General features: G+C 35.9%; 2 protein-coding genes and 1 long non-coding RNA gene across 4 annotated transcripts in view; 1 reads left to right on the top strand and 2 right to left on the bottom strand.

Moving 5' to 3' along the window:
• Positions 1–6,003: 6,003 nt before the first annotated feature.
• Positions 6,004–9,661, bottom strand: LOC133822443 (nitrate reductase [NADH]-like). Its single transcript, XM_062254782.1, has 4 exons — positions 8,552–9,661; positions 8,207–8,347; positions 7,765–8,000; positions 6,004–7,473 (listed from the first exon to the last, which is right to left on the bottom strand). Exons 1-4 carry the CDS (start codon positions 9,546–9,548, stop codon positions 6,172–6,174), a joined length of 2,676 nt encoding a protein of 891 aa, XP_062110766.1. The 5' UTR covers positions 9,549–9,661; the 3' UTR covers positions 6,004–6,171.
• A 34,766-nt stretch (positions 9,662–44,427) lies between these two features.
• LOC133823846 (uncharacterized) lies at positions 44,428–66,025 on the top strand. The gene is made up of 3 exons (XM_062256696.1): positions 44,428–44,805; positions 44,925–45,001; positions 65,566–66,025. Exons 1-3 carry the CDS (start codon positions 44,428–44,430, stop codon positions 66,023–66,025), a joined length of 915 nt encoding a protein of 304 aa, XP_062112680.1.
• Positions 66,026–69,888: 3,863 nt separating this feature from the next.
• Positions 69,889–72,089, bottom strand: part of LOC133822442 (uncharacterized) — a 6,167-nt gene continuing 3,966 nt past the window's right edge. Inside the window, exons 2-3 of one of the 2 annotated variants that reach the window (XR_009887871.1) lie at positions 70,542–72,089; positions 69,889–70,141 (exon numbers count right to left, since the gene is read on the bottom strand). The exon at positions 70,542–72,089 is cut by the window's right edge and continues 1,118 nt beyond it. This is a non-coding gene — a long non-coding RNA (uncharacterized LOC133822442). The remainder of the gene's footprint in view (positions 70,142–70,541) is intronic. The other variant, XR_009887870.1, reaches the window with a different exon arrangement.

The following is a 72,089-nucleotide window of genomic DNA, read 5'->3' as shown; positions in this document are numbered from 1 at the left end:
AAGTGATTATATACATTATGATTCTTTATGCATACGAAGTTCTTTGGGACTTCTCTACTCATAATTTAATCTATAAACAAAGAATATATTTAATAATTCACAATCTACAAGATGAAATAAGAAATCCTTCTTCAATACCTTATAAAATAATCAAGAGCTCTTCAAGAGCTTTTTACAACGTATTATTTACGAATTCACATTGCATAGACAATCATATTTGTAATTTCAAATAATTATTTACCTACATGTCTTTAATCCAGACAAAGATCTTTATTGAATAATGCATGCGACTTTGAATTTATATATCATAAGACATGTTAAATTCTTCTGGATTTTTTTCGGTAAGACATATTTTAAATTCTCATATTACTAGGAGCTCCACATAAATAATTTTTGTTGCAAAGTTTATATGACACATCAATTCTCATAAAACATATATACTCCAGGCTATAATCAAATCTTGATTATATTTTCTCATAAGAATATGTATATGCATTTATTTAATCATTCTCTTGTCTATGCAAATTTTGTACAATAATTAATTTGTGTACAAATATACAAAATTCTCATTAGAATTACCTTTTCTTGTACAAATATTTATTTGTACCCCTACAGGTTTTACTTCACTTTATGTGAGTAAATTTATACTGCCTGGATTGTGTCATATAATTTTGGCCAAAATTATATATACATCGATAATTCTCACTCCGTTTAATATCATGATCCTTGCTATCTCATATTAGTTTATTTCATATGCAAACATTTTGCATTGTCGACAATAATTCATAATATGATAATTTCCTCCCATATTGACATAACTTAAAGAGATCTCATTATTTTCAACATAATTGTCAAACATGTATATTATTTATAGGTACTTATATAACCACTTCAAGGGCTTTAATTATTATCAACTTTGTCATGTCTATAACTTCTTTGAGGAGTCTCTTCAGGTGCACCATTTTATTTAATGTTCAAATTATCAATACTGTATAATATTAAGGTATCTTCATGAGTGCCTCTTACTTACAACATCTTTAGGACGAACCAAATGAACATTTGTTTTCATAATTTCTACTTTGTTCACTTACGTTTCATGTGTTATTAGATTCATTCTGACTCAATTTAAATAATATTGATTTGCAGTTGGCATACATATATGTATGATTTTATCATTTTGAACTTCTAGTTCTTATTTTGTGCAAGAATCATTTTTCAAAATATTCATTGATCTAACTGCATTTCTCTCCCCCTGATCGAGAAATATTTAAAAAATTAATATAACCTGTAGGGATTTCAATATATCACAATAAATTAATATTTGTTCAAACTCACATATATTATTGGGTCATTGAACTTCAGGTTCAATAGATCACAATTACGAACATATTTCATTTTCAAGAATGAGTCATATATATATACATAGTTAAAAATATACAAGCTTATAATTCTTGTAAGTTCATGATCATACAACCTTATCACATCGATAAGAAATTATGCAATAAAAATCCAACAATGATTCAAGAATGCAAAGTGAATATAATTAAATTGTAACGCCCCACGTCACTATGGCTGCTTCCTGGAATGACAACTGACTCTACAAACCAACACGACTCTTTCCAGCGTGTTTTGTCCTCACTCGCACTTCCCTTTGTGGAACACGGGATTCTGACTATCACATAAATACTCATTATCAAAATAATATAATTTTTTTTTCTCATTGGACAAAAAAAATATAACTATATAGCAAAATAATTTTCAGAAGAAATATAATTTCAACTTATAAATAATTATGAAAATTTTGAGAAACGAATGCACTAACATTCTAATAAGTGGCACTTTTATAAATGATATATATGAAGTAAAAAAATTAACAATAAAACTGGACAAGTTAAAATATTTATAAACAGAACATTTGAAAACTAGTTGATATATATATATATATTTCTTTTAAAAAAGCAAGCTATTCCAATTTATTTTCACATCCTATATGCAAAATATATATACATATTTTCTTGAGCACCATATAAGAATTAATAATAAGAAGTATCTTCTAATTATTCATCTAAATTTAGGGAAATTTATAAATTTCATTGCATATGATTGATCATTCAATTAATGAACTCCATGTTCACTATACTTTGTATTTCTTTAAAATTTTCAACATATACATAACCGTTATAAAAGTTTCATTTTTGTTTATATACTAGAGAATGAAATAATTTTAATATCCTTCAAAATATATAATATCATTGATTCTTCAAGAATCAGATTTCTCCATTTTATTTTTGTAATATATTATGTTCAACAACATTACATTTAACAATTTTATCTATCCAATGGTGTGCTTGCTTCAAAGCACAATTGTTTTTCAAATATAAACTTATCATTCATTCAAGTTAATACACAATGATAATAATCATGTTTGTTGTAGCCAAGATATAATCATAATATGAATATATCACTTATTTTTCTTTCTCATTTCTTTCCAAAAGTGGTCAAATTTATTAATGAAATAAATTATTCCTTATTCTTATGACTTGATATATTATATAATTAAATGTACAACCGGTACATATTATAAGTCATTCTTTGCCACATTCACAATTATATAGAAATTGTACAACTGGTACATAAAATATATTTAACTTTAGCTAGCAATATATTGTGTTAAGGTTTCATCAAGAACATTTTCAAATAATCTTTGTGACTTTATAACACTTTGAGGAATGTAATTATAAATTACATTTTGATCAATGACAAAGTTCACTATAATACTAATAATTAGATATTCACTTCTATGAATGTGCAATGAATAATTAACATAAGTAATGAATCATTCACTTCAAGTAATAACATTGAAAAGACCATACTTGCTTTTGGCAATAAATATTGCATATATAATAACATGACTAATAATATCAATACTCTTTAAAATAAAATTTACTTCTATCATTCTCTTGAGGGAATAATATTTAAATGTACAACAAAATTGATATACATGTTAACTTCTTTATTGTACAATAAATACACATCTAAGTCAATATCAAAGATAGTTACACCTGAATTAGTTTATTCTCTTCATATTTGTTTTTCATTCTTGTTTATTATTATTTCATATTTTAATGTTTTGATGCAATTTTCTTAAAACTTTTGGGACTTGAAAAAATCAGTCACCAACTGCATCAATCATAATATATTTCAATGTTTTTTTTAATTGTATTCATAAATTTCATATAATTGACAAATATGTAAAAGATTCACTTCAGGAAATTTCGCTAAAATATCACAACTCTTTAGCAATTATGTTTCTTTTATATATCTTAATGAATAATATCACTTTTGTATAATCATCAGGATATATGGAAGACATTATCTCAAGGATCCATAATTTTTTTTCAATATGTCATAGACATGGAACTTTTCAAATTCTAATGTAATTATTTGTAAATAACTATAAAATAAATATTATAGAAAAATCAATATTAAATATGTGAGATAGTAAGAACATATGCATATAAATATAATCATATTTACGATAACAAGACATTAAACCATCTAATACTATTACAATGGTAAAATAACAACTCACATATACATTTTTTTATGATCAATATATATAGTATGGTAATCATATAAACATACATTCGTAATAAAATGTTTTTACCTCAATAAACTATGACGACTAGATGCTTGATAATGAATTTTGTTATCAACACAAGATGGTGGTTGAAGATTGAATCATCTCTATGATTATGACTAGAGATTCATGATAAGAATTTGAACCTACAAATAATGATAGTTAGAGAATCGTGTTGATAACGTGTTATAAAACTATTAAGATTACAGAAATATAAAGTATCAAGAAAATAAATAAACAGAATAATAGAGAGGTGTAAAGAGAGAGTGAAACTCTTGTATATGTTATTTCAATGGGGGAATAACTCCTATTTATACAGATAAATAAGCCCTAAGAAAATCGGGTAACTACTCTGAATACAATCAATAATTAATGCTGATATTTTACTTTAGGTAATCTAATAATTCTCAATTATTATGGATATCCATATATATAATATATTTATAACGAAATAGTAATTATTAAATAATATTATTTTAATATATAATTACTAATTGTTTTGTCAATATTAAATATGATACAAATAATTATCACGTGACATTTATATACATTTTATATTTTAAAATAATATCTCTTCTATATAATAAGTGTGTAGATAATGAAATTTTTTTGTTTTAATGGTTTTTTATTTTTTTAATGTTAACTTTAACAGAATATTCTTATATTTAACAGAATATTCTTATATTTAACGGTAGTTTGTAAACACTTAAACTTAAATAAAATAAAATAAATAATGAAAAAAATTAAAATAAGATATTTTTGGGATATTTTGCAATGATAATTATTTAAAAATAATAAATAATTAAACATATCAAAATATGATATTTTTTAGATATTTTACAATGATAATTATTTTAAAATAATAAATAATTAAACAAATTAAAATATAATATTTTTGAGATATTTTACAATGATAATTATTTAAAAATAATAAAATTATACGTTTTATAACTTAAATAAAATTTAATTAAACTTAAATTTACTAATTAGAATAATATCATATTAAACATATAATATAATCTACTGTTAATTAGCAACAAATTATTTTTTTTATAAAAGTAGCAAGAAACTTAAATTTAAAATCCACGTATAATATTTAATATTACATTAAACATATAATATATAATCTACTGTTATCACTCCCAAATTCAAAAGCTAGAACAAACATAAACTTAAACAAAAATAAATAAATTATTTAATTAAAATAGAATATTTATTTCAAAATTTATATGACATTAATAAAAATTTAATAAAAATAATTAATAAATTCTATAAATAAAATTAAACAAACATGCATATTGCACGGTTGTTTGTATCTAGTAATTACTAAAATATGTTATTACACAATTATTTTGAAACATGCAGATGAGTTCGAACATTATCCGCGAAGAGGCATCCAATTATTATTATTATTTGGTATAACGAAAACAATTTGTACTGATTGTAGCCTTTCACCAACTGAAGGGTTAAGTATTTGAGGGGCAAAAGTTTATATCCTCATGATTTTTTTTCTTTTTCTAAAGTCAAGGATAGGTACTGGAAAGAGTAATATTCAGCAATTGATATTATAAAAATCTATACATGGTACTGTAATAATTCAGAGCAAGAAACAACCATAAAAATAAAAAAAGAATACTCGATATATAATTACAACATGAAAATAAGATACTTTCTTTTATAACAAATACATGTAGCAGATTTAATGATGTGTCAATATTTCATTAGTGGGAGAGGAATGGAACATAGAACTATTTTATACGTACTATAATTGAGAAATTTTATGTATAAACATATGGTCTCACTTTAAATAAATATATAGTTAAAAAAAGAGAATATACTTATTTGGTACCTTATGTTTTACAAAGTATTATTTTGGTACGCTCTGTTTTCAATAATACTCATATGGTATTCTGTATTTTAAAATCGTACATATTTGATACCTTAAACTCAGATTTGATAGATAAAATTTTGTCAATTTAATCAAACTGCTGTCAATTATGTAAGTTACAAATTTAAATTTAATTACATAATTACATATAACTGATGACAGTTTGATCATATTGACAAAATTTTATCTATCAAATCTGAGTTTAGGGTACCAAATATGTACGATTTTAAAATACAGGGTACCATATCAGTATTATTGAAAATAGAGAGTACCAAAATAATATTTTGCAAGAACACAGGATACCAAATGATACCAAATGAGTATATTCCCTTTAAAAAATTAACATATTATTGTATCTACAATTTGTGTGTAAAAATAATGTATCTAACATCACTCAACATTAAAATATTCCAAAAACTTTTATACAAATTAATTACCACATATTTTGTTAAAAATAAAAATTAATCACCACATATGGAAAAACGAAATTGACTGTTTTGCATTAAAATATAATGAACTTTAATACATTTATGTACATATACTTACGCGTGAAAAAGAAAAAAATAGGCAATTACCAAAAGTCTAGAATACAATTACATCACACAAAAATAATATATATATATACTATTTTATTTTTTTCCCTCTAAAAGATCAACAATGAATCCTTATCATAATTCATCTTCTCCAAATTGGGTTGCACAGCAAACTGGATCATCGGAGGGGGTCCACATGTCAATGCCAGCGTGTCATTGGACCCTTCAGGAATGTGCTTCCTCAGGATACCCTCCGTGATGAAGCCCGTACTGTATTCCCACCCTTCCTTAGCACTCTCGACCACATACCACACTTTGAACCTGTCACACTTCCGGGCCCAACCGTCCAGTTCCTCTTTCAACAGTATATCGTCCTCGGTCCGGTTCGCATAAACGACAAACATCTCGGTGTCGTCTTCTGGGTCCTTTAGGATGGCCTGGACCACCTGATAAATCGGCGTGATCCCTGTTCCACCGGCCAGCATGGCAAGCTTCTTAGCAAACTTGGGTTGACCATGGACTGAAAACTGACCTCGGCCCAAATACTCAATATGGCCCAATGGCCCTTTCACGTCCAAAAACGAGCCCAAACTCAACGACTCCAAATACTGAGACATCATTCCACCGTTGGGGAATTTAGGATGAACATTCTTGAAGTAGACCTTCACCAAGAGCTCGAAGAAGCCCACTTCGTCGACGGAGCTCGTCGGAGTATAGGCTCTCATGCAGAGTTTCTCATCAATGGCGGCACATAGAAAAATGTGCTTCCCAACCGGGAGGCCCAATACCTGGTCCTCAGAAGGAAGAGCAAACTTGAAAACTCTCACGTCATGGGAGATTGACGTCTTTTCGACAAGTTTGCATGGGATTTTCACCCTCGGGACTAGTGCCACGGCACGCGTCATCATTGTCGGTGCCTCTTTGATAGTTTCCAAGTGGGAGAGTGCATTAGACGAGCCACCGGAGTCGTTACCGGAAGTTATAAGCTCGCCGATACGGTAGCCTTCGAGCATTTTTCTGGCCTTATCGGAGTGGATGGCTTCGAACTCCTCCGTACAGTCAGTGCCGGCGTTGATGAGAATGCTGTCTGCGCCGCCCGGGTGGTCTTTGACGAAGCGGGTACAGTCGTAGATGTGGTCGTGGACGATGATCCAGCACGACTGTTCTGAGTTGTGCTTTTTCACCTCGGACAAGGAGTAGGTCTTAGAAGCGGTGTTCATGAATGGTGTTGAAACACTCTTTTTTAGAGTGGTGTTTGTTTCGGTAAACTCCACCAAATGACGCTCTTTGGCCATCCACCCGCCCGATTGGTTGCCGGGTTGGGTGGGGTGCTCAAATACAATTCCAATCTCACCCTTCTGGGGCTTGCACACACTGGCCTTCACTCGGAACCAGCAGTTGTTCATCATTCCCTGTAGTTGCACCATAATTAAAATAATAATCAACGTACATGCATATACATATAGCTTAAATAAAGTTGATGGACTCGTACGTAATATAGTAAGGTCATGACAAATTGGAGTAAGGCACAAAAATATCACCAACATCGATCCTAGTTATAAGGCTGGCAGACAGCTTGAAAATTTCAATTGTTTCCTTATATTTTAGACTACTACAAGTTGCTGTGTCGTAACTGGTAGATATGTATGGAATTGATTTATTTGACTACATTTTTATAAGAATAAATGAAAACGGTGACGTACCATGACATTCCAAATGAGCTTCTCGGGTTGGGTATTGTGGGTCTCGTCCCAGGCTCGAACGGCTATCTCCTTGGCCACCAAAAGGTTGAGAACTTCCGCTACTTCAAAAGACCAGAAACACCAACACCAGTATTTACCGTACTTGTTGGGCTTCTCAGGATGGTCCAACTTGCACACCTGCCACGTCTCTTCCCCGTCCATTGTAATTTCCACACGTGTCACTTTCTTTCCTCCTCCTGTAAATTCATTGACCACATAAAGTACAAATTAAGTGACCTCTATATTATTATCAACGTACCGTTACCTTACTTACAAAACTGTTAATTACAGAATAACAAACTTGAGTAATAACAACTTTCTAAGTAACAAAACAATAACAGCGAAGTTTGAAAAGATAAAAGTAACAAACAAGATGCATAAGGTGAGTGAGTGAGAGACTTACCCGAATACGCATATCCCTTTAACGTGTAAGGTCTCTGAGTGGTCCACGAGTTAATGGGCAAGATCTCCCCGTGGCATGGCGTTGTTATCACTGAGTTTATGTTCAATTCGTTTATTATATGTTCCGGTTTGTACCACCATGCTGCAAACATTTATGAACAAATTAATTTTGTTTTTTTATTACTACTTGACTTGACTGAAAAGTCGCCGGGCAACTTAAGATCCCAAATATCAATACTCTTAAATTAATTAACTAAAATCATATTTCCAGAAAATGAATAAACAAAGATTTGTAAAAATAATAATAAAAAAAACCTTATAACTAAGTTTTTTATGAAAAACTCACATTCTGTGTTAGCGAGCTCAGCGTCAACGTGAGAAGGAAGAACTCTGTTATCCTTGAAATGGTAGTGGCTATCACATTCTGGTGTAGTAACAATAATCCTCCTGAGCCATTTTACCATACGGCCCCCAATAAAACCCGGTATAATCATTCTTACGGGAAAACCGTGGTCCGGAGCCAAAAGTTCACCGTTCTGCATGTAAGCCAGTATGATATCTCTAGAAGGATCCATGGCAAACTCCTTCTTTATACTCGTACCGTACTTGCCACCACCGCCAGGGAGATCCTCCGCCCCCTCAAAACACACGTTGAGGGCCTTATTCTTCCGTGTCATGATCCCACACCGCTTCAACAAAGCGCGTAGGGGCACGCCCCTCCACACCGAGTTCGAGATACCACCCGCTCCCCAGTTGAACCCAATAGTCTTCTTCACCATGTTCTGCTCCTTTCGACGGTTCCCGGCACAGACCAGGGTGGCAGCAAATTCCCGGCTTGGAAACTCATTGACCAGCTGGTCCATCGTGAACCGTGTCGGTCTCTTTACCAACCCGGTCACCTCGACGGACCACTCGGCCCAGTTGGCCTTGGGTACGGCCCCGTGGTTACGGACGTAGTGGAGAGGGACTGGGGTGATGAACCCGTAGTGCATGAGTCGAGTCAAGGGTGGCTCCGAGTTGAAAGGGTGCTTCCCTGTGAGACGGACCATGCTGGGGTTGCGAATGATCCAGCTGTCAGCAGTGCCTTCATCTCTTGGATCATTGATCGACGGTTCCAAATCGTTCTTGCTCTTACGGATTAAATCCCGTAATTCGTATTGGGCCTCGCTCTCCTCCTCGTCCTCATCGCTGGAGGAATCTTCCATGACCACTTGCTTCGTTGGAAAATTGGAATGTAAGTTGTATCCGCGGAGCGGCGGGGAGTCAGACGGGTGGTTAACGAAGACATTATTCCTGCCAGATTTCAGGTGAGTAAACTCGCGATTTTCCACTGACGCCGCCATGGTGAATGAAAAATCGCCTAAAACACTTGGAATAAGAAAAAAGAGATGTAAATTGAATCACCAATATTGACTGCGACTGGTATGTTTCTATTTTTTTGGTTGGGTTTGAGTCGAGAGAGTGAGAGCCATTATATAGGCTTCCAAAGGAGGAGGAGTGCTCCTGGGACCCACTTTATTTTGTGATTATTAAAAAAAACTTGATTGTTTTTTTTATCTGAAAAATAGCTGTCACCTAATATATGTTGGGGGAGTTATCAGGTGTACCCTTCTCGAGTTTTTGGCTGGCTAATTATTTTCTATAAAAAAAATTTAATCGCAGTGTTTATTATAATTATTTAGCACATATGTTAATTTTTACAAAATTCTGAATAATTTACGATGCCAAAAATAATGTTCAAATACTTTACTTTCTACGCGCATTAAAAAAATGTCATGTGTGCAACAAACTATTTAAATATTGTTTTTCGGCACGATAAATTATTAAGAATTTCCTAAAAACTTGCAGGATGCTCTAAATAACTATAATATACACAACCATAAAAAATTGCACCGAAAACACTTTACGAGACAAAAACTAGAGAGGGGGTGCACTAGTGTGCCTCTTTTTGGGGGGTGCACTCGAAATTTTCCATATTGTAGTTATTTAAAAAATCATGCAAACTTTCAATAAATTTTGAATAATTTACTGTCGAAAACAATGTTAGAATAAGTTACTTTCCGCGCACATAAAAAAAACAATCACAGGTGCGACAAATTATTTAAACTTTGTTTTTCGGCATGATAAATTATTTGAAATTTCCTAAAAAATCTACAGAATAGTCTAAATAACTACAATATATATGCCCATAAAAAAAATGGGGCTGAAAATACTTCTTGAGTCAAAAACTAGAGATGGGGTATATCGATATGCCCATTTTTTGGGTGCCCCGAGATTTTTCCTATATGTGTTAACAACCTCATGAATGAGAGGAAAGAGCAAGCGAACTGGGATGGAGTTTTCGGCACAGCGATTGAGCCGTGGCTCCAAGTGGTCAGTGTGGCTTGACATTCGAGGCACACCAAGTCTAAACAAAATAATTTGAGAAATGTTAAGGGGCACTACTAGTATCCAACACTACAAAGAGGTGACATACCGCTATTGATGCAATCAAATATCGGGTCTCACACATTTGAATTTAATAAGTGTTATGAGGTATTGTTAACGAATCATAAGGTGTCACCTCATGTAGTGTTGAGCTACTTAAAGTGCGAAGTAGCAACACTCAAATAATTTGTATTAATTAGATCTCCACCAACACCACTTGTATTAATGTTTGTTCTTTTGTGCTTCATAATAAATCATTTCTCCTCTTCTTCTTTTTTTCATTATAATTATTTCTAATTTACATATTTATTATTCCTGGTCTTGGACATTATGATAATCAAATTCTTGTAGGATGGTGTTAATGGGGAAATATAATATCCATTCTCTTCAAGTCAAAAATAAATAATAATAATAACTAAACGAATATATTATTTATCATATTTTTTTCTTAACTCTGGAGATATTTATTTTGCGTGAAGGATATTGTCTCTGTTGTGCACGTGTTTGGACAAATGGTTTTTATAAGAAAATCATCATATAATACACTTAATCAACCAAATTAAGTTGTGATAGTGCATGGATGCTTCGTTTTAGTATAGCTGCTCCTTAAGCAATTGTTATTGTCTGTTTATTTGTATTATTATAATGTACAAATAAATATATTTATATATTGCTAGCACTGGCAACAGATTTGACCTTCCCTAGCTAGTTATGTGATTATTGGAAGCCAGAATAAAGCCTCACCTTTTAGTAATTTTCAGAGTTGGTACATTTAATTTGGACTTGGAATGAGATAATTGAAATATCTTTTTGACTACTTATAAAAAACATGTGTGGCCTTTTAGCAAGAATCCGGTCGAGAAGAGACCTATATTTTAAAGTTGCCTATATATCCTTCCATTTATATAGTGAGGATCGTGTTTAGATAAGGCTATTGTAAGCACTAATATTTTCATAATGACAAATTAGGTCTAGTTGCGTATAGAATAGTCTTATGTTATGTTTGGAATTTATTCGTTTTTAGTTAGTGTCTACGTCAGTATGTGTGTAAAGCAAGGTTGTTAGTGAGTAACAGCTGTTAGTTGGTTTTGGGTTATACCTAATTGCAGCTAAGGATATATATTGGCCTGGTTAATTAGTTATAACCAACTCTCTTTGATCGATAGATTGGATTGTATGTTTTGGATTTTCTTTTCTTTTTCTTCTATTGATTTTTGCAGATTTTGGCAAGAAACTCCATTGAAGATGGTTGAAGGTTTCTGTGCAAGATCTGGAATCAAGCCGTGATTGCTGAAAGAGTTCAGCTGGGTCTTGATGCTATAGATCCGAAGGTTTTCGGATATGAGATATTGTTGAAGGGAGTTCAACGTTGAAGTAAGGGGATCTTGCATCTATAACCAAGGGATTTGGTTGTTTAGGGTAAAAAGCTTCACTGTATTTTGAGATAGATTGTATAGTTTTACATATTGATTCTTGAACTGGTTAATGTAAAATTACTTCTGAATATAGTGAGAGTTATTACCCTGGTTCACGGAACCCAAGCACTAGTCGGCTGGAATGAGTTTTCAGTGCAGACAAAGCTTGTAATTTCGTGTGTCAACTCTTATGATTGTGTTGTTAATGTTCAAGCATAAATCAAGATAAAACCTAGATGAATATTGTAAAACTGGAAAGATAGGCTAAAACTTAGGTTTTTCAATTGGTATCAGAGCCAGGTTATTTGTTCTAATTTTTTTTCTTTCGATCCTCCTATATTTTGTATACTGAAAGTGATAATTGATTTGCCTTCGTGTAATTCGATTCTTATTTTCTGGGTTCTCTAATTGACACTGACCCTCTTTGAGTTCTGACTCTGGGAGTATATTTTCTTTTGTTTTGTTTGATTGTTTGTACAGAATGGAGATGTTCAGAGAAAGAGGTTCCACATCTCGACTCCCAATGCTTGAAGGGGCAAATTATCCTTACTAGAAGACAAAAATGTGTGCATTCTTGAAAGCTGTTGACGGACGGGTGTGGATGGCTGTTGAAGATGGATGGAAGTGTCCAACCTTTGTTGAAGATGAGGTTGTTAAGCCTAAACAAATGAGTCTATGGACTACAGAGGAGATGGAAAGGGCCAACTTTAATTCAAAGGCTATGCATGCTCTCTTTAATGCAGTTTCTACAAATCAGCTAAAAGTTATAGCCAACTGTGAAATTGCCAAAGAAGCTTGGGAGAAACTGAGAATAAAATATGAAGGAACTGATGCTGTAAAGAAGTCCAAACTGAGAGCTTTGGCAAAAGCCTTTGAAAATCTGTCTATGGAGGAGGAAGAAACTGTAGCAGAGTTCCATGCCAATTTGTGCGATATCTCAAATGAATCTTATGCACTTGGAAAGACTTACTCAAACGCAAAACTGGTTCGCAAGGTGCTTGGAGTTCTGCCTTGAAAGTTCATGTCAAAAGTTACCTCTATAGAAGAAATGAGAAATGTAGAGGAACTTGATCTTGATGAGTTAATTGGGTCATTGCAGAACTATGAAATGAGTCTCACACGGTGGAAGAAAGGCAAGAAGCAGAAAGATTCTGAAAAAGAAAAACTGATAATAGTCTTGCATTTGTGCATAAGGAGGAAAAGAAGTTGATCTCAATGCATCTGAGGGATTCACTGATGAGACTTTTTCTTTGCTGACCAAGAATTATGCAAAATTCTTGAAAAGGAATTACAAGAAAAACTTTCCAGGAGGAAAAGAGAATGGTCCCAGAAGAAACTTTGGTGGAAACAATAAGCAAACCCACCAGTTTGGTGACAATAAAAACAGGGGAATACAGTGTCGAGAATGTGACGGTTTCAGACATATTCAAGCTGAGTGTGCCAACACTCTTAAGAAGAAGAAAGCCTTAGCAGCTACCTGGAGTGATAGTGATGAAGAAAAGAGCCCCAGCTCAAGTGACAGGTCTGATGAAGAGAAACAAGTTGTGGCATTTGTGGCAAAGAGTCATCAATCAATGTGTTCAGAGGAAGATGGAAACTCAAGCTCAACTGATGAGGACAGTGATGGGAGACAACATGCATATGAGGAGATGTTCGCTCAATGGGAGTATATGGCTAAACAAATCAAAGGTCTCACTTGTGCCAAACAACAACTTGAATCTGAGAAGGATGGGTTGGAGGACACTGTTAAAAAGCTCACAAAACAGCTTGACGATAAGGACAGTGAGATTTACAAACTGACTGCAGATTTAATAAGGGCTAGACAATCTCTTGAGTTTATCCCTCCAGGAACTGCTGCAATTAACCACACCTTGCAACTTCAAAAACCATATGGAGATCGAACATCCATTGGGTACAAAATGCTTTACAAGAAAGGGGGAAATTTGGGAATTAATGATCCCTCTTCATCCAAGAACAATGAAGATAAGACTCATGATGACTCAATGCACAATACTTTCAGCCCTCGTTTCCCAGATTCCCCTAAACAGATCAGTGTCTCATCTAGACCTACCAAATTGAGATTCGAAGGAAGGAAGACTGTCCTGGATGGTCAGGTTCAAAAGGAGCGATTTGTTCCCATTTGTCACTTTTGTAACAGAAGAGGACATATTAGACCCAGATGCTACAAGTTGCAGGCATATTTGAAAGCTATGATCGATCGTCCTAATAGCTTTCAACAACTAAATCGATTTAATGGAAATTTGTCGTCTAGTGAGTGGAAACCAAAAACTAATCTTAGCACGAATGTTGGATTAGTTGCTCACACCTCTCTTTCAGCTTTTCACAAAGATCAATGGTACTTCAACAGTGGATGTTCACGACATATGACTGGTAACAGAAATGTGTTGGTAAACTATAAAGAAGGAAAGGAGGGAGCTGTGACCTTCGGTGATGGGAACAAGGGTCAGATCTTTGGAAAAGGTGATCTGGTGCAAAATGGAGTAGCTCCATTGACTAAGGTGTTGTATGTTAAAGGTCTCAAGGAAAATCTTATTAGCATCAGCTAACTCTGCAACAATGACTACACTGTAAGTTTCACTAAAACTCATTGTCTTGTTGCAACTAATGGATGCTCAGTCTTGACATGTAGTAGAACTAGCGACAACTGTTATGCGCTAAGCAATCAAGTTTTGTGCAACAGATCCTTTCTCGATAAGCCAGACCTGTGGCATTATAGATTGGGGCACTTGAACTTTAGAGACCTGAAGAGAATTGTGAAACTACAAGTTGTTTGAGGGATACCTGAGATGAAAGTCATTATAGATAGGTTGTGTGGGCCTTGCCAACTGGGAAAACAGACAAAAGCCTTACATCCTCCTGTAAACATGCTACTCACCTCCCGTGTGCTGGAGTTGATTCATGTGGATTTAATGGGACCCATGCAGAATGAAAGTCTAAGTGGTAAATGATTTGTCATGGTTCTTGTTGACGATTACTCTAGGTACACTTGGGTAGATTTCCTCAAAGAAAAGTCAGACACCTTTGGACTCTTTTCAGCCTTAGTTCTCAGACTCCAAAATGAAAAGGAATCTAAGATTGGGAAAGTCTATCGACTTCGAAGTGACCATGGAAAGGAGTTTGAGAATACTGTGTTCTCCGATTTCTGCGATCAGTTAGGAATAAAACATGAGTTTTCAGCTCCAAAAATACCCCAACAGAATGGGGTTGTTGAAAGGAAGAACAGGACCTTACAGGAAATGGCTCGGGTAATGATGCATGCTAAGGACATTTCTAAACGTTTTTGGGCTGAAGCAATTAATACAGCCTGTTATATATGCAATCGGTTTCATCTTAGAACTGGCACGACATAGACTGCCTATGAACTTTGGAAAGGAAGGACTCCTAATGTCAGTCATATGCACATTTTTGGATGTGTGTGCTATGTCCTAAATGATCGAGAACATTTAGGAAAATTTGATCCAAGGAGCGATGAAGGAGTGTTTCTTGGGTATTCACTTAACAGTCGTGCCTATCGTATGTTCAACAAAAGAACTCATTCAGTGGTTGAGTCCATCAATGTTCGATTTGATGACTTGAAAAAATCTGAAGAACCAGTGGTAGATGATGAGGCTCCAGTATTAACTACACCTGTTCCAGTCACAGCTAGACAAAACCAAATGGTTCCTGGCACTCCGTCTGGATCACTTCATACTGAACCAACCGCGTTAGAGGACCAAGAAGCAGGTCCTAGCGGCTCCAATTGTGATGAGGAAGTCACCAGTGCTCTACCAAAGGAATCTCAACATGCAAAGCTTTATAAAAATGGATCCCCTTCCTGGATTCAGAAGGCTCATCCCCCTGATATTGTTATTGGAAATCCAAATGCTACCATGGTCACCAAAAGAAAATTACAAAACCTGATTGCTTTTGCCTGTTACTTCTCTCATATTGAGCCAAAAAGTGCCAAGGATGCTCTTTTAGATGAGTTCTGGCTTGCTGCTATGCAATATGAGATGTTCCAATTCAAATGAAATGATGTGTGGATCTTAGTACCCTTACCTGAAGGAGCTAATGTTGTTGGAACTAAATGGATTTTCAAGAATAAATCGGATGAGTTTGGAACTATCATAAGGAATAAGACAAGGTTAGTCGCACAAGGTTACAATCAGGTGGAAGGAGTTGACTTTGAAGAAACCTTTGCCCCAGTTGTAAGGTTGGAATCTATTCAGTTACTTCTTGCAGTCGCATGCCATCTGAGAATAAAATTGCATCAAATGGATGTAAAAAATGCGTTTTTGAATGGGATTCTCCAAGAGGAATTTTATGTGAAACAACCTCAAGGTTTTGAAGACCCTCAGTTCCCTGACCATGTTTTTCAATTGAAAAAGGCTCTATATGGGTTAAAGCAAGCTCCCCGCGCATGGTATGACAGACTTACTGCCTATCTTGTGTCAAATGAATTCACCCGTGGTAGTGCAGATAATACTCTCTTTATCAGGTATCTAACTAAAGGAATATTTGTTGCACAGATATATGTGGATGACATAATTTTTGGGTCAACTTGTGAGACTGAGGTTACTAGGTTTGTGGAACTTATGCAAAGTGAGTTTGAGATGAGTCTAATAGGAGATCTATCTTATTTTCTAGGACTTCAGATTAAGCAATCAGATCAGGGAATGTTTATTTCTCAATCTAAGTATACCAAGTCCATGTTAGAAAAATTTGGTTTCACTCAAGTCAAACATGCACGCACTCCTATAGGCACCACCTCTAAACTGAATAAAGACGAATCTGGTGACCCGGTAGATCCAACCCTGTACCGTAACATGATATGAAGCCTATTGTATCTCACAGCTAGTTGTCCTAACATTTCCTTTAGTGTTGGTCTATGTGCCCGTTATCAAGACAATCCTAAACAATCTCATCTTACTGCTGTCAAACGTATTTTTAAATATCTTGCAGGGACTATCGAATTTGGTTTATGGTATTCATGTGATACAAATATGTCCCTGGTGGGGTATGGTGATTCTGATTGGGCAGGATCTCTAGATGATAGGAAAAGTACTTCTGGGGGTTGTTTCTATATAGGGAACAACTTGGTCTCTTGGTTTAGCAAGAAACAACATTATATTTCACTCTCCACTGCTGAGGCAGAGTACATTGCGGCTGGCAGCTATTGTACTCAGCTCATCTGGCTCAATAAGATGCTCACTGATTATGGCCATCCCCAAAAGTCATTGACCCTCTTTTGTGATAGCACAAGCGCCATTAACATTTCAAAAAACCCAGTTCAATAATCAAGGACCAAACACATTGACATACGTTATCATTTCATTAGAAACATGGTTGAGTCTAAATTGCTAAGAATTTCTCATGTTTCCACTAATGCACAGTTAGCAGATTTGTTTACAAAAGCTCTTGATGCTCAAACTTATGCACATCTACGAACCAGCATTGGTCTCTGCACCATCTAAGAGGTTCGGTGTTTTGTCTGGTCCCATTTTTTTTTCTTCATGCCTTACCAAATTTTTTTTCTAAGTTTGTGTGAGTTACTTCTTTCTTGGTCATTGCTTCTTAATCACACTATTTTTTTTCCAAGATTTAGAATTGAGCCCTTATTTTCTCCAGCTCAAAAGGCTACCATTATTGGATGCAATGGGAAGATCTTCCTTTGTACCATCATATGCCCTGAGGAGTTTGCTCCTCCTCTTGGTATTTGATGAACAAAATAAAAAGAAAGGAGACGGCTACATCTCTGATGATGAGTGAAAGCCAGTGCTGGGTATTTGGAAAACTCAGAGTGTTTGTTGTCAAAAGAAGATATATCAAATAAAAATACATAAAAAAAAAAGGTTTTTCATGTTGAGTGAGTGGACCATTTAATGATTCTTCATGATTCTTGGTCCACATAAGGTCTTTTTGCACACACAAATGAAAATAATGGCTCAAATCTCTTGTTAAGAAAAATTTTGTGTGTTTACTTAGGTAGTGTTTTTCAGAGTGTATATATCACAAACTTTTCCCATTTTTTTTGGTAAGCATGATGTGTATATTTTGATCAGATATTTTAATCCATGTTGAGCTTATCAGAGTTTTTGTTCATAAATCTCTACTGCCATTCAAGTGTGAATATTTCTTTTACATTGGCTGTTTAGATTCTATTCTTGTTTCATTTTTTTTACAAAACAAAAAATGTCTTGTTTGGTCTTTCATATATTAGTGTGGGTTATTTTTTTTAATGGGCTTTGTCATTTTTTTTTCACGGTCAATTTCTTGTAAGGGAATTCATAAGGTCTTTCTATAAGTATAACATCACTTGAGTTTGTGTGAGTTTTGTTTACAGTGTTCCAATCGCAGAAACCCTAAACGAGTTCGGCATTATGAAGCAAAGAGCCAATCGTCATCGTTCGAGTGTCCAACCTTGATGGACCCAAATCGGGTATGTTTTAAATATTTATACTCGCAAGCGCACGAATCGTATTTATAGAATAGTTTTCGTGTAAGCACGAGATCGAACCCAAAGGAGTTGTCTAAAAAAAAAGAAAACTATTTTAAATCAAAAGTAATAAATTCTAACCTAGCTCCAAAGATTGATGAGTTTTAATATTATGAACATAAAATAAAATATTGAAAAATAAAGCTATTTAAGAGAATAAAAATAAAGCAATAATGAGTTGACAATAAGTGTTAAAAGAAAAGATTATTAAGATACTAGAATCCACAAAATGTAAGTTTAATAATATTTATTAGTATATTGATTCCCAAGTTTTATTGATAGTTAAAATAATTTAAACTATCATTTTCCAAAAAGATTTATAATTTTAAGCACAAATTTCTTATAAAAAGATAGGATTTTTCTTCACTTTTCAAAATTATAATTTCAAAGCATTTAGTGTAAATCAATCTAATGAAATAACAAATAAATCAATGAACATTATTTATAAGGCAAAACATAATATTTTTGTTCTAAGCATGGATGTGTACAATTTAATGACACATCTTACACAAAGAATATTATGTTTATGCACTAATGAAGAACAAAGTGTAAATATGTTCTAACAATCTAAAATACAAGATATTTAAGATGAAAGAAATATATGAAGAAGAAAAATCCATAAACTTGTTGCATTACAAGGGAAATCAACATACAACATAAATATTACCTAGTTACAAGTTGCTTCATCATGATCTTAATAATCTTATGAAAAAGATTAGAAGCACATAACTAGAGTAGAAATTACAAAATAAATGACATACATACTTGCAAAATGCTCTTGAAAAACCCAAATGGAAGAGAAAATGGGAGAAAAAGATGGTAACCAAAACATTAAGCACCTAAAATGGTCTTCGAAACCCTTATTTATAGTCAAAATGAAATTATTAAAATAATCAATTTAAATTAAGTAAATTGATTAAATTAATAATAATATGGTAAATAGGGGTAAATTGTAGGAGTGATGATGATTTTGGGGTAAAAAGTGTATAGAAAATGGGTAAAAAGTGGCATTTTGAGCCTAGGGGACAATTGGTACACTTAGGCAAATTTAGGCTCAAAAAGTGGCAAAAATGCAGCACTAGGCTGCTGGTGGCAGGCGTGGCCTTGTGGGCTGAGGACAAGCTGGGCCTGGCTGGTGGCAGGCGGCCCAAAAGTTGGTCCGTACGGCTTCGGGCAAGAGAATGGCTTCTAGGCGACTTGCTGCTTGATGAGGTTTGCTTGGGCCCGTACGGAAGGTGTGGAGAGCTGGCGTGCGGCTTCAGTGATGAGGCAGGCTTCGGATTGAAGGCAGCAGGACAGCTGGCCTTGTAGCTTTGGTCTACTGGCAATTGCTGAATGGTGAAGAGCTTGAGTGCTGGGAGGTTCGGCTTGCACTGGGAAGGAGGGCTGAAGGCTGGCACGTGGAAGGCATGAGGGAGAGAAGCTGATGGAGGTGGCAGTGGGCCTAGCGGGCCTGGACTGGGCCGAAGGTGGTAGAGGCTCATTTGGGCTTATAAAAAATGCCAACTTCTTTGACACTTGCCACTTTTCTTCTTTATTTTTCTTTCTCCTCAAGAGCAAATAAAATACAACCACTTCCCTATAAAACAAACATAAATTAAATTAAAATCAAATATTTTCAATAATAAATTATACAATAAAAGTTTCATGAAAATATTAATTAAAACTTAATTCACCTAACATTTAAGCTCAACATTACATCTTTTTACTCCTAACTTAACAATATTAATTTTAAATAATTAAACTACAACATTTTACAATAATATAATTATAAAAACACACAAAAGTATATAAAGTCGTGATAAGACAAATAAATTCAAAATTACTTAAAAACTTAATAAATTATTTAAAAACTCAAGAATTAAGCAACAATTAGCATATAAAATATGGTAAAATAACTCTAATTTGTAGAGTTATCAAACCTTCTCATGTCGCTGATGCGACTGTCTCTCCTCCTCCGGAGGTGGCTGTCCCATCTTCTATGGATGCATCTGAGCCATCTGCAGTCACCACATCGCCTGGTCGGGTTGTGTCCCCTGCTCTTGATCCTAGTTTGGCTATGGCCATCGTTCCGATTCCGCCTACCGTCGCGGAGTCGTCTCCATCTCCTCTGTCGCCGTTCCTTCCCGAGGTGGTGACTGCGTCTACTCCTCCAGTCAGTCCCTCGGTCAATGTACTCCATGCTCGTCCGCCTTGTTCAGTTGGTAAGTCTTCTCCACCCGTCTCTGTATCTTCTCCTAAACGTGTTACTCGTTCCTCTGTCATGTCTGTGTCTTCACCTGGTGCGTCCTCTCCATTGCCCATTCCAAACCCACCATCTCCTTCTCCTCCCAAGTCGCCTTCTATGTGTAAGCAGTCCTTACCCAAAACTCCTAAGACACGGTCTGCCTCCAAACCCAAACCCCATGTTCCTGTGCAGTCCAAGGGAAAGGGTAAAATGCATGTTTCATCACCTCCTAGAAAATCCTTGGCTCCAAAACGTAAGCCCAAAGTCACTCAGTTTGAACCCTCTCCAAAAAAATCCAAGCGTGCCTTTAGCCCTAAGGATTCTGTGTCTTTCATTGATCCATCCTCTATCCAATACTTTGTTGATGCTACCAAGGCCTCGCATTATCAAAGATGGTTTGCTGTGAGAGACTTGTGGCCTGAATATTCTGTTGTTTTGGAGGATTTTCCTGATTTAATTGAACTTTTACAGTCTAGGCATTGGGTTAATACCGTGTCCAAATTGGTGTCTCCTCATCCCATTCTCATTAGGGAGTTTTATGCTAATTTAGGTTTGTTTTAGATGGGAAAAATGAGGATTGTCTTACTGCTTTTATAAGGGGTAGTCGTATAAAATTTGCCCCATCCACTATTGCTCGTGCCTCAAGATTCCAAAAGTACTTAAACCTGCCTATAATAAATCCTTCAGTCCAGATCAATCTACCATGGGCCAAGTTCTAACTGGCCTGCCTGATTATGTTTGGGGGAATCATGATATTCCTATCACAAAGTTGACTCCTTTCTATCGGGTTCTTCATCGAGTGGCCTTGTATAAATGGTTTCCCAATTCTTGCCTCTCATCTGTTACACTTGAGATTGGGAAGTTTTTATATGTTGAGGGTACTGGCGTGTCTATTGATCTGTCTACTCTCATTTATGATCGAATTTTTGATGTCGCCTCCTCTACTGGTACTCGTAACAAGCTTCCCTATCCAAGCCTGATTCAGAAGATTATTCAGCCTGCCAAACCGCCGTTGACCACTCATGACTTCCAGGTTGTGAATCCTATTTTGTCTAAAAGTTTTCTGGCAACTCTCAACAAGAAGGTCTCCTCCACTGTCTGATTCTAGTTGGCAAGTACAGTTATATACTGAGTTCAAGGCCTTCACTAAACGTTACAAGAAAGATCAGAAGCGGCAAATGGCCTTTGAAGCATTTATGTACGAGCTTGTTCAAGTTGTCAAGGCCTTGGTTGTTCAGTCTGAGTATGGCTCTCAGTTATCCCCTTCGATTGATGTTTCTCCACCAGCATTTCATCGGGACTCATTTGGTGAATCTTTTGTGGCTCCTGAGTCTTATGTTCCTATTCAGGGGGAGTTCACTAGTCCTGCTCAGGTTTCCTCTCAGGTGCCTCTAGTCTTATCTACAGTGCCTCCTGCTGACACAGAGTTGGATACATCAGTTCCACCAACGCTTCCTGATGCCCTTCCTCGGGCTCCTGATTCAACTGCACCTCTCCAGGGGGAGCAATCTGATGCAGCTATCAATTGATTGTGGTCAAGGATTATGCTCAATGAAGGGGGAGATGAACTTATATTACTTCTCTTGTTGTTTTGTTCATGTGTTACCCTTTGTTATTTTGGTCGTTTAAAACTTTGTTTACTGATTCCACATACTCTTTTATATTTTGTTCGTATTTTGGCTGTTTAAGACTCTATTTACTTTTTTTCCAGACTATTGTTGGTTGCATAGTTAATCTGTTGATTTACACTGTTTTTTTTTTCATTGACCATAATTTGTCAAGGGGGAGATTGTAAGGACCAATATTTTCAGTACGACAAATTAGGTCCAGTTGCGTCTGGAATGGTCTTATGTTATGTCTGGAGTTTATTTGTTTTTAGTTAGTGTCCACGTCAGCATGTGTGTAAAGCAAGGTTGTTAGTTGGTTTTGGTTTATACCTAATTGCAGCTAAGGATATATATTGGCCTGGTTAATTAGTTATAACCAACTCTCTTTGATCGATAGATTGGATTGTGTGTTTTGGATTTTCTTTTCTTTTTCTTCTATTGATTTTTGTAGATTTTGGTAAGAAACTCCATTGAAGATGGTTGAAGGATTTTGTGCAAGCTCTGGAATCAAGCCGTGATTGCTGAAGGAGTTCAGCTAGGTCTTGATGCTATAGATCCGAAGGTTTTCGGATATGAGATATTGTTGAAGGGAGTTCAACGTTGAAGCAAGGGGATCTTGCATCTATAACTAAGGGATTTGGTTGTTTAGGGTAAAAAGCTTCATTGTATTTTGAGATAGATTGTATAGTTTTACATATTGATTCTTGAACTGGTTAATGTAAAATTACTTCTGAATATAGTGAGAGTTATTACCCTGGTTTAGGGAACCCAAGCACTAGACGGCTGGAATGAGTTTTCAGTGCAAACGAAGCTTGTAATTTTGCGTGTCAACTCTTATGATTGTGTTGTTAATGTTCAAGCATAAATCAAGATAAAACCTAGATGAATATGTTAGGAATTAATTTATTTGGGGCCACAATTGTATATATTTATTGTGTGTTGGGTCATCATATAAATGAGTCAAAATTATGTGATCTATTTTGGAATAAAGTTATGACTTAAGGGCATGATTGTCGTGATTTTAATATGTGGATACCATAAGGACAATTTCTAATTTGATGAGGGGCTAAATTAGAAATAGCCAATAAATATTAGTTACTGTTTTGGCAGTTATTAATAAACAGGTAATGGTCCCCAATTTGCAGTACGTACCATTTCACTCTTGAATCCCCATCATCAAGAGACTAAGGTTCCCAAAAGGATTTGACTGCAAATTTAGAAGATCATAACCTTTGTACAATCGATTCAATGGATTCTGGTACGCTTCCGCTAATCTTTGTTATTTATTGTTTGATTTCTCATGAATTAATTAGGGCTAAATTCAGATTAAAGTATTTCAACATGTGGTATCAGAGCCATTCCTAAATTAATTCTTGAGGATTTACTATAATATTGTTATGATCTTCTATTATGTTTTGTTTTTTTGTTTATGATGAAGTAGATATATTAACATATGCGATATCACAATAATGCGATTTGTGATTATTTAGTTTTGATTCTGTAAATTGTGATACGCCTCTATACATATACATATACATATACATATACATATACATATATGGTTTGTTTTTTATATATATTCTATTTGACAAAGTCGTAACTGACATGTAAAAAATAATGATTGTTAGAATAATCATTGTTTTGTTTCTTGTTGAATATCGGAAGGTTTAAAAAATTGATGCAACGATAGTATATACATATGTGTGTTTAAAACAAACATTTATTTATGAAAACAAACAAACCTTCAGATGTTGTAAGGAAAGTTCTCAGGAATTCATTTATTTCTGAATTTAGGAATTCATGTGGTATTAATTCAATTGATGTTGTAAGGAAGTATATATTCGTAAATATCTAAATACATTGTCAAATATATATATATATATATATACACTTCCACAATCAATATCAGTATAATATATATATGATGGAGGCGTTTAAAACAAACAGAATATTAACAAGGAGATGAGAATTATATATGTTCTTAATTGATCGCACAAAGTATAACCATGACACACTGTAGTGTGATATAAATCTCGTCTCTTATAATTTAGGTGCCACCCTATATATATGATATTGATCTGTTTCTTTTTATTACCTCATATTAGACCTATATATTCTCTCTTAATATTCAAATTTGGTTTCAGATTTTCTTAAGGGTATCTAATATTTTAAATAGATTAATTGAAACAAAATATCACCAAAGTGATCACTTTTGTGTAGATTAATTTAATTAAAATATTAAGATAATTGTATGTATGTATGTATGTATGTATGTATGTATGTAATTCATGCGTTTATTAATAGACCCAAAGGTGAGTTAGTATTTGCCCGAATTTCATGCATACCTGTGGTGATAAATGTGTGACAATTATATGGTATTTTGTGTGAGCAATATGTTAGTCCAAAGATTGCATATTGTTTGACATAACTCATTGTCAATGTTTGATCGCTACAACAAGAGTATCACTTATAGTTAATATTATTGTCCAAAGACTTGATATTGATGTTATATTTGGTATCTTGAGATGGGATTAACCATTATTTGAATTTATTGTTTTATATGGATTCTTATGTGAGCTTGTTTTGTTATTTTGTTATATATTCAGTTAATTCATCTACTCCTGCCACAATAATTGAGAGCATTAACTCTATTCCCATGCTTAGAGGGACAAATTTCAAGAATTGGAAAGGGAAATTACTTGTAAACCTTGGTTGCATGGAATTAGACTATGCATTAAGGCAAGAACAACCTTCACCTCTTACTGCAGAAAGCACTCCTGATGAAAAGATGGAGTTTGAGAGATGGGATCGTTCTAATCGCATGAGTCTAATGATCATGCAACAATGCATTCTAGAAGCCTTCGGAGGCACAGAATCTGAAGAGATCACTAAGGCCAAGGATTTTCTCGATGCAATTGAAAAACGTTTCGCTAGAAATGATAAGGCTGAAATGACTTCACTTCTGGCTTCCTTGATGTCCATGAAGTATAAGGGTCGAGGAAATGTTAAGGAGTACATTATGGAAATGTACCAAATTGCTTCGAAACTTAAGGCACTTAAGATCGAGCTTTCTGAGGATTTGCTTGTTCTTATGGTTTTGATATCGCTTCCTGCACAGTTTAACCAATTCAAAATTAGTTATAACTGTCAAAGGGAGAAATGGACTCTAAATGAGCTCATTTCTCACTGTGTGCAGGAGGAAGAAAGGTTGAAGCAAGATAAAACTTAAAGTGCTCATTTGGCCAGTGCCTCTAAAGATAAGGGCAAGAAAAGGAAATCTGAGAATGAAGCTGCTAAGGGTCCAACCCAAAAGAAACAACAGAAGGATTCAGATGGTTGTTTCTTTTGTAACAAGCCTGGACATGTGAAGAAAAATTGTACCAAGTATCATGCATGGCGTGTAAAGAAAGGTATGATTCTTACGTTGGTTTGTTTTGAGGTTAATTTAGCTTCTGTACCTAGAAACACTTGGTGGATAGATTCTGGTGCTACTACTCACATAAGTGTTTCTATGCAGGGTTGTCTGAGCTACCGAAAGCCAAGTGATGGTGAAAGACACATCTTCGTGGACGATGGAAAATCGGTGGAAGTGGAAGCAATTGGGCATTTTAGGTTGTTGTTAGGAACTGGTTTTATTTGGATTTGAAAGAAACTTTTGTTGTACCGTCTTTTAGACGGAATTTAGTTTCTGTTTCTTTGTTGGACAAATTTTGATATTGTTGTTCTTTTGGAAACAATCAGTTTAGTTTGTCTTTAGATTCAAATGTTGTTGGAACTGGTTATTTGAATGCTTGTGACAACCTTTATTTACTAGAAACAATTGTATCCTATAATGAAACCTTGCATGTGGAATCACGTGGTACTAAACGCAAATTAAATAAATCAAATTCAGCGTCATTGTGGCATAAAAGCTTAGGTCACATCTCAAAAGGTAGAATTGAGCATCTTGTGTCTGATGACATTTTAGAGTCTCTTGACTTCACAGACTTTGATGTTTGTGTAGACAGCATCAAGGGAAAACAGACCAAAACCAAGAAATTAAGTGCCAACAGAGCTTCAGATGTCTTAGAATTGATTCATATAGATATTTGTGGGCCATTCACTACGGCATCATGGAATGGTCAACAATATTTTATATCATTCATAGACGATTACTCACGTTATGGGTATCTATATCTCATTCATGAAAAATCTCAATCCGTGGACGTGTTCAAAGCTTATAAAGCTGAAGTTGAGAATCAACTCAACAAAAGGATTAAAAACTTCAGATCCGATCGTGGTGGTGAGTACTACGGTAGATATGATGGCTCAAGCGAACAACGTCTAGGACCGTTTGCTAAATTCCTAGAGGAATGTGGTATTGTCCCACAGTACACCATGCCAGGCTCACCTAGCATGAATGGTGTTGCTGAAAGACAAAATAGGACTCTTAAGGATATGGTAAGGAGCATGATTGCTCATTCTACCTTACTTGAGTCCCTCTAGGGAGAAGCTTTAAAGACAGCAGCTTACATTCTGAATAGAGTACCAACTAAAGCAGTCGCAAAAACACCTTATGAGCTTTGGACAGGTCGAAAGCCTAGTCTAAAACACTTTCACATTTGGGGATGTCCAGCTGAAGCAAGGCCTTATAAGCCACATGAAAAGAAATTGGACTCCAAAACAGTGAGCAGCTACTTTATTGGTTATTCTGAGCGATCTAGGGGCTATAAGTTTTATGATCCCACAATTAGAAATATTTTTGAGACGGGAACTGCAACATTTTTTGAGGATGTTGAGTTTGGGGGGAGAAATAAGGTAAGAGACATTGCTTTTGAGGAGGAATTGAATTCAAACCCAATTTCTACTATCACTTTTGACAATATTCAGGTTCCTACACCTATCATTCATCAAGAAGTGAATCCAGAACCTCAACAAGACAATGTTGAACAAACCCCTATTCCAAATGAGGAAATTGTTCCAGAAGAACAAACTCAACAACCTCAAGAACCAGTGTCATTAAGGAGGTCCACGAGAGAAAGGAGAAGTGCTATTTCAGATGAAATAGAAAGACCACTTAAATGCGCATTCTAGATGGAATAGATGGAATGCGCATTCTAGATGGAATAGAAAGACCACTTAAGTTGTATTGTGACAATAAATCAGTCGTATTGTATTCCAACAACAACAGGAGCTCGACAAAGTCAAAACATATTGACATCAAGTTCCTTGTTGTGAAAGAAAGGGTGCAGAATGGACATATTTGTATAGAACACTTAGGTACAAACTCCATGATTGCAGACCCCCTTACAAAGGGTTTGCCACCCAAGGTCTTTCATGAGCACATTGCTCATATAGGTGTTTTAGAGTATGATGATATCTAGATTCAGTGGGAGTTTATCTTTATTATTCTTTATGTTTTATATTTGTTTCATGAAACTTGTATATTTGGATATTTTTTCTGATCATAAATTAAGTTATTCAGTTTATTTTACTTTGCACATTTAAGCTAAAGTTTTGATCTCCATAAAGTAAAATAGGACCAAATGAAAATTGACATGGATAGATCACCATGCATGTAATTTTCATACCACATCATCATGATTAATCTATGTCATTTGACTATGTCGACATATGTGACCATTGATGGAATTAGTTGTGATTGATACATCGAAAACCACTTTGTTCCATGTTGATATAGTTAATGGACGAGATTGCACATGCCTATGGTTGTGATGACAAAGTTATGAGCTCAATAAGGTTAACACATTTATATGAATACATATGTGGCCCAGTGGGAGATTGTTAGGAATTAATTTATTTGGGGCCACAATTGTATATATTTATTGTGTGTTGGGTCATCATATAAATGAGTCAAAATTATGTGATCTATTTTGGAATAAAGTTATGACTTAAGGGCATGATTGTCGTGATTTTAATATGTGGATACCATAAGGACAATTTCTAATTTGATAAGGGGCCAAATTAGAAATAGCCAATAAATATTAGTTACTGTTTTGGCAGTTATTAATAAACAGGTAATGGTCCTTAATTTGCAGTACGTACCATTTCACTCTTGAATCCCCATCATCAAGAGACTAAGGTTCCCAAAAAGATTTGATTGCAAATTTGGAAGATCATAACATTTGTACAATCGATTCAATGGATTCCGGTACGCTTCTGCTAATCTTTGTTATTTATTGTTTGATTTCTCATGAATTAATTATGGCTAAATTCAGATTAAAGTATTTCAACAAAATATTGTAAAACTGGATAGATAGGCTAAAAGTTAGGTTTTTCAGCTATATATGTATGTTGTTGTCTCTTTCTATTAAAAGTTAATAATAAAAAATTTTAGTTCCGGCATTTGGACTAATTGCTTTAAGGTGAAATATAAAAGTCATGGCAATTGATATAATAGCGGTATATATAGTTTCAGTCGTATAATTACTCTTTTATCTTTTACTATATATGCACAAAGTTAATTACCATACATGATCAATCTCTCTCAATATATACTTTAGAGGTACAACTGCACATAATAATATTGAATAAATGAAAAGAAAAAATATTCATGATAAGGAAAGGAAACTTGATATAATTTGCACTAGTTTTATCGGATTTGAAATCTATCTGAATTTGTTTGGATATATTGTACACATATGGTATATTTTTTAAAACTTGATTGAACATTAATTAAGGCTTCATTTGGCATTTAATAAACTAATAGTTACATTAATATAATATTATATTGGCAATTAATTAATTTTATTCAATAATTATTCTTTTTCTGTTGTTGTTTTTTCTTTCTTAAAATTTTGCTTTGACTTCCATTAATTGCAAAATATATATTTATATATGCAACGATTTATTATGAATTTTCGAACAAACTCTAAATAAACATAACATAAAAGCGTAATAACATTATATATAGAACTTTGACTAAAAAATTATATATAGTGTAATATAATTATTTAGATACATTACGATCTTAATACGCGGAATAGATTATACAGGACTTTCATGAATTGGAAAACACGATTTTAATGCACCAAATTATTAGAAAACATAAACTTAAGAGTTTTTAATGTTATTTAGATTGAAAGCAAGATTTGAATCAAAAAACCAAAATCTTATAAACCTTTGGCCATGAACGTGTATTCCAAAAAAAATTTCATTTGAGTTTCAGATTTATTTTTCATACACTAAATCATTAGAAAATTGAACTTAATTATTTCTAATGTGATTAATATGAAAACAGATTTAATGCAATATAAAACTCAAAATTTTGAATATACAATATGAATTATATATATAATTATACACCAATAATATATGTGTAAAAATCCATGGCAAAATACATGTCAAGGCAAATGTAAACGTGACTATGATACCAAATATAATATAATTTATCTAGATGCATAACAATCATGATATGTGAAATAAATTGTATAGGATTGTCAAAAATATAATAGGCATGTAAATGGGGTGAGTCTGGTGGGCCCCGCCCCACCCCACCCCACCCCACTCTGATTAGTTCCTTAGAGTGGGTCGGGTCGCCCCTCCCCGGCTTAATATATTGGGGCAGATCTGCCCCGCCCCGTTTTCCCCATTCAATTTTAAAAAAAAAAAAAGAATGATTGAATTATAATTTTAGAATTCTCTCTAAGCTTAAATTATTGTTTTTTTATTGCAATTCTTATTTTTTACACTCTATATCAAATACACCCTCGAATATTTTTTTATTTTAAAATTCACAAAATAAATACAAGAATAAGAATAAATTATATAAAACATATTTTTTAATATTTATAATTCTTTCATAGAGTAGTTTCTCAAGAGAACAAAGTATAATAATATTATCATATACGACATAGCGATCCACTTTCGGTGTTTCAAAAGAATCAAATGAATTTTTTCTTCTTCATTGACCTACTACCTTAATCATCAGGATCAACTATGTATGGCTCCTACAAAAAATATATATGTATTAATAATGGAAGTTAATAATTTATTTGATGACTTATAAAACTTAACTAATTACCATAGTTGGATCTACATCATTATCTTCATCATTCATGGTGATTAGTGGAGTCGCTTCTGTAAAGAAAAAAAATTAATATAGAAATAATACAACAAAATATGAATATATATATATAAAGATAAGTATATTTACCTTTTTGTCATTTACTAACCAATTTTTAGTGCATATAAATACTTCCAGTGTAGAAAGATGAAGTCTCGCTCAGTGTGAAGAAACATGTCCACCACCAGTACTGAATGTAGATTCCAAAGCAACAGTACTAATAGGCATAACAAATATATCTTTGGTAATCATATTCAACATGATATTTGTAATATGCGAACACTCACATTTCAATTATTGATTATTTTAATTTATTTAATTGTTGTTTGATTCAATTATTTTAATATTCTTTTATATTGTCTTGTTTACTTGCTTAATTAATTGTTACCTTATTTACTATAATAGTTATTCTTTTATATATTTATTTATGTAGTAATTTATTTACTTATTTATGCTTTGATTTAATTATATGATAATGTGTGCACATGTGTGTGTGGCTAAGTCTTGGGCGTGTGGTGTGTGTGAAAGAGAAGCGTAATAAGATCTTGATGGTTTGCATGAATTAAGGCTTGAAAGATTGGATTGAGTTGTGGTAAATTAATGAGGATTTTCTTGTTCACACTACAAACTAAATTTTCAAACTATAAAAGGGAAGTGTGAGCTTGATTTTTAAAAATTCAAGAGGATAAGGGTGATAATATGAATAGAAAAATTTATTCCTTGATTGAGTGGAATAAAGGGCTCAAGAGTTTCCTTGAAAAGCCAATTTCGAAAATCAAGCTAGGGTAATGCTCTTGATTGTTTTGGTGATATAAAGGAGAGATTGTCTCTTGATTTGAACATGGAAAATCAATCATGTGTAGAGTGCAAGGTCAAGTCTAGGTTCATGTGCTTATGGTGGTGATTAGGATTAGAATCAATTAGGTTTAATGGTGATTGATTTTAGAAAACCATGGATAGTGATAGTGTTTGATGAACATGGCTAGAATGAGGACTATGTTCATGCTAGTGTGAATAGGATTATCTATTATATCTGATTGAAAGACTCGACTTATAAGTTGAGGGTTATCAATTATAATTGATTGAAAAGCTCGGCTTATAAGTCGAGGATTTATCCATTGTATCTAACTAAAATCTTGGCTTATAAGTCGAGGATTTGTCTATGGTATCTGATTAAAAGCTCGGCTTATTAGTCTAGAATATATCTAGTTTAAAAGGCTCGACTTATAAGTTGAGGGTTTACAAGGCTCGGCTTATAAGTCAGTGGCTTAAAGGCTTGACTTATGAGTCAAGGGCGGCAATAGCATGTTCAACACCGACTGATATGGTTAAGCTAACCCGGAAGCGTGATATAAGCTTGAACAACCCTATGGCCGCCTGAAATAATAAGCGACAGGTACACTTGGCCAGCTCTAAGGTTAGTTATATAGGGAATTGGGCAATAGACCCCGGTGTGACTCTATAGTCACTTATCTGAATTGAATGCATGCACAAGTATGGTTATTACTGCTAGGCATACTAATTATGATTCTGTGGTCTGATGATTTACTGCTTATGAGCATGATTATATTTTCTTGCTGAGCCTTGGCTCATGGGTGCTAAATGGTGCTAGTAAAGGAAAAGAAAAGATGGACAAGCCATGAGTTGGAGAGCTTCAGGGGCAGGGTGTATATATGTGGCCTGCTTGACTGCCACAGCCGAGGGTATCAATTGGAACGAGGTTTTGACCCTGATTTTTCTGCTTAGGTCGGCTTTTGTATTCATTTTTGAGTTTTTAACAATTTTAAACGTTGTTGGGATCCCATGTATTGAACTCAAACTCTTTTAATGAAATGGTTGACTTTTGACTGAAATTTTTTGTACCTAAACATGTGGTTAGTTTCAATTACATGTGTTTAAGTCCAAATGACTCGTTTAGCAAGTTAAGCACTATTTAATTACACAATGTAACGGTCAAGGATTAGGAGGACATTACAAATGGCATGGTGAGCGGGGACCGGTCCAAGAAAGTGTATGTGCTCTGTGAGGGGACCGCATGGACAACGACGATCCTAAGAACACCATAGTTTATTATTATTTTTATGAATTACATTTATTTTATGTTGGGACATATTTTATTTAATTGCATGTTTTGGCTTTATCTTTTATGAAACTCAGCTCCGAAGCATTTATAAAGACTACTTTCTATTGCATTTAAAATATTTATTCAAATAATATGTCCTACTAAAATTAGGGTGTTACAATATTTGAGTCTTGTCACTTTCCAATAATTGCATATATCAAAGAACTCACCAGTCCTAAGTATCAATTTCTCTTCCAAATAGAGTTCTAACTCTGACTTCACATTCTCTATCCCATATGCAACTCTGACATATGTGTAAAAATTAGATAGATCATCCATTTGTGTTGAAGAAGATGAGGATACACTATCCATTTGCTGACTTCTTTCTCTGAGATTAGGAAACTTAGAAAGGTACTCTTCCAGTAGCTCATAACAAAGTTTGCGGACCTTCTCAATTTCAATATCATATTGATCATTTCCATAAATGGTAGGAAAATAATACTTTATCAACATAAACTTATATCTTGGAACCAAAACAACTGCCACGCTCATAAGCCCATGAATCTCTTCCTAACACTTTTGAAACTTAGACACCATTTGAGTTGTCATGTCCCTAATAATGGGCTGATCTGATGTTATCTATGCTTTATTTTGTTAGGGTTTTTTCTTTGTAATCTCATTTATTATGAATAAAAGAATAGAAATCATTTTTTGACGTGGTCAATCACTTTGCTCACATGTTTTATTTTCATGATTATTTGTTTAATATAAACTTCTATTAAATCCCGATCATATAACTAATCGTATTTATAGTGACGTAATCACAGTGGAATATAAATATGATTATATGTTCAAAATAAGTTAGTCCTAAGATTATTCAGTGCATAGGATTTACACTGACTTGTCAATCTACGATATGATCTACTTACACATTGTAGTGTTATGTTCTTTCCAGAATATTAGCAAAGTAGATAAGATCGGATGTATTTGTTACATCAGGTTTGATCGATATTGACAGTTGATAGGATAAGTAAACATATTGTTATTATTTATTCTAGTCATATCATATAGTTGACCATAGGTCAATTCAATCTCAATTCTGAGTGGTTAGTATTCTAACTGATTGTATTATTTGAATTCTTTGACTTGTTCGTTACCAGCTTACCCTACGGACTAGCCTATACTTACATCTTGGGAACTCAGTAGTATAATTGAGTGGGAGTGTTAATCATAGATATGAACATCTATAGCTTCTGATGAAGAAGTGAAATGATGATTTCCTTTTAGTTTGGTTTAAGGTGTTAAATGATAGAGATCTTATTTCAGTAATTAAATTAGTTTGCTGAAATATCATTTACAAGGAACTAAGTGTTTTAAGGATAAAATACAATGATGGGTAAAACAATATTTTAGTCTCATCTCATTGTGGACCGTCTATAGAGAATTGAGTGACAATTATGGTTGTAAAAATAGATAATTAATAGCGTATTTATATTTGTTATAGAGCGTTCTATAAATTCAAGAGTGCAATTCCGAGTCTTTAGTGGAGTCACGAGGAATTAATAAGTTAGTAAATTTATTTGTTAGATTTATGATAACTTATTGAAGCTTGATTTCATAGGCCCATAGTCTCCACTGTACCTTGGATAAAATCATCTAGATAGTCTCAATTAATTGATTTAATTATCAAAGTTGACCGTGTCAATTTTGGATAATTTCATAGAGCTATGTAATTTTGAGAAGAAAAGATAAATTATGGAAGATTTATTAATTAAGATAACTTGATATCTAAATTAATAAATAAGTTTAAATCAATGTTCAAATTATAAATAATTAATTTGATAAAGGATTTAAATAATTATTAAATTAATTAAATCAATAGAAAATAATACAGGCCTTGATTTTAAGTCCAATGAGCTTATAATCAAATGAGAAATTTCACGAGCCTAAAGCCCATGATAATTTCGACCTAAGGCTGTTAATTGGCTATTATTTTATTGATTTTTTAATTAAATAAATAACCTAATTGAGTCTATAAAATGAATGTTAAGAGAGAGTTGAAAACAAGTCATAAGTTCAGATTTCTGAAACACAAGTTTTTGATAGGTTTTAGATTCTCTCTAAACACAAGTCTTTTTCTAAACTTCTTTGTTCTTTTCTCTTCTTCTCTCTGTATCTATCTCATGTGTTGAGAATTGCACACTCTAGTCTAGGTGATTATAAGGATACTTTGGAAGGCTGTGAAGAAAATTGAAGATTGGTTCAATTTCTTGGTAATACTCTGCGACAGAAAGGATACAAGGGTTAGGGAAACTAAAGGAATGACTCATTCATTCCGTTGCGTATAATGTAAGTATTTTTATCATTATTTTTCTTTGAATTCAATTTTAGAAATATGTTCTAGGTTATCTAATATTAATTTGTTTAATATTAGATCTACATGAAAATAAATAAAGATCTTGTATAAGTTTTCCCAACATATTTCTCATCTTAATTTGACATATCTTTGGGAAAGAAAAAGATTAGTTGTAGAATACTTAGTTCCAGAAAACAACCCTGTCACCTGATGAAACACGTTCAGCTTATCACATAATTTTTGAACACTAATCCAATCATCTTCTGATGGTGCATATCTAACATACCTTGAATCACATTGCTTTAATCGTTCAAATACTCTATTGTACAACAAAGCTATGTTGAGCATCAAGTATGTTGAATTCCACCTTGTCTGACAATCAAGTGACAACTTTTTAGTACATGTCACTTCAAGATAACGAGCAGTGTCCTCAAATTTCTCATACCTCTTTGATGTTCCCAATCAATATGCAACATTGTCTCGAATCCTGTCAATGTTATCACCAATAACAGACAAGTCATTCTTGATAATAAGATTCAAAATATGCACACAACAACGCATGTGAAGGAACTTTCTTTTTAAAATGAATATATAAGATATTCAAACTCTTCTAAATTTTGTACAATATCAACAATAAAAAATTAAAACTATAGAAAACATACTTCCAATGCTAACTCCAATACAATTTTTTTCAACGAAAAGTATAATTTGAGTTTACTATGAAACCAAATCTACAAACAAAGTGAGCAAACTATATCAACATTTATGCCAAAACAATAAAGGAGAGGAACCAATACAACTTATGAAATGAAACAAAAGTTTTTAAAAAACTACTATAACAAATTATAAAATAAATTATATGGAATTCATTATCATATACAAACTAAAACAAGACATTGTCATATAACATTCACAAATAATCTCTTCTGCCTTTTAGGATCCTTTCTTTTATGGGTTTACAAAGCTAGTCCGTTACATTATTAATTCTGGTACAATTGGTTCAATAAAATTCAAACAATTTTCATGGAATGTTACTTACTCCCTAGTTTATAGATATAACTTTTCAAACAAAATGATGCTCTTCCATTTGATACTTATAGAACTAGGCATTATTACTACTTTAATAGTAGGTGTTCAATAGAAACGTATGTATTAAGGATCCTATTCCACTATCTAAACTCTTTATTTGTTATTCTTTTTTATATTAATTTTTAGGGGTGGGGTTCTCTTTGATTCTTTTGGGCTGTTCATGGCCAATCGTAGATCGACAACAATATGCATTAGGATGGGTACAGTAATCCTTTTTTATAAGCCCTGTTGATTTCATCTCGATGGGTACTAAGGATATATATATATTATATATATATAGGGAAGATTTTGTAATGGTTACAAATAGATGGGTACTAATAATTATGATGATATGATAACATAATGACTTGGTATAGCAAGTTACCAATAGGTAAAAAATTTTTTTACATTAATTTTAAATTTTCATATATAATGCTTAAATAATTTTTTTTAATTCTTTAATTTAATAAACATGTGACCGCCATATAATCATGTAACCTTTCCAAAATTTTTAAAAAAATCAAAATTTATTTTTAGAAATATTAATTAACAATTATAAATATAAACCATTGATCTTAATCTAATGTTTAATATTAAAGTAATCATCCATAGGTAGTAACCATTAAGAATGCTGCCATATTGCTTAGTTTTATTTATAGAATTTATTAAATTTGTATCATTGTCACATAACTTTCAAATAGATAAACAATATTATATATAAAAAATGACATAAACATATTAAATAAAAAATTAAACTAAAATATTATTTATGATTTTCTTAAATATATATAATATAATACCATTTTTATACATAAATGATAATTTTTTTTAATAAAAATTAAGATTATGTATTATATATTATTATAATGATATTTTATAATATTTAAATTTATATTAACATAAGTATTAAATATATATAGTCTTGTGATACATATTATTATAATAATAATATTTAAATTCATAATAATATAATTAGTAAGAATATAGGATTATATATTATTATCATAATAATATTTTATAATATTTAAATTTATATTAATATAATTATTATATATATAGTCTTGTGATACATATTATTATAATAATAATATTTAAATTCATATTAATATAATTAGTAAGAATATAGGATTTTATATTATTATCATAATAATATTTTATAATATTTAAATTTATATTAATATAATTATTAAATATCTAGTATTGTATTATATATTATTATAATAATCATATTTTATAACATTTGATTTGAATCTATATTAATATAATTATTATATATGTAGTTTTATATTAAATATTATTATAATAATGATATTTTATAACATGTGAATTTATATTAATATCAATAATAAATATTTATTTTTAGTTAATTTTAAAAGTATATTCCGTTAAATATTTAGAATATTCAATTAAAGTTAACAAAACAAACCGTTAAAACAAAAAAATTTCGTTATCTACACACTTTATATATTTAATATATAGTATATACACCCACCCACCACCTAATCGACAAAGAAGACAGAGAAAATTTACCAAAGATGGTCGGTTATGAGGAGCACAACAGCTGCGATTGGGCTTTGGAGAAGGGTTCAATTAGTTTTAGCAGAAAATTGGGTTTGAGACTTTGAATACCTCAGTACCGTATATGACTATATGAGAATTTAGAAAGAAAAAAAAAGGAGTAATTGGGACGGGGCGGGTCGATGCCCTACCCCGAATTCTGCCCCGGTCCACCGCCCCATTTCGCCATGCCTAAAATATGAAGATGATCGTTAGAGTATACCTTCAACCATTGATTTTGATAATTTCATTCTAAAAGCTTTAGATATGCAAAAATAAAATAAAATAGTATTAGTGAGGTAAAGGACTTCCAAGCTCTCACTAGCTCTTTAGATGGAGTGTGAGAATGAGCGTTAAGTTTGGGGACCAGAACCCTATATTTATATAGGTGAGACATTCTATCAAGGCTTCTACCATAATTGATGTCAGAATATTTAACAATCAATAGAATATGTAATATTGAGTAACTCAATATATGGTATTGAGTAACTAAATTAATGCTAACCATATTAAAAATATTTGTCAATTAATTAATCACAATATTAATTTTAATCATAATTAATTAGAATTATAGTTTTTGATAACTCTAATTAATTAATAATATTCTAACATATAGGACTAAAGATAAAATTGCGTATGCCTTCTCTTGTTAAAAAGTGTTTAAAAACTAAAAACAAAAAAAAATATAATTTTCAAAATGGTAGAATGTGATGGTTTTTTTGCCACCTTAGATTATTTTAAGAGAATTACAATGGACCACTATTAGAATCCAACACTACAAGGAGATGACATATCGTTATTGGTGAAATTCAATATCAGATCCTACATATTTTAATTTAATAATTAGTATGGAGTACGCTAACTAATTATAGAGTGACACCTTTTGTAGTGTTGAACACCTTAAAGTACCAAATAACAATACTCTTATTTTAATGTATTAGAATTAAATGGTTTATAAAGCTTTTTAATTTGATTTAAACCTTTCTCTTTTATTTTAATTTGTTTGTAAGAGTACGTAGGATCATGAAGGACCAATTCATGCACTAACTGATGTTAACATTATACCGTTAACATAAAATATTAAATATAAAAGAACGAGATTTTAATTTGACAAAATATGTGAATTAAAAAATATGCAAAGATTGATTGCATTTCGTATGCAATCTTTTGATGTGAAATTAAACTCGATGTACATATATTTTACAATTGTTTTATATTTATACATATCTTGAAAAGATATTTCTAAACACGTAATTAGGGTTTTATTTTTTGTTTTAAAAAAACGATCAGTATTAATATCTTGGCAATAATTACCTAGCTAGCTATCTAGATATACAAAAATATCCAAATGTCAAATGTTCAAATTAGATATTATGGCAAGATACATTTTAATACAAGTGTGCTTTGTCCACTAATACTTAATCTCTAAATTGAAGTAGATTAGATATAACACACGGAAAGATTCTTACAAATTGCTACTTAAATTAATAAAAATATACATATATATGTATATATACACATCAAGTGACCAAATTATATAATAGGGGTAAAAGTGAAAATTATTAAGGAGAGAGAGAGAGAGAGAGAGGTGACGAGAGAATGCAGAAAGAACCAAGCCAAATGGAGGACAGAGAATAGTGCACAGTACCCTTGTGGAGTGGCGCATCGGAGCCTCCAATGGCCAAGTAACCTAAAACGTGGGCACTGTACTGTACTATACTATACTATATCTTTCTGTACACCAAATTGAGAGAGAGAGAGAGAAGGAAGTAACCAAAACTAGAAAAAGGGTCATCAAAGCTCAATTGGGGTCGGCAAATAATAGAGTAGTGGGTAAGGAGGCTCAGAGAGTCACATACGTATCAATATAATGCTGGCCTTTGGTGAAGCCTGGGATCACCTTGGTTTCTGTTGGTTAGTCAAGTCTTATTTATTTTTCTTCTTCTTTCTCTCTCTCTCTCTCTCTCTCTCTCTCACCTTAAGCCTAATAGGACAAAAGTGATGAATTAGGTCCATAGGTTGAGGGGAAGTGGGCGCCACTTTCAAGCACTTTTCTTCTGCCTTTTTTCAATTATTTTATTTTCTTCACTTAAAAAACTTGATTCAATAGAGGACAGAAATCTTGTCTTCCCAACTTGTGATGTATCTGTAATAAACAATTTAAATTTTATAATAATATTAAATCTAGGTAGCAAAAATGTTAGGAAGGAATTGAGAAGGAATTTTGTTATATTTCCTTGCTGAATAACAATAGCTTTACATAGCATATACAAGTCAATTTTATAGTTGGGTGCTATTTTACTTTTGCAAATAGAGACGTATTTTGTAGTTACAGTAGTTATGTCATCCTTTTTTTTTTTAGAAATTTTAAATAATTTAGGTAATTCAAAATAGTCTACTTTGTTCGAATTATAAATATTTATAGGATAATTCTTTTATAAGTGTTTTACTTTAAGTTTTATTAGTTTATTGGTGGGTTCTCGGTATTTTTTGACTTGTGAATAATTTTCGGCGTGATTTTTTTTTATAGCCGTGTATATTGTAGCTATTTAGAAATCTTACAAATTTTTAAAAAATTATGAATAGTTTACAGTACCAAAAACTAGATTCAAACATGTTTTTCATGTGCATAAAAAAAATTAGTCACGCGTGCAACAATATGTTTAAACTTACTTTTCGGTATTGTAAACTATTCGGAATTTTCTGAAAATTTACAAATATTCTAAATAGTTACAATATATACAGTCATACAAAAAAATCACACCAAAAACTGTCTATGAATCTATAACACTAAAAGCCCCACCAATAAAAATTAAAGTAAAATTCTATAAAAAAAAATTATCATATATTTATATATATACTTGCTAAAAAAACAGGGAAAACGAAGGAAATATATCACTTAACTGATAATGATCAGGATGTTTTGTTTGGGATGGTAAGATGTGAAATGTGAATTTTATTTTTCATTTATTAAATAATTTGTAATTAGGGGTTCAAAAAATGGGATAGCACCCCACACTTTTTGTCCTGTGGCATGAGATTTTTGTCTTAAGGTAATGCCTAATTTTATTCACCACCAGTTCTGCCCACGTGGAGGTTTTTTTTTTTTTTTTTTTAAAATATATATTAAGAACATTGTTTTAAAGTACCCGGGTCTCCAACACATATTGTTTTCTTTTTAATCTTGTCATTTGTTTTGTTGCCTTTTATTGTTGTGTTTTCATGTTTTATTGTTATTTTTTATAAATGTATTGTCGTTTTTGGAATTTTGTCTTTTTGTGAATTAATTGTCTATTGATATATTTTTGAATGAATGCTGTAGGTTTTTTTTTTCAACAAATGAGAACCTTCCTACCTACTTGGATTATTTGGAAAACAAATGTTGCAGATTAAGTAACTGAATCCTATAGAAAAGAAAATAATAATATTATTGATATATAGGGAGATTTTTTGGACAAAATTAAAAAGAGCTTAAGAATAGGTTTTGGTGTTGTTTGGTAATACTTAAAAAAATAGTTTTTTATTTAATTAATTAAAATTTTGAAAATTAAACATAAAATGTGTTTGGTAACTTTATTTTTATTTATTATTTTTTAAATTTTAATTAAAATTTATTAAATTTTGAAAAACAAAAATTTAATAAATTTTTGTGTTTAAAAAATTCAAAAACAAAAATTTTACCAAACGGACCCTTTGCCTACTGTTTTTAGAACATATCCATCTTTAATATAATGGAAAATACTATTTTGTTTCATGAGTTTTTTCTGAATACACGATCAGTCTATGCATTTTGTCAAATGATAATTCAGATTCTGTATTTTACAAAATAGATTAAAATAGAACTATAAATCCGATTTTAGTCAAAATATTTTCAATTATAAGATCAATTCTCAAGTCGTTAGTGATGCGATGGGTTCAGAGAAGTAGAGAAAGTGGTCGAGGAGATGAGAATAAATAATTGTTGACCCTAATTTTGGCCAACTGACACGGAGTCAATTATGCTTGATGTGGACAAATACGTTGAAACAAATGTGATGATAAAAACAATAGAGAAGACAAGAGTTTATAGTGGTTCGGCCCCAGAATCTGGTAATGACCTACGTCCACTTGAAATTTTATTGATATAGTATTCAAAGGAGTGATCAAAGAACTAGGGTTCAATGAGTTTCACCAACCTCTGAAGAACAAAACAATCTCTCAAATATGATAACTCTAAACTCAGGTAATTAGAAAGCCAAAAAGTCCCTTCCTTGAGCTATCTTTCTCTATTTATAGGCTCAAAGGGGGATTACATTAATTTGTTACAAATATTCTTTCCTAAATAATCGGATACTCAGAAAATCATGGGAGTCATTCTCGGGATTGACTAAGATCTTTATAAAATTATCGTGAGACACGCGGAACCTGCGACCATACTGGTCGCAGGTAAACTCCAACTGCCTCTTGCTTGCAATGTCTTTACTGGTCGATACCCCAGCAGAATTCCGCCAGGTGTCAGCCACGTATTCAGAAATCACATGCCGCGTCATCCGTGCCTGTTTTTTGGATAACATTTGCCCCCCAAGTTTATTTATTACGAGCAATAAATAAACTTTTGAGGAAACGACCCTTCGGTTACCCCACCAGACCTGTCAGAACACTTCGTGCAATCTTGGAAAAAGCAACCTACCCTTGTCTAATCACGGTTTTTCGCTTCCCAAGTAACCTTTCGACGGCCATCACCCTTCCCCATGCTTCAAAAAAGGGGAAGCTGATGATTACTTCCTTTTAATGCTTACGGACAAATATATATATATATAGTCTCTTCAGAGTCTCCTTTTTCTGTTTACGCAAGCCATCACTCTTTCAGGAAACCCTAATACCAGAGCCCCCATCTTCATCTAGAGATCGTCCTTCAGCGTTCCGAGATTCAGTCTGTGAGTTCTTCGACGCCTGAAAATTTTCTCAAATTTCCACGACCTTTATCCTGGTAAGTTTCTGGACTCTTATGCTTTATATTTTTGCCGTGCATGCTTCTGTAGACCGACTGTTGGGTTCATTCGCTTCTGGGTTGAGATGCATGTCAGTAGGGGGTTTAATGGGTGTTACTGTATTGAATGATATTTCTCTATTACTAAGGAATTTTGAGTTAGTTTGATAGTTAAGATCACGACTTTAGGACGTAAAACCGAAGTAAAAATTCAATTTTTATGCTAGCCGAAAAACCAAGTTTTTCCCGCCCTAAAAGGAGTTGAAAAAGCTTTTTTCAAAAAACTTTTTGCTTTCACTTTTGATCTGTTTCTCAAACTGCTCGTGCGAAAATTTTTATTTTTTTGTTAGAATGCTATTTTATAAAAGCTTAACTTTTATACTCAACCAGCGTTATTCTAAAAAACTTTCAAAATTCTTCATCCTCACCTCCCCATTCTTCTGTTTGCAGACTTTAATGCCAGATTTGTGGGGAGGTGAGCGGCCCATCGATGACGATCTTCTTGCTCAGCTGCTCGAAGGCGAAGAGCAGCCGATCGACCGAGTTCACGAGATTCCATTTTCCAGAGTTTCTTCTAGACCTCATCCATCGCCACCTCAAATGGCCCGTTCTAAGTCCTTAGGCAAGAAAAGACCTGACCCTGAAAATAGTCCAAATTCTCCTGCCCAGCCTGATTCACAGGCTAGGGTTCCCTCGACCAGTGGTCGAGAAAATGCTGCCCAAACCCTCGTATCCAAGTCAGGGCCCGTCCTCGGCATCAAAATCCTCCTGATGTCGAGTGGTATCTCTCCCCTACCAGCCAAGTGACTCCCCGGATGCTTGCCAATTATCGCAGGAAGTATCCTCTTACAGGGGTTAACCTTACAATCCCTGCTGCTGACCAAAGAGCTAACCTGCCAGGGGGTGCCTATAGCGCTTGGTCCAGGTACCACATAGAGGCGGGGGCCATCCTCCCTCTACATCCTTTCTATCAGGGGGTCGCCAACTATTTCGGTGTTGCCCCCTTTCAAATTACTCCAAATGGATATAGAATGCTGGCCGCACTCTATATCCTCTATAAGCTAAAAAAATGGCCAGAACCTACCCCCCATGAGGTCAATTTCCTTTTTGACCTTAAGTCCAACCCTCAACAATATGGGACGGGCTTCTTTCATTTTTGTCACTAGGAAACAAATCGAACGTTCCTGAGTGAGACTACTTTCATTTCTAACATGGGGCAATACAGTAGAGAGTATTTTCTCACGCCAGACATGACGACGAACAACCTGGCCTTCGCTCGAGGAGGTAAATGTTACTTTCACTGGTTGATACTTTTCCTTAGCACATTCTTCTGCGCTTCTCTAAAGTATATTGTGGCTTTCAGGACCATGGTTACGTTCGAACCCAACACCAGACATGGTGTTGAGGTCCAACGCACTGGCCAAGATGGCAGACATTGAAAAAAGCGTTAACTCCCTAGTCATTGATGAAAATCTGAGGTCATCTGGCCTCCTGGCTCCTCGCCATGAAACAAGAGGACCCGTGGTGGCAGAAGCCACAGCCGAGGGGGATCCCGAGCAGCAATCCGGCGTCTCCTCATAGAAGGAGACCAACGGGGGTTACGATCAGGGAACCCACTGGCGTTCCTTCAGCAGAAAAGCCTTCTGCGCCCCAAGGCAAGGGGAAACAAAAGGCAACAGAATCTGTCATAGACCTGGATGAATCCTCAGACGAAAACGGTATTGTTATCTTGCTTTTAAATTGCTTGCCAATTCCCTGTCATTTGTTTGACGGGGATGACAATTTTACGTATACTCCAAATCTAGGGCCAGACTTCTTCGTGCGAGATAGTAAGTGTATGACTAATAGAGTCAGTAGTATAGCGACCAGTAGTTGTAGCTCGGGTATAAAACTTTATGACCTCTTTTCTATTTTACCATGAATTTTCATCCACCTTTATCTTACTGTCTGCATATTTTTCTTTATACGCAGAGATGACTACTCCCAACGTTTTCGATCTGTATCAGGCTCAGGAGGAAGAAGAAGTTCCCCTGGTTCGACAGAAATCATCCAGGAGGCACAATGGCGAATCAAGCCAAGGACCCCTGGCCAAGAAGGGTCGAACAGATGATCCTTCCAAGGACATGCCTTCTAGGCAAGCTTCTGCCCAGCCTTCTGCTCCTGCTGAGAAGGAGGCTCCACCCGCTGCTACGAATCCCACGCCTGCAGTCACGAAAGAGCAGTCCCAGCAAGCCGAAGTTCCTGGGACCAAACTTTCACACCGCGCCTTGCAATCAGCAAAGGATCGCCTTGCACATATCCTGAAGCACGACCGTTGCAAGGAGGCGATGGCTGAGGCGGAGAATATGGGGGTCGACTAGATCCTTAACAGGGCTCTAAACGAAATAGCCAGTGTAAGCATTTTTTTCCTTCTTTGGCTTTTGTTTTTTCTTCCTTGTAATAGATTCTAACTTTTATCCTTTGATTGTAGGCCATGCTGACTGCAACTGCTGCGCGTACCCGCGCCATTGCTAGCATCGAGCAGTCTCGAGTGAAAGCTATCGAGGGGTTTTAAGCGAAGGCCATCGAGGAGCTTCAGGCTGTAGAGGCTCGACATGCTGGGGAGTTGGAGGTGGTTACTCAGCAGAAGGATGCCTTGGTGGCAAAATTGGCGGAGACTGAAGCAGCTAAGGCATCTCTGAAGAAGCAAAGGGACGAGTATCAAGACTCCAATCGAGTCCAATATCGTGAAGTCAAGAGACTTAAGGAGGAGCTCCTTGCTAAGGACAAGACCATAGCTATTTTTGAGAGCCAGGTGGAGCAGCTGAAGCTTACCAATGCTAAAGATCTGGAGAGGTACAAGAATGCGACACTTTGGTGCTTCTACAACTTTTGGAGACACAACCAAGGTGCCGACTTCAGCTACCTTCCAGAAGAGGCTAAAAATGCTGAGCTAGCACGCTGTGCTGCTCGGTTAGCTGCTGATGAAGAAAGAGCAAGGGTTCCTGCCTCCCCAATCATCTAGCTAGCCGCTGAAATGGAGGGAGGAGAAGCCGAAGGAGGTACCACTGAAGAAACTACTCCAACATATTTTCCTGCTCCCCAAGCTCCTTGAAGTTTTTATTATTTTTCTCTTTTCTTTAAATACACGACCCTCGGGTCGTGATGTAAAGACTAAAATTTATTTTTTTAAAATTTGCTACGTGGGCAGCAAACTTTCCTTTTACTTGAACAATTACATCTGAGCAGTATTGCTCGCGGGGTAAAAGAATGCCTTTTGATATTATAATATTTTTATTTATTATAACGTCTGTTCGTATGACCGAACTTAGCATAGTACTTTGGCTTGATTTAGCCAAATATAAATTTTGAAAAATACTCTAAGTACCGTAGCATGCTTTCACTCATTTTGTTCATGTGTTTACATACCTTTTGGTATGCTTTGCTATCGATGTACCTTGTATGCCCCCCAAGTGATCAAGGAGCTTTTAGGTCCTTGGTCACTTGCCTTGACCACGACCTGTGCGAACATTACTGCTCGATAGTAAACATAACACTTATAATACAGCAAAACAATACACGTAATGAACAAATACTTGTAAAAATAAATTTACAAAGGTTGGCAAGAATGACTGGCTGCGCACAGTCCCTTATAATCTCGTATTAAAAATGGACTAAACATGTCTTTACGAGTGATCTTAGAAAGATCTTACACTTATAAGCGATTAGTCATACAACGTGGCTAACCCTTTTTCGAAACTTGTAAAGAGTAAAGATTAATACAAGCCAGTCCTTTAAAAAGGACTGTTTATTGGTAGTACTTGCGCAGGTGTTCACCGTTCCAATAGCGTGGAACGAGATCTCCATTTAAGCGTGCAAGTTTGTATGTGCCCGGATGAAGGACTTCTTCAATCTGGTAAGGTCCCTCCCAGTTTGGTCCGAGCACTCCAACAGTGGGGTCGCGGGTATTTAAGAAAACTCGTCGCAGCATGTTGTGAAAATTAATATACGCAAGTATACGCAATCGTCAAACAAGTAATAAAGTGATAAGTAAGATCGTCTCCACAGGGATTGCAAGTAAAATTTAATGTAAAACCAATTATTTAATAATTTGGAATTTTAAGAAAATAAATAGATTGGATGTTGTGAACTAAAATAAAATGATTAAACTGGAATCAAGATTAAAATATTGCTACAACCGCTGGAAAATTAACTGCAAGAAAAAGTATCTATGGAATGATAGACTTGAATAGCTAAATCCCCCCTATGTTTTATCTGCCCAGTTGTTACAGCATTACTTCAGCAAAACGCACAGAGTTAACTAGAATTCCTTACAAGCCCATGAGATTTTTCCAAAACTCATGAAATAAGTTCTATCATCTAACCCAATATATTCCTATATTAAATCAGATTCAAGAACATAATTTAAGCATCAATTCTCAAAATTATGCAAGGTAGTAAAATACTCATATTCTACTTACTAAGAACAACCTAGAAAATGGGTGTTCTCTTACATCATTCAAGTACCAACTACTAGATTTAACCTTTCCAGTATTAAATCCAGCTTAATAACCTGCCATTAATTTCCAAACAACAATAGTAAATGAACATGAAGCTCACTTGAATGAACAATGACAATTTAGCTTAAGTAATGCATTCAAATTTAAAATACATGTCAAAAGGGGTTTTTAACCATTCAAGTCTCAAAAAGTTTAGCTCATAACTAAAGTAGCAAACATAAACCAAAATAGAAAATTAATATCCATGAGTGCTAGAATAGCTATGCAAAATAAGAAAATACAAAATAGAGAAGAAAGGAAGAAAAGAGAACAAAGCCTAGAGTGATGGTGTTGTAGGTTGGATCTTCTTGTCCTTATCTTCCTCATTCAATTCCTTGTGTTTCCTTCTTTTTCTTCTTCTTCTTCATGCTCTTTTTTTTCTGCAACTTTTTCTCCCACGTTAATGGCAGCTCCTATATGTTGTAATCAATGTGATGGTGGCTGGTACTTAGTTGCCTCCTCTCTAGGGTACCATTCTCTCCTCTTTACCCTAATTAGAAAGCCCATTTCCTTCTCCTTGGTCCACTAGTCCACTCCACATCAGCCAGCTGACCTATCTTTTAAGTGACTGCCACATAAGCGCTGAGTTAAATGAAGAAAGGCCAGCTGGTATTTTATCCACGTCATTCCCCAGTACCCAGAAATGCTATATCATTTCGTTCTCCAGCATTTGAGCAACATTTCCAGCTTAGTGTTCCCTTTTTGCCTCGGATTCCTTTCTTTCCCTTAGCGATTCAAAAATTCCTTTCCTAAACCACAAAGCACACAAAATTAATTAATTAATTACATTTAATACTAAAAACTTAAAAGACTCCTAAATTAGTGCACTAACTAGAAAAGAAAGATAAAAACTAATCAAACTTACAAATAACATCACATTCATTACTCTTTTCACCAAAATTCAGTTTAAAGTTAATAAAAATAACTCTATACCATAGAGTTATCACAGCACTAGGTCACCGACGTTGAATTTCCTTTCTTTCACCTTTGAGTTAAAAGACCGGGCGACCTTTTGCTGGTACGCAGCAGCTCGGAGTTGGGCTCTTTCTCGTATCTCCTCAATTGAGTCTAGGGACTCCATCATCAGTTGGCTATTCTGGCTCTGGTCGTACGTAATGCGTCGGTGTGAGGGGGGATCTAACTCGACAGGTAACATAGCTTCATACCCGTACGCCAAGGAAAATGGGGTATGTCCTGTCGCTGTTCGATGAGAAGTTCTATACGACCAGAGTACTTCAAGCAACTGTTCTGGCCATGCTCCTTCAGCGTCTTCAAGTCTTTTCTTCAGGGTGTCCTTAAGCATTTTATTCACTGCTTCGACCTGCCCATTTTCTTGTGGATGCGCGACTAAAGAAAAGCTTTTAATGATCCCGTGTCTTTCGCAGAAGTCTGTGAATAAGTCACTGTCGAACTGGGTGCCGTTGTCTGAGACAATTTTTTGAGGCAAACCATATCGACAAACAATGTTCTTGATGACAAAGTCAAGAACTTTCTTGGTCGTTATGGTAGCGAGTGGCTCAGCTTCGGCCCATTTGGTGAAGTAGTCGACTGCTACAACTGCGTACTTCACTCCGCCTTTTCCCGTTGGCAGGGATCCAATCAAGTCTATACCCCATACTGCGAAAGGCCAAGGACTCTGCATTTGCTTTAACTCGTTGGGAGCTGCGCGCGAGATCTTGGAAAATCTCTAACACTTGTCGCATTTTCACACAAACTCTATTGAGTCTTCGTTCATAGTCAGTCAGAAATAACCCTGCCTCAGAATCTTTTTCGCCAAACTTTGCCCCCCAGCGTGATCCCCGCAGAAGCCTTCATGTACTTCCCTCATCAACTCCTTAGCTTTCTCTGGTGTAATACATCTGAGCAGTGGCATGGAATATCCTCTACGGTATAGAACACCATCGACCAGTATATACCTAGCAGCCTGCCTTTGAAGAGTTCTGGCTTTGTTCCTATCTGCCGGTAGTACACCATTTGTAAGATATTCCAAGTAAGGTGCCATCCATGTGTCTCCCATCCGGATTTCCATACTGGTTTCATTTGCTCGTATGCTTGGCTCGCTCAATCTTCCTACTGGCACAATATTCAAAGTGTCAGCATCTTTTGCGCTTGCGAGTTTGGCTAAGGCATCTGCATTCGAATTTTGATCTCGAGGTATTTGCTGGAGGGTATACTTCTTGAACTGGGCCAACAGATCTTTAGTTTTGTTCAAGTAGGCCACCATTTTGAGGCCTCGTGCTTGATATTCCCCTAGAACCTGATTCACTACCAGCTGTGAATCACTGTAAATATCCAGCACCTTTATACTCATGTCTTTTGCCATTCTTAATCTAGCGAGGAGTGCTTCGTATTCGGCTTCATTATTCGACGCTGTGAAGTCGAACCTAATGGCGCAATGAAATCGATGCCCTTCTGGCGTTATCAAAATCACTCCTGCTCCCGCGTGAGATTCGTTGGATGATCCATCCGAGAATAACTTCCACGAAGGAGCTTCATCTTGGGGCTCAGGCGCACTAGGTTTTTTGCACCGCTCGTTGTTTGGGAGCTCGATGAATTCTGCAATAAGATCAGCCAAGACTTGTCCTTTTACTGCTGCTCGCGGTGAATATGTAATATCGAACTGCCCTATTTTGACTGCCCATTTTAATAAACGCCCAGCCGCCTCTGGTTTTTGGAGAACTTGCCGAAGAGGCTGGTCAGTTAAGATTGTAATGGGATGGGCTTGGAAGTAAGGACGTAGCTTCCTTGAGGCCAAGATTAAACAATAAGCTAACCTCTCGATGGGAGGATACCTCAGTTCTGCTCCAATTAGCCTTTTTCTTACATAGTAAACCGCCTTTTGTACGCCTTCTTCCTCTCGTACTAGTACCGCACTAGCAGCAACTTTGGTGACCGCCAGGTAGATGAACAAAGTTTCTCCTTCGATAGGCTTTGATAAAATAGGAGGCTGTGCCATATGGGCTTTTAAGGCCTGAAAAGCCTGTTCGCAGTCTCCCGTCCATTCAAACTTCTTGTTGCCCCTAAGTAGATTGAAGAAAGGGACGCATTTATCCGTTGACTTGGAAATAAATCTACTTAGGGCGGCAATTCTCCCAGTTAAACTTTGTACATCCTTGATCTTCTCAGGCGATTTCATGTCGATCAGGGCTTTTATTTTGTCGGGGTTGGCCTCGATTCCTCTTGAATTAATGATGAACCCCAAAAATTTCCCTGATCCAACTCCAAAGGAACATTTGAGAGGATTTAGTTTCATCTGGTACTTGTTCAATACATCGAAACATCCTTGTAAATCCTTCACATGTCCTTCTACTTTTTTTGACTTTACCAGCATGTCGTCCACATACACCTCCATGTTTACTCCGATCAACTCCTTAAACATGTGGTTAACCAATCGCTGGTAAGTCGCACCTGCGTTTTTCAGTCCGAAAGGCATCACTTTATAACAGTATAATCCCGTATCGGTCCGAAAGCTGGTGTGATCCTCGTCAGGGGGATGCACACTAATCTGATTGTAACCTGAGTATGCATCCATGAAGGAGAGGATCTCATGTCCTGCAGTCGCATCGACCAGCTGGTCGATCCTTGGGAGTGGGAAGCAATCTTTCGGGCAGGCTTTATTGAGGTATGTGAAATCCACACAGGTTCGCCATTTGCCGTTAGGCTTGGGAACCAGCACTGGATTAGAGACCCACGATGGATAAAATGCCACCCTAATGAACCCATTCTCCTTTAATCTTTCAACTTCTTCTTTTAAGGCTCTTGATCGATCCTTATCGAGCAGCCTTCTTTTCTGTTGCACGGGTGGAAAACTCTTGTCTATGTTCAAGACATGGCTGATAACTGCAGGATCTATCCCAACCATGTCTTTGTGCGACCAGGCAAAGACTTCCTGGTTCTTCCGCAAAAACTCCACCAGTGCATGCTTCGTGGATGGTTCTAAGTTTTTCCCGACCTTCACGACTCTGGTCGAGTCTTCTTCGTCAAATTGGACCTCTTCCAGGTCCTCGACGGGTCCAACATTTTCCTCAAAATCCCCAAAGCGAGGATCTAAATCCCTATCCTCTCTTTGGGCAACACCCTATTTGGTGACTCCATCATCGGATTGGGCTTGTGTTTCAATAGCCATCTGCAACCTATCTGGGGGAGTGCTTTTTGACGTTCCCTTCTTCGCCTTCGTGACTGAGGCATTGTAGCACTCCCTGGCTTCCTTCTGATTTCCCAACACGCGTCCTACCCCTGCGTCTGTCAGTAATTTCATTGCTAAGTGCCATACTGAGGTGACGGCTTGAAGATCAACCAGTATAGGCCTTCCAATGACCGCATTGTACGCCGAAGGACAATCGACTACTATGAAAGTAGTGAGTAATGTCCTGGTAGCAGGCGCTGTACCTGCTATCACTGGAAGTCTGATTGACCCCGCCGGGGCGAGTCTCTCACCAGAGAAGCCGTATATTGTTTGGTTGCAGGGCTCTAAGTCTTTAACGGACAACTTCATGCGCTCCAGCGAAGATTTATACAGGATCTTCACTGAACTTCCTGTGTCAACTAGCACTCTTTTCACCATTATATTGGCCATTTGGACATCCACGACTAGCAGATCGGAATGTGGGAACCGGACATGTTGGGCGTCGTTATCAGAGAAGGTTATTTCGCCCTCTTCTGACCGAGCCTTTTGTAACTCCCATTTCTTTTTACCAATACATTACAACAATTATGAAAAATAAGAGAAGATATTTTTATTCATACTTTTGAGTGCATTACAATGCTAACTGAATGTTAGAGCTATTAAGTAAAGTGGAAGAATAACTAATGAATATGCAACTATAACATTCATGGGCATTTCATTAGTATAATACCCATAGAATGATGCTAAATACAAGCAAACAATCACTAAAGTTATGAAAAATAAAGAGAAATTCATGATTTGATGATGAATTTTATCTAGAAGGTTAAGATATGAAGAAGTTGTGCAAGTAAATGGTTGAAGGAACAAGTATTTATAGGACAAAAACTAGCCGTTTATGACCGTTGGTGAATAGTGATCCTGACCGTTGGGGATATAGTTGTTTTCTATTATGGGATTTTAACAATTCTAAGTTGTTGAAGTAACCAACAGGTGAGAATAATTAATTTATGGGTGTTAGAGAAACATTTTCAGAAAAGTTTGTGAGTAAAAAAATGTTAAACTAAGTAATATAAGAAGATTGGGAAATTTTCATTTTTTTACTATTCATCGGGTACTATTCATAGTGGGTCCCACAGCGGGGTCCACCCCATGGTTCCCACATGATGATGCAGTAGTGATATAATGATGACTTTAGCAAACCACCATGTTTATATTTTGAATATTTTATTATTCCACTATGCTTGATATTTTTAATATTTTATTAGCATAGTAACCCAAAATTTTCCTATAAATAGCCCTTCCAAAACTCATCTTGAATCACAAAATCCTCATTTTCTTTCTCTTACTCAACCCAAAAATCTTCTTAACACCCTTCTAAAGTTCTAAACCTTGAAGATCTAGGCGAAGTTCTGTCTGAAACGCTAGCCTACGAAAAACTTTTAGGTAAGCTCTTTCCCGAGCCTTTCTTTTCAGTTATTTAGTTATTATATATGTATAGATTATTTTACTATGCCGTTATAATGCTAAAATTTATATATAGATTATTTTACTATGCCGTTATAATGCCAAAATTTATATATAGATTATTTTACTATGCCGTTATAATGCCAAAATTTATATATAGATTAATTTATTATGCCGTTATAATGCCAAAAGTTATATATAGATTATTTTACTATGTCGTTATAATACCAAAAAATTATATATAGATTATTTTACTATAATGCCAAAATTTATATATGGATTATGTTACCATGCCATTATAATGCCAAAATTTATATAGATTACTTTACTATGCCATTAAAATGCTAAAATTTATATATGGATTATTTTACCATGTCGTCATATTTTACAATGCCAAAATTGAAATATAAACTATTTTTTTATGTATCTTTATAATACTAAACTTATATAGACTATGGTCACATACTTTGGACTATATGGACTTTTAGTATATGACCTTATTCCCTATTATTATGGACTGATACTATGACCTGGACATTTCCGTATGACCATGACCATGACCATGACTTTTAGACCGGGATCTTGCCATGGACAATTATAGTATGACCATATGCCTGGACATAAAATAAACAATAAAATAAGAATAAAAGAAAAATAGAATAACAACAATTATAAACTAAAATTACATCATGTAGATGTTATGTAAGTTAATAGTTTGTGTTTTTATCAGGAAGCTAACAATTTCGGGTGTTTTATCAAGACGCAAGGTAAGTAGAATCCTCATCTACAATACAAGTCTTTTATGTGTCTTATGTGCATTTATATGCTTCATATGTTATCCTGCCATGTTGTTATGCATAAGTTCTTTTTAAGAATGTTATATTTCTTATGCATAAGCACGCTTAATGTTCACAAATAAGTTATTGAAAGCGTTAAAGTAGAGGTGCTGCTTGGGAGACCTACGTCCCAAAAATGTAAGGAGGGAGATGTACTTCCCTATATAATGAATGTTTATGAGGGAGAAATTCCCTATTATCATGTTTATGTTCAGGTGGGAATGTGATTCCCTATGTAAGGCCGGCAGCAGCATCCTCTAGGGCCCAAAAGAAAGGAAAGTGAAAGAAAGAAAGAAAATACATAGCATGTTGCACGTTTATTTTAATGCATATGAGGTAGTTATTCTGCTTACTGAGCCTTAGCTCATCAGATAATGTTTTGTATTGTAGGTAAGAGGCCCCAAATATAAATTGTTGATGAGTATACGTGGAGCCAACATGACTGTACATATGGGGCTGACCTGAAGGGAGTTGAGTTCTGCTATGCTATTTTATAAATAAACGAGAAACTTGATTTTATAATTATATTTCATTAAAAGTATTTTGTGAACTTTATAATTTACTTAAAGCTTTAAAAGTATTTCATGAACGTTGTAATTGACATAAAGCTTTTAAATTTATCGGTTGGATACATCTTCATTTCTACATTAAGGTGTAGTAACGCCACGAAAATTATTTATAAAAGTATTAAGATTTGATTGTAAGATAAAGTTTTTATTTAGTTGTGAGTATTGTATGGTTTGAGGTTATGAACATTAGTTATGTATTGTTTAATAAAGTTTTTTGTAAATTCAGAATTTCAGTATTGTTATATTCAGGTTAAACTTTGGTTTTACACTATATATATGTATGTTAAGAAAGGAGGTCGTTACACCTTTTTTGGCGTGTGGTCGTCCACAGTCATCATCTCGATGTCCAGGTCGTGGCGCAGAGTCCGAGCATATCATTCTTTGGCCTTTCCACTGTTTCCCGAGAGGTACGGGCCTCCACAGATGGTTAACAATGTGCCAATTACGAGATCAAGCTGCAAAGGTGGCGAGCGTTGGCGTGTGGGCTCTTGCTCTTTGCCACCTGGAGCTTCTCGTTGGGAATTTCCCAAGGCTCGTATATACCTTCTCAAGTGTCCTTGTCTAATAAGGAACTCGATCTCATCCTTCAGCTGGTTGCATTCGTTGGTATCATGTCCGTAGTCGTTATGATAATGGCAGAACTTGGTAGTATCTCTTCTCGAAATATCCTTTCGAATGGGAGCAGGTTTCTTATAAGGCACACTGGAACTCGTAGCCTGATAAACCTCTCCCCGAGACTCAACAAGGGCAATGTAGTTAGTGAACCGAGGTTCATAACGATTACCCTTGGCTCGTTTATTGTCAGAGGTGGAAGGCTCATTGTGCGCCCTTTTCCCCCCATTCTTGCCATTGCCATTGCCGTTCCCGTTGCCTTTGCCGTTGTCGTTGGGCTTCGACCCATTGGCGGCTTTGGCAGGCTCGGCTGTCCCCTTGTCCTTGCCTGGGGGCTTCCCTTCATTGGCGATGGAATCCTCGAGCTTGATATATCGATCAGCTCGATCTAAAAATTCCTGGGTAGTTCTGACCCCATGTTTTCTGAGGCTGTCCCAAAGAGGTGTGCGGTGCTTAACCCCTGCGGTTATGCCCATCATCTTGCCTTTGTCTCCCACTGTTTTCGCCCTAGCAGCTGCTCGTATAAAACGCTGGACGTAGTCCTTCAGTGGCTCTCCATCTTGCTGGCGTATTTCGACCAGCTAATTTGCCTCAGTCGGGTGCACACGACCCGCATAAAACTGTCCGTAAAATTCCTTCACGAACATTTCCCAGGAAACTATACTAGCAGGAAGGAATTTGAAAAACCACTCCTGTGCGGCATCAGAAAGTGTTGTAGGGAAGATCCTGCACCGAGCATCTTCGGACACTTTCTGAATGTCCATTTGTATCTCAAACTTGTTGACGTGAGATACTGGGTCACCATACCCGTCGAAGTTCGGAAGCGTAGGCATCTTAAACTTGCTAGGAGTTTCTGCCATAGCTATCCTCTGGACGAAAGGAGTGCCCTTTCTCCTATCGTGGTCGATATAAGATGTTCTTCCCCCGACCAGCTGCTGCACTGCCTGGTTGAGGGCAACTATCTGGGCCTGCACGGCGCCAGGAATCGTCGGGGCCTCTGGTGCTGGGGGGACGTACTCGTTGTGCCGCTCCTGGCGATCGTTGAGTACGTCTCTTAAATCCTCGTCTCTCCTCCGCTGCTCGCTAGCTCCGAGCCGGTTGAAAACGTTATTTTGTCTAGGCTTCCCCCCAGCGTCCCGTCTTTCGGGTTGGTTATCCCTAGGTGGCAGACTTCTGCCTCCACCTCTTTCTTCATTCCTCTGACCGGCGTTTCCTCTGCCTGAGTCAGCTTTGTTATAACCATGGCCATCTCTGAATCTTGATTGGCTATGATGGGGTCGACTGTTCCCTCGGTTGCCTTCCCGGGCTGGAACCTCCTGAGCGTCAGAGGGTGGCCTGCGTTGGTCGGTAGGTCCCCGTGCATTATCATGCCGTGGGGGGCCTCGGACCGCAGAGCCTGACTCTGAGTTCCTTCTGTTACCAGGAGGACGCTGTCCTCTGCTCGGAGGGTTGGCTCGTCGCCCCTATGACGTCTAGGACTGCGAGAAGGCTGCCCGACCCTATTCTGCCTTTGTTGCGGGGGATAGCCGCGACCATTTTGGGATGGAGGTTGTGCCTCAGGGTCCCTCAGCGAGACATCTTCCTGAGGCACCGGTGGCTGCTCAGGCCTTTAGGGGCTCGAGGGCTGGATAGGCGGGCTATGATTAAGACCCCTTTGTGGCGGCCCATTCGTAGGTTGATCAGGCTGCGAGGCAGGTGCAACCTGGTTCCTAGCCATTTGTAGGGCTGCTTCGAGGGCTGCCATGGCCTCCCTCTGGCAACGGTCCATCTTCACCTGTCTTTCACTCAGTTCCAGGCGCTGCCGTTCAATTTCCTGTTGCTGCCGGCCATGATTTCGGCTGCACTTTCCTGGCTGACCCTCAGATTGGCCAGTTCATCCTGCAATACCCCCAGGGTATTCCTCAACTTCTCGGAATCCATTTCTTCCTCTTCGAATTCCAAATGTGGCTCATCCTCAGTCACGCTTGGAGGAGGAGGAGGCGGGTGAGATGGTACAGCGCCAGCCGCCTGTCCAGTTTTCTTGGTAGTTTTTGCCATTGATATTTCAACGATACAGTTTCAAGCTCTCAATGAAAGCACCAGAATGTTGACCCTGATTTTGGCCAACTGACACGGAGTCAATTATGCTTGATGTGGACAAATACGTTGAAACGAATGTGATGATAAAAACAATAGAGAAGACAAGAGTTTATAGTGGTTCGGCCCCAGAATCTGGTAATGACCTACGTCCACTTGAACTTTTATAGATATAGTATTCAAAGGAGTGATCAAAGAACTAGGGTTCAATGAGTTTCACCAACTTCTGAAGAACAAAACAATCTCTCAAATATGATAACTCTAAACTCGCATAATTAAAAAGTCAAAAGGTCCCTTCCTTGAGCTATCTTTCTCTATTTATAGGCTCAAAGGGGGATTACATTAATTTGTTACAGATATTCTTTCCTAAATAATCGGATACTCAGAAAATCATGGGAGTCATTCTCGGGATTGACTAAGATCTTTATAAAATTATTGTGAGACACGCGGAACCTGCGACCATACTGGTCGCAGGTAAACTCCAACTGCCTCTTGCTTGCAATGTCTTTACTGGTTGATACCCCAGCAGAATTCTGCCAGGTGTCAGCCACGTGTCCAGAAATCACATGCCACGTCATTCGTGCCTGTTTTTTGGATAACAATAATTATATTTGATTTTTTTTACCAAAATTTTGTATAAGATACTATTTTGATTCATTTTGTAAAATACAAAGTCTAAATTGTCATTTAACAAAATACAATGATCAATCACTTATTTGAAAAAAACACATGCTCCACTGAACTTTTTTCAAAAATAATATTTTTCTAATAAATATGAAATGAGCAATGTTTTACAAAGTAATTAGTTTAGAATGGTTCTTACACTCACCAAGTTGAAGTGACTTATAAGACAAGAAGGCAACCGATCTTATATCTTACTAATAGACTAAGAGCCTATAACTCATTTTAGTAGATTCGTCTAACATTTTCACTTAATGACCATCACATCTTATCTTTTGTCTTTAATTATTGTGGCTTAATAAACCAACTTTAACACAAAAAGATAATATGTAAAGTTGAATAAAGAATTTGGTCAATTCTTTATAAGTTTCAAAGTGCCAGGATATATACACACAAAAATCGAATTTACTCTCTCATTCTCGTCTATATTTTTATATCATTATATTGTATATTATATTGTTCACGGATTTTTTAACCAACCGATACAAAATCAAAATAATTAATTTGAGAGCTTTCAGTAGAACAATCAATGAATAATAAATGAGCCAAAAACCTAACAATAATGAGCAATAAATAATAAAAAACCGAGATTTATAGAGGTTCAACCCCAATAATTGGTAATAACTTACTTCCTCTTGGATTTGCAGTTTACACAATATCACAAGGTATTACAAGTGAATTTCTATGTGTAGAAGACAACACAATAAGGCAGAAGCACTGCTAGGTATGAAAATAAGTTGTCCGGTATGTTTCTAAATACTGGTCGGTAGGCAAGTTTGTGAACCCCCTCCTCTATGGTGGAGGGTTTGTATTTATAATTATCTGTTGGCCCAGGGGCTGCACACGGCGTAACTGATGGTGGAAATATCTCATTATTCTCGCAGGTAGTTACAATCCTATTTGTAAGGAGGCTGGACCGAGTCTTCAGGGCTGTTAGGCGCCCCTTGAGGGTGGTTGGGCAATTCTTGTGGAGTGCTAACGGTGAGTGTAACCTCTTCTCGTCGACCAGGTTTCGCTATCCAGCATATCAATCAGCTGAGCTTCTGGTGGTATTCCGCTGAGCAGTGTTAGAAGGGCTTCCCCTCAAGATTGGGAAGGTTGTAGCCACCATGGACGTAGGCTTTCTGAGCATCTTTCACTGTCATTTGCTTAACAAATTTCCTTACTAAGTACCCATTGTAAGAGATTCAATGCTATGCCTTGGTGTAGGTCTTGGGAAGTGTTTACTATCTGTAAACTGCTTACCCTGCCAAGCAGTAACTTGTCGTATACCCCGTAGGTATACACCGACCAGCCTGTTGGGTAGTCTACCCAGTCTACTCCATGTGTCCAAGCTTAGTGCCACGTCAGATATGTCAATTTTTGGGATAACATTTTCCCCCCAAGTTTGCAATGGTGCTAAGTAGCATCGAAACTTTCTTCTGGGGACCACCACGTCCAGTCTAGTTAGGGGTATATGCTCCTTGCTATGTCGCATAGCATCTGCTATAGTTAATAGCCTTTGTATTTCTTCAGGTTTCCAAGAAATGAATTTTCACTCTTTCCCGCCTCTTTTTGGAACCATAAAGTGTCATGATGGCCTCTCTTAAAAACTGTACTGACGGTTGTGCAGCTATTGAAGAATGGGCTGGCATGTGAAGCGGTTGAGGAGACGTGATTGGTGAGAGAGGCAGGCTGGCAGCAGCTAAAGAGGTTGCTGAGTGGACGGACGCATTAAATTTTGGCAGGGTGAAGCTCACCTCATTTTGCCTATAAATAGGGGTGCCCAACCATTTCTGTAATGCCCCAAAATCCCTAATTCGGTTTAATGGCTGGATTAGTAGGCTGGGAGGGCCATAATTGTTTAATTATACCATTAAATGATAATGTGCATGTTTATGTGAATTATATTATAATATGATGTTATATGCATGCATGTGGGTCCACATTTGATTATTAGGGTGTTTTGATAATTTGGCCCGTTGAGGGCATATTTGTGTATTTTGGTGCAGAATGTGAGTTATGGATGAGATCCCATTAATATGGAGATATATTCGAGCTATTCGGCATGAGATGGTCTTAGCGGTTTTGTCATAACGGGGTCATTTATTGGGATATTGAGTAATGAGAATGTTATTTGATGATAAATTGAGAGTTATTGAGATCAGGAGGAAATTCTGGAATTTTTGACTATAATGTCCCCGGGGGTGTTTTTGGGACCCCGAGCACTAGGTTTTGTTTGAGGTTACTTAAGCTTGAAGTAGCTTGTCAGATAAAATCGTACGTTAGAAAACACTTTCTCTCTTCGCGTTAGTTCCTTTTACCGTTCGAGGCATTTTCGAAGAAATCTCGAGTTCTAGGAGTCGGAATCAAGCGAGGATCGAGGCATAGAGATCCTAGGAAAGATTAGAAGCTTCTTGACCGAAGGATTTGACGAGAAACAACCCAATCAAAGGTAATCTAAGTTTTTAAGTTTTGAGTATTTACAGTTTCTAAGCTTTGAATAGGATTTTGTGAATCGTTGAGTTTTTGGTTCGTTTGAGCCTCGGGATTTGATGGTTTTGGATAATTGGGAAGCTTGGGAACTTTGATTTTTGGATTTGGAGGTGTTTAGGTATGTTTTTGGAGAGTTTGGGATGAAGGAAATCGGGTTTATGGCTGGTTCTGGGTGGGGGGTCGCGGCCCTGCTCTTGGGCGCCGCGACCCAAGCTCGAAGAAGCAGCTGTGGAGGTTTTGGCCTTGCTGGGCGCCGCGGCCCTTGCTCTTGGTGTGGCTAGGGGCCGCGACTCAAGGTGCTAGGGTCGCGGCTCTTAGGTAGTTTTGAGGCCGTTTGAGTGTTTTGACACCAGGAACTGGGTTTTAGGCCTCGGGATTGTTCCTACTACCTGGATTGGTGGGGATTGATGTCCCGGAGGCTAGATCATGGTTTGGGAACCCTTGTTGTTCATTTTATTGATGGTTTCCCATATTTGGTTATGACTAGGTGACCGCTAAAGGGCTAAAAGTCAAATCGTTCTCAAGGGTCGTTCTTTTATTCATTCTCGCTCAAATCAGAGGTAAGAAAACTACACCCTGTGTATATGACATGCATGATTGTTGTTGAGGCATGTTGGTTGATAAAGGTGGACATTGATTGCATATTAAATGCTTAGCATAGCTTGCTTACTTGTGTATGACACTGATTAGTCAAGGATGACACTGATAGCATATTACTGACCTGAGAGTCAGAAACGGCATAAGCGTCCTGAACGCAAGGCCGATAAAAGATTAGATCTAATCGATATCAGCGTTGAATGACTCTAGAGCATTAATGCTAGACCGACCCTAAGGTCGATGAAACTTAGAAGCGCTTGACTAGTCTAAGCTAGTTACTCAGAGCCAGGGCCTAAGGCCTAGGTGACTGCTTGTCACATGGCTAGGGAGTGGAATCCCATGGTTATGACTCTATGGTCATGAGGTAGGTTATGTTGGTGACTAGTCATCAAGCACCTATCCTATTTAAGCTAGTGAAAGGTTCACTTATTTGTAAAGCCCCAGTGACCCTATCGTCACATGGCTAGAGGGAACGGAACCCACCTTAGTGACTTTTCAACTGTCACTCATCTGTTTTGGACTGAAAGTCCTGAATGATTATTATGATCATTGTTGATATTATATTCATGCTATATTGTCTTTTCTTGCTGGGCTTTAGCTCATGGGTGTTATGTGGTGCAGGTAAAGGGAAAGAGAAGCTCACCCAGCCTTGAGTGGAGAGCTTAGGTGATGCTGTGTACATATCCGGCCGCTTGACCACCACGACCAAGGAGTTCTCAGAGGAACTAGGGGGTTTACCCTATTTTCGCCGCTTAGGTCGGCGGGTTGTAAATTTGAAACAGTAATGACCATTTTGAGTTGTAAATATTTTTTATGGGCCCATGAACAGTTTTATGTTCTAAATAAAATATATCATTTCCTTTTGATTGATTTTCTACCTTAGCCTGTTAATAACACTTAGAAGCACGTTTTTAACCAAAGGACTCGGGTAGCGAGTTAAATTTCTGGTTCACCGTAACTGTTCTGGGGTAACCAGGGCGTTACAATTTCTCCTCTTTTCACCTCCTTCTTTACTTCATCCAAACCAGAGCCAACCTAAAAAATACCCTAAACCTTCTCATCCCAGTCTGTTCGAGAGCTAGCTCGTGCCTAGACCTCTGCGTCTCCCGATCTTCACACCACGAACACGTTTCTTGCGCTATACTCCTGCAGGAAGTAAGTTTTCCAAACTTCTTTATTTAACTTGGCATTGTGTATGATAATTTATTTTTCTTTCTCTGCGTTCTTGACTGTAGCCGTAGGTGGTTTATTGAGAAGATATTTCGGTAGTATTTGCGTGTTGCTTGAATCCAGGTTTGACTGAATGTTTTGCGTAGTTCCAGGAATGGGTTGCTTGCATTAGCCTTTGATTTCGTGAAAATCCGCCTCACGATGCCCCATTTTGATTGATTTGTGTTTGGTGTTCTTGAAGAACAGTTCTTGAATTTTTTTTGAATTTTTTTTGTTTCCTCAGCATTTCTTGTTCATTCATCTACTTCATTTGCTATTCGGTGCTTCCCACAATTCGTCATTTGTACTGGTCGGTACAATACAAGACGTATACACTGACCAACACTGTTTGGTGCTCTCACCTCTTCCTTTCCCCCTTTTCTTGTACGCACAGACCGCTGGAGAGGTGATCACCGGGCTGACATCGACCCGTCGTAGCACTCACCATGTAGAGGTTGTTATATTATTTCATAATATAATATAATGTAATATTATATTATTTTATAATATAATATTTTAGATTAAATAAATGTGACAAAGAGTGTCACATATTGTAACATATAATAGAGAGTTGCAATATTTAGATATGTGTGAATATCCAAATATGTAACATATTTGGTGTTACAAATTCAGTCACAAATTTGTAACTTCCAAATATTGCCCATTATTGTGTAGATTTGATGTTACACAATATTGAGATGAATTTCTTAAAGCCATATGTGAAATGGTTGTTAGAGATATGATTTTATACCCAATAATGTGTTTTGGGGTTACAAAATCAATTGGGAGTGGATCAAAACCGTTTGGAAAAACATAACATTTTTGTGTGCTGAAATTGGTCAGTGGTCGCGGCCTGAGGAATAGAGACTAGTTGTCGCGGGCACTGATGCTCCTGGCTGCGGCCGCAGGTGCAAAACTAACCAACATTTTTCAGTTTTTCCAACCTTTTTGAATGGCTCAAAAACCCAAATAACTCCCAAATCTCATTTTTAATTCCATAAACATCCAATTAATCATTGGTATCAACCATGGGGATTTGTGGAATTTGAAATTTAAAAGTTGTCTCTAAACTCTATAAATAGGAGCCTATTGCTCACTTGTAAGACACAACTTTTCTATCCATTAGAGCACTTGGCTAGAAAACACCTAAATGCTTGATTATTCCAGAAAGCATTTCCAAAATCTGTGAGAGATCCCTTAGTGCTTGAATTAGGGGGAAATAAGTTTTTGGACAAAGGTTTCAAACATTGTTCAAGTTGGTGATCCCCAAAACTCTTCACTTTGGATGTGTGAGTGAGAGTTTCTTGGTTTTTGTTTTTGTTATATTGCTTTTCTTCTCATTATTCTTGTTCTATTTACTTGTATTTTTGTTTAGAGTTGTAATCCTTTTATTTCTTTTGTTACAAACTTTTTACTTTATTTGTATCATTTTTCTTAGAGTTGTATTTCACCATTCTCTTCTTCCAATCCTTCTCTTATTTATTTGTATTTTTAGTTATAGAGTTGTAACACTATTTAATCAATCTAGAGTTGTAATTTTCATACCAATTTCCATTGAGGCAAATTACATTTTCCTAACATTCAAAAGCTTACCCTTTGTTTGTTTCAATGGAAGGTGAGACTATCAAGATTATGAATCAAGACCTAGTGAGGTTGGATAGGTTTGATGGGTCCAATTTCACTAGATGACAAGACAAAGTGAGATTCCTTTTGACCACTCTCAAGATCGCCTACATTCTAGAGTCCACTTTAGAACCTCTCCCAACGCCATTCGACAAGGACACTCCTGAGGAGGTGGAGAAAAGAAGGAAGAGGGAGGAGGACAATCTCCTTTGTAGGGGTCATATCCTCAACGCCCTTTCCGATAGGCTCTATGATCTCTACACCGAGTCCAAATCGACAAATGAGATATGGGATGCACTTGAGACAAAATTCAAGGCGGAAGAAGAAGGTACCAAAAAGTTTTTGATATTTCAATATTTTGATTTCAAGTTTTTTTTGGTGATAAACCTATTCTTCCTTAAATACATGAATTGCAAGTAATTGTTAACAAAGTGAAAGTTTTGAAGATTGAGCTTCCCGAGGCCTTTCAAGTTGGTGCTATAGTGACTAAATTACTACCAACTTGGAAGAGCTATAGGAAAAGAATCCTTCATAAAAATGAGAATTATTCTTTGGAGGAAATCCAAAAGCATATTCGAATCGAAGAGGAATCGATATGTAGAGATAAACTTATGGAGGGTTCTAATGGAGAGACTTACAAAGCAAATGCGGTGTCACAACCAAAACATCCCAAAAGCATTGGGAAAGGCAAGAAGGGTAACGAGACATCCTTGCTTAGAATAAGTATTGGCTATAAGTTGTATATAATTTAGGGATATTTATAATTATATAACATAAAATAATTACAAAAATCACGTAAAAAAAATTATTTACAAAAATGCTTTGTCACATCATAAAAAAAATACCAGATTTCAAAAATAATACACCTGAATTGGAAACATTCCCGAAATCTAGAATTTCTCCTTTTTCTGAGCTTTCACATTTTGGTTACTTATAATTGCAATAAGATACCAATTGGTTACTTTTTCACAAATATATTTATTTTTAGAGCATTTTAATTCGGATATATTTTGGTTACCTCCAAATTTATTTGTTGAAACTTTTTCATCTTAAAGTACTAATTAATCTTTTTTAGGTTATTGTTATCCCTATTTTCCACCATGACACATCACATGACCCAATGGGTTCGTGGGGCCCTCTTAAGAGGTCCGGGTCCATCCTAAACCTAGTGAATGGGGAAGGAGGAACCCCCAAATATCCTAAGCACCATCGAGCCCAACAACATTCAATGGGCACGAGCATAATGAAGGAACCGGGATTAAGATGCGGCTCGACCATCTTCCCGGCCCCAACCAACCTATATCTTCTTGGATGCCAATTGAGGTAGCAAACTAACTGGTCAATGGAGACAGACCTTATCAAGGATCCATGGGAGATACTCAGTGTCACGATGTCCATCTTGGCAAATGAACCCGAGTCCCAGTGAACGAACCAGGACTTCGGTAAGTGAACCGAGACATTAGTAAACGAACCCGGATCAGACTTCCAAATAGGGCAAGCCTAGCTTTCCCTGATGTTGACCTGTCCCCATGAAATTCGGTTGTTGGTCTCCTCAACTAACCTGCAGAAGAGGGTATGCATGGAACATACATTGTTCCTAGGAAACAGTATTGCCACTACTCTGACAGATCATGTCCCCAATATCCCTTAGAAGCCCACGCGGACCAGTCCGTGCTAATGTATAATGGGCTACTGTAATGCTTGGCCACACCTAAGCCAGCCCAATGGGCCCAGATTAACTACATCTTACTACGTAACATTCTTTGTATTATGGCTCCATTAGCGAGCAAACTGTAATTATATCTCTATTGGGCCCAGATTAGTTCGGCCCAAGACCAATGTGTTTGACTGCCTATAAATAGGGCCAGTTGTGCACTGTAGCGGGGATCCTAGATTTTCTTTTGTAAGCAAATACTCTACTAAAACTAGTAGAAAACTCCATTGTCAAAAACACTCTAAAGCCTAATACTATTGACTTGTGGACTAAGGCGCATTAACGCCCCAACCACATAAAAATTGTGAATGTTCATCTCTAATTCTTTCTTTTCAGCTCTTACTTCTTAATATATTTCCATTTTCTAAAAAGCTCGGTAAACATTTTGGTGCTTTGATTGAGAGCAGAAGGAAGCTTGAATAAATCTCTATCATCTACGAAAATGGTGAACACTAGGCATACCGTGTTTGATCCTGCTCACCAGCAACAACAAGACAATGGAGAACCATTGCCCAATCAACAGTTTCCTTGAGACCAACCCAAGGATACGCCTTATCAGAGGCCTCTGCTCAACGATTCCTAGACTTTCAGGGATGGGGGTGACTATGATGAAGGCTATTACGAGGAAGATGAAGGGGAATATGAGGATAACGAGGTTGAAAACCTCGTTGACCATGATGAGAAGGACATGGATCCTGTACAGGAAGATCCAGAGGGGGTCCGCCTGAGGCAACATGTCCTGGATCAAGAAGCCAGGATAGCTGAACAAAAAGAGGCTACCCGCCAAATGCAAGAGTCCCTCCTAGCCTTTCAGGCCTTTATTGTTGCCCAAGGATTGGCAGCCAATCCTCCTCCAGGAATGCAACCGTCTGTTCCACCTATCAGGACTGGCGGACCCAATGACGCTAGCCCTATTCCTCCTTTGGGACCATCCCCGCATCCCGGAGCTGGCTCGTCAAATCTTGCTCATGAGAAAGGAAAAGCCAAAATGGTCGATCTTGTGGGAAAAACAAACCCCCAAAAGAAAGCTCGTTCCAAAAACCGAGGCTAAAATATAAGATAATAATAGTGTCTTATTATTTAAGATACTTTTATGTTACCTTCAAACTTGTTTTAGAAACTAATAAGTTACAATAAAATATAACATATCATCAAAAGTTACTTTTAGTATACTATATAGTAACTTTTTTTAATAAAAAAATTTTAATACGCTTTTTAGTCACTAATGTAATTTATATGTAAATAATAATGTTTCTTTTATTAATTAAACACAAAAGAAACTTAGAAGTTCTTTCAAATTATAATAAAAAATACACATTTTAGTTCTTTATTATGAATTTTTGTCTAAGCAAATAAAAGAAAAACACATTCCAAAAATTCATAAAAGACAAAAAAAAAAAAAGAATGGAGAAAAAAAAGAACGAAAAATAGAAAAAGAAAAGTAGGTAATGCACGTAGGGAGAGGAGAGAGAATGAAGACGACAAAAAGAAAAAGGAAAGTAGGTAGGGGAGACAAAGTGTAGTAATAGATAATGAATTAGTGAAGAAATAAAAACAGTAGAATAAAGTTTAAAATAGAGGAAATTACACCATATATGGGATTGTTTACCGAGTTTTTCGGAAACGAATACAAATAGAATAATAAAAAGATAAGAACTGTAGAAGTGCTGAAATGTAACTAAACAAACAGTGTTTTTACGTGGTTCAGGCGTTAACAAGCCCTAGTCCACGAGTCGATGTTATTATACTTGGAAAGGATTACAGTAAGATGGCTGGTGTACAAGAACTTCACACACTCACAGTGTTTCTCTCGGGTTCTCTTGAAGAAGATGAAGCTAGAGAGATTTTTGTAGAGTTTTTGCTATGTGATCTGTTGGCCGTCCTCCTTATTGTAAAATGAGGGGGTCTTTATAGCTAGGGTTTTGGATTAGGGTTTTTCTCTACGTCCATGAGTCTTAATTACACCAGCCATAAATAGGGGATACAATTACTGTAGTAGCATGGCTACAAGACTCTATGTGGGTATATTTACGTGAAAGTATGGGGAATACACAAAGTCAGTTGTCTTTTCCAAGTTGTCAGCGGAACAGTAGGCGAAAAGGTACCCTTAGGCGTGCTGGGATGTGTGCGGCTTTGACCTGTCGGGCGTGTCAGGCGGGATCCTGTGTCAGGTGGATATCATTCCAAATATGCCTCCTCCATGACTCGACCGCTTAGTCTTGTTCCGTGCGAGGCACGGAACTGTTTCCGCGAAGACCACTTGAAGGGCTTCTCCTGGAAGGAGCTTCCCCGAAGGATACCTCTTCGGGAGTCCGAGAGAGTTGACGAGTTTCCGTGTCGTGTTTTCTTTGAAAGAGTAATCTGGACACTAAACGGGAGAGGCGAAGCCTTTCTGTCCATACGCGAGCTCTGGTCACCTACCGTGAGAGACATTGGTAATTCTGCTTCCCTGAGGATATCGATCTAAACGCTATCCGGAAATCTGGATAACAGGGATTTTTTCTTAATGTTTGAAAAATATGACAGTTTTTTTCCTTAAGTTTTTTATGGCATATTTTTTTTGTTTACATTTTTATGGGAGCTTTTTTCCCCATATATTTATAAAATTTTATTTGTATACCATATTTTATCTTTAATACATTTTTAGTAGTTAGTTTTGATATGTTTTGAGATTATTTAAATAATTTTAATCTATTTGTTTTATTTTTTATCTTTCATATTTTACAAACAAAAAAAAAAATTACATAATTCTTTGAAGAAAAAAATCTAAGACCTTCATCACCATACATTTTATTCTCATTTCTTCTTCTTTTCTTCCATTTTTTATCTTCTTCAATCAACATTTTATCCGCATTAACTGGTTACCACTATCAAAACAACTTTGATTTTTTTTTTGTGATAGTAATCCTGTGCCAATGTCAGTTTTTTTAGTGATGTGTGGATAAAAATATTTTTAAGTGGTGTTGTAGTAACTAGTTACAACTATAAAAATAATTTTGATTTTTTTAGATTTTTACCATTATCAAAATATCAATTGAATTGTAACTGGTTATTTAGTGAGATTTGGAAAAAAATATTATGAAAAAAATAATCTAAATTGATCGTGGAGGTAACTGGTTACAGTTAGGTCTGAAAAACAAAATGGATATGAAAAAAAGAACCAGTTGCGATGGTAACCGGTTACTTTGCCAGATTTGGAAACAAATAAGATCATAAACAAAAAAGCTAAACTAGTCATAATCGTAACTGGTTATAGATTCAGATTTGAACAAAAAAATCTAAATTAATCGATATTATACTGGTTACAACTAGATCTAAAAAAAATCAGATATGAATAAAAAGAATCAGACGCCATTGTACCCAGTTACTTAAACAGATCTGGAAAAAAAAAAAAACCCAGAAATCATAACAGATCGTGACTGTAACCGGTTACAGTTATGTTTAGAGGTAAAAAAAAGTTAACTATGAAGTGCAAAATAAAATTTGAAATGGCAAAACCAGATATGAAAAAGAAGAAGAAGAACAAATAGAATAAAAATAAAACTAGATCTGAAGAAGAAGAAGAAGAAGAAGAAGAAGAAAAAGAAGAAGAAGAAGAAGAAGAAGAAGAAGAAGAAGAAGAGCTAGAGGGGCGGAGGTGCATCGCAATCAGGGGAGGGGGCGGAGGTGCATCTTCGTCATTGGGGGCGGGGGCGGGGGCGGGGGCGGGGGCGGAGGTAGCATCGCTGGTGGAGGGCTGAGATGAGAGAACCAAATGGGAGAGGAGAGAAGAATAAAGGAGAAAGAGAGAGAGATGTCGTGAGGGAGAGAAATGAGAGAATTTTGTGTATTTATGATTATGGTAATCTATTTTTTATATTTTATGGAATTAACATATTTTAAAAAAAAAAATTCAAAACTTATCATCTTTGCATAATTATTTTTTCCCATAAATATAGAAAGTATGTTTATTTTCTCCATATTTATGTAAATTTCTCTTTAAAATATGGTATAAAAAATGGTAAATTTTGTAAATAAAATAAGTAATGTGATTATTGTAAATAAAATAGAAAAAACAGTACCACATGTAAATTTTCCTATAATTTATGTTAAAATTTACTCTTAGGTGGAGTTGTTGATGTTGATAATGATCTCTAATTTTATGCTTGAGAAGAATCTTATTATACTACAATAGTTTTATTAGTGGAAGTTTTTGAGTGGCTACCAGTCTTTGATTTTCCCTTTTGTGTAGATTACTACAGGAATTTAATTCCTGATCAACTTATGGTTTTGATATATAAATATAGGTGCTTCTACTGTGCGGTCGTACGGAACAACTGCACCGATCAATCATTTTCTTAACCATTGATCTTGTAATCGATGACCTATATTTCATGGGTACATAATTGCTACGTCATGCCTTCTGTAAGTGATCATTGCCTGTGAGTTTTGCTTTTCATTTTCATTTTTTATTTTATAATAGAGTGGATAGTTAATTTTATGAAGCAAGGGAATGGATCTGAACAAGGGTTTTTGTACGTTGTGAAATTAGATCCCAATTTAACCTTGATCGACGCCTGGGATACCCTTCTTCTCCATTGCGCTGTTAGGGAGGTTTGTCTTTCTATTCATGGATTTTAATGTATTTGGAACTCTTTTGATTGAATTCCATAGATTTGATTTCTTTTTATTCTAGATAATGGCTTAGTCAATAAATTTTAGTAATTGCATTTGATAGATAGTCCATTCGTCAGGTTGTCCCTAACCCGAACTTCATCTCCTACACAAAAATCACAAAATACCATATGCAGATTGTAACGCCCTGCATAACCAAGACCGTTACACTGTGTATTTGAAATGATGCAAGACTTGCTAATCAAGTCATTTGAATAAAAATGTATTCCTAAAGTCAACCATCAAGTCAGGGTTAAAAGATTTTGAACATAAACAGTTAACTTTCATTAAAAATGGATATTTAATACACGGGATCCCAAAAACAGGGTATAAGTGATAATTTACAACTCTCAAAAGTTTTATACAACCAAAAGTCACTCTAATGGCAAAATATAAATTTTAAGGCTTTGTCCCTGTACTTTCCATCGACCGTGATGGATGAGCAGCTGACAATGTACACCTCACCCCTAGAGCTCTTCAACTCATGGCTGGTCCAGCTTCCTTTTGCCTTTGCCTGCACCACGTAGCACACGTGAGCCAAGGTCCAGCAAAAAAACCATAACAGCAAGCACATAAAGCAACAGTTAAATATAATCAATTTTAACTCAAATAGTTCAATCTGTTAACATAATTCAAATATAAAACCAAACAATGGTAAACACTTCATCTCAAATACATATCAAAGTCAATTACGCAAATGCTTAGGGTTGGCACGCTTAGGCCGAGCCCTTTGGTTATCTGGCTGACCCCGACTCTCTTAGGCCGAGACGCGTTCAGTACGCTTATCATTAGCCCCAGCACCCTTAGGTTGTTCATTCTCAGATGTCATATCAATAGTACAATCACACAATACATGTATTTAATTACTGGGAACCACAATAACGTTCACAACCACAAGGGTGCACTCTTCTTACCTCGAATCCCGAGCGAAGAATACAGTACGGTTCCGAACATGATCCTCAGTCCTGAGCCTTGGCGATAATACTAGTCACAATATAAATGGGTAATCATCAATTATAAATCCAAATAAATACTTAGGAAACATTAGCTAGCCACCGGGACTTCAATTTCCATCAAACCAGGTAGTAGAATTCGTCCTAAGCGCTTAGGTTCGAACTCCCGAGCCTTACTAATCTCAAAAACCAACCTAGGCCCTAGGCAGACCACGACCTGGCCCTAAGGGTCATGGAGCGCCCCCAAGACAGAGACACAACCCCACGCATCTGGGGGAGGCGGGCCACGACTTGCCCCCTAGGGTCGTGGCGCGCCCCCAAAACAGAGAGCCCTCCCAGGTCATGCGGGTCGCGGCGCCCATGAGCTGGGTCGCGGCATGCCCCCACGTATCCATAATTTTTTGGTTTTCTTCTCAACCTTCCTAGCCAAAAACCTCAAAATTTCATCCAATCTTTCAGCAAAATTCATAACCAAACCCAAACTTCTTATCCCCACAACTTAACCAACATACCTAATCTTATAAGAAATTCACAGTCTTATAAAACTCTCAAATTCAATCCAAAACCAGCTAACAAAACTAGGCCTCATGCAAACTTAAACCTTAACATGATTTCAGCAGAATTCTAGAAAAACTAACTTGAATTCTTACCTCAGATTGTAGTTGAATCCCTCAACTTTAAATCTTCATTCTTTGAGCCTAAATTCCCAAGTTTTTCCCAGCTAATTTCCCTGGTTCAATGCTTTAGCTCCTCAAGACTTCTCCAAACATAAAAGAGAGAGGAAGAAATCGAATAGAAAGAAAGGGAGAGAGTATTTGAGACTTCCTTTTGTGTCTAGTGAGTTCTGTCTACTTCTAGGGCCTTAGCTAATCTTAACCTTGATCAAACAATGACAAAATTGCCCCATTGAATTTACTTAGCCATTTAATTTGCTCTAAGGGTAAATTAGTCTTTTCCCCAATTCCCGTTATTCCTCAAGTGTTCCTACATTTAACCAATTAACCTCGTCATGTCTAACTAATTACCAAATACTTTGTCATTTCTCAATAAACCCCAAAATATTCTCCAAGTTCCCAGAATAATCCTAGGCTCACCCCGAGCCGGGTATTAAACCCAGCTGTGACTATTTCGCTAATCCGCTCACAATGATCGTCTCGAGCCATGTTCTGCAAATATATCCACATAATAATGTGGTTTCGACCATATATCACATAAAATCACATTTATGCCCTCAGCGGGCCAAAGTTACAATTATGCCCTTATAAGCTATAAATGGCCCACATGCATAGCTAATACTCATAAACATGCATATAATATACTCACATAGTTATATTAATCATGCATGCCACATAGTCACACATTTAACCAATTAAACACACATATAAACCAATTATGTCCTCCCGACATGCTAACCAAGCCCTATTAGCAATTTTGGGTCGTTACACAAACCATGAACTGGAGCACCGATTGAAGTACCTTTGCTAAAATTACCATGAGAATAACAAAATC

Source organism: Humulus lupulus, chromosome 3, assembly GCF_963169125.1.
Source record: "Humulus lupulus chromosome 3, drHumLupu1.1, whole genome shotgun sequence".
Taxonomy (NCBI): domain Eukaryota; kingdom Viridiplantae; phylum Streptophyta; class Magnoliopsida; order Rosales; family Cannabaceae; genus Humulus; species Humulus lupulus.
Note: the sequence above shows the minus strand (reverse complement) of the source record. Positions and strands in the feature narration are given on the sequence as shown.

What these genes read in the sequence shown, in the direction of transcription:
- LOC133822443 (XM_062254782.1), bottom strand. Translation starts at nt 9,548, where the DNA reads ATGGCGGCGTCAGTGGAAAATCGCGAGTTTACTCACCTGAAATCTGGC. An exon ending in AAAGGGATATGCGTATTCGG is followed by an intron (nt 8,001 to 8,206) that starts GTAAGTCTCTCA and finishes ATGAATTTACAG; the next exon opens with GAGGAGGAAAGAAAGTGACA. An exon ending in AGCTCATTTGGAATGTCATG is followed by an intron (nt 7,474 to 7,764) that starts GTACGTCACCGT and finishes GTGCAACTACAG; the next exon opens with GGAATGATGAACAACTGCTG.
- LOC133823846 (XM_062256696.1), top strand. Translation starts at nt 44,428, where the DNA reads ATGACTACTCCCAACGTTTTCGATCTGTATCAGGCTCAGGAGGAAGAA. An exon ending in CTGAGGCGGAGAATATGGGG is followed by an intron (nt 44,806 to 44,924) that starts GTCGACTAGATC and finishes CTTTGATTGTAG; the next exon opens with GCCATGCTGACTGCAACTGC. An exon ending in CGAGTGAAAGCTATCGAGGG is followed by an intron (nt 45,002 to 65,565) that starts GTTTTAAGCGAA and finishes CTAGACTTTCAG; the next exon opens with GGATGGGGGTGACTATGATG.